Raw genomic sequence first — 60,948 nt, forward strand, 5'->3', positions numbered from 1 at the left:
GCGAACGGCTGTACTGGAGCGCAGCTTCTTATTTTGCACAAACTTGAATATCGATTATCACTTTGCGCACTCTGCCAGCGGGAGGTGGGTTAACCCCATCACAATCAGCATGGATCACACTCTGGAACGCACGCACACACAAACACACACATATAGATACACACGCGCTACTGCTCAACGGCAGGAACACTTCGCCACTTCTAACGGTGACACCATCGGCCAAACCACAAGCACTGGCACGGATTCGAATGAAACAGAAGCACAGCAATCTATTATTGATAATTATGATTATTGCTTTCTTTGATTGACATCCATCAAGTGGGTTTTCTTTTTCGCTTCCTAACCAATCCGACGCTCCGTTATAAATTTCTTAGCATGGCGTGAATGGCGACTGTAAATCTGTGTTTAGTAGTAATCAACATCCAGCGTGTGTTTGTGTGTATGGATGGGGCACTAAGCGCGACACGACACTTATCCTGCGACAACCAGAGCACCTTTTCGCCACAAACACATAACCTCAATCGCGCGGTCCAGCCGAACCGCCGTAAGGATGATGTTCTTCGAACCAGCCCCACCGGAGAGTTACAGCTACAGCGATGATATCACTGTCAGTCGCCGAAGGGTGGCTTTCGGGGCGATGATGGCGTCGAATCGATCGATAGCAGACGTTACCGATGCGAGGACCAACGAACCGACACTTGGACCCGAGCCTTAACACACACACACACACGCGCGCAGCCAAACACGGTGGTGCAACCTCAGTCGCCTGCGAATTACTATCAGCTGTTTACTGCCAACGCTGGTGTGCCTTTATGTAACAGTGAACGGTGCGGTCCGGAGCGCAGCGAGTTGCATGGAGGATGCCCCCGGTTGGATGAATCATTCGCGTACCGTTCGCACGAAAAATCAGCACCGAGCGGCACCTCGGCGGACGTGGCGAACCTGCGTGCGGAGGACCACGGAACGGAACTGGCAAAACACCAACTTTGGACAACACACTCTTGACCGCTGGAGCCAGCACTGGACACACACTCTATCCGAATGGCGCTAACGGACTGAAGAAAGCTTTCGAAGCGTCCGCTATGGCGGCTTTTCTTGCCAAAGGACATCGGAGCTTGGAAGGAGAGTTTCCACGAGGCGGGCAGGATGAGCACCGTGCGATGAAAGCGTGAGAAAACGAGCGAATCCTGTCAACGGTGGAGAGAAAACTCTAGGAAGGAAAATGTTTACCACTTCGGAAAGCTCGCGTGAGCGTTAGCATCGCGACCGTTTGGTACGACACATTTTCGTCGAACACCACGTGGCTTATCGCTAAAGTGTGGGTAAAAGTGGAAAACTTATTAAAAAGATGCCAATTACGAATCCCATATTTATTCTCCTCATTTATATTTGGCCATCTGGGATTTGGAAACGCCTTTGTATCGTTGAAGAACACTTTTCATTCTCATTCTTCAATAACCAAAAGGTTGTTTACTAAAGTTTGCTATGCCAGTGTTCCACAGAAAAATATAAATATACAATAAGAGTAGCTATTCGTAAGCCCACTTAAATATGTTTCCGCATACAAAAGAATTTAGCATTATGTTATACTAAATAAATTAATGTTAAACAAAAACTAAACAAAGCATCAAAGGGAATTTAAATAATAAGATTGTAGAACACAAATCCAACAATACCAGAACTAATAAGAAAAAGAATCAAAATGTGCGTATTAAAAAAAGTCCGTAATCAAGATACAAACAGTTTCAAAGCACCATTTACAAGTGAACATGAAGCCTACTGGATTTTTTACATTTGTTGAAACGATTGAGGGAAGTATCTCTTGAAGAATAGTAGGAGCTTATGAGGCGTCAATGATGCCTACAAATGTAAAAATCAAAGAACAGAACAAGCATAAAGCATAAAGTTTGACGAATTTTCAGATTTTCCACAGCAAACAACTGAGATAAGAATAAATGCTCGACAACATTCGTTTCATAAAATATTTCCATTCCATTTCTTTATTGTTATGCCATTCAATCCCACCCGTTTGATTTTGTTTATTTACTTTCAATCGCTCCCGCGTTTGCCATTTTTTCCGTGTTTTGCTGTGTTACATAAAATATGTGGTAATGAACTCGACACTAATAACTCGAATCCTAGTTTCTTAACACAGAGAATTGTAGATAATCACTATAGCACGATTGGTACAAAAATTACTTCGAAACACAACGAAACGATACAGATATATGTATATATGTATATCGGTAGAGTATTGAGCTCTTGGTGCACATTAAGTCGATGCGATGTCTCTCCCTGTCGATTCGATTGAAAAGCGTGGCCGATTTGGAGTTACGAAAGTATGTGCCGTTCTTGGTCGGCTTCTTGCTGCCATCTGCGCATGCAGGTGTGGGCCTGTGAACGGTATCGAGTGTAATGTTGGTGCTAAGTGGTAACGCATTTCTCAACTCAAGAACGCAACCTGCTCGTGCGATATGCGATAAGTTCTGATATGCGATATGTGCTAGAACTGAGCCACAGCATGTGATCATAATTTCGGTTAGGTAATACGAACGCCCTAGCTCTAGCTGATCAGCGGCAGCTACCTATCGCCATCACCCTATCGGCGTGCTCATGCGAACGGGGAGTCCCGGTTGTCCTAGCGTGTTTCGCCACAGGCGGGTGGCGATCCGTGGAAGAATTTGAAAATTGTTTGCCGCTAGAAATTGCATTACTGTGTTGCCTCTAATGTACCTCTACGCTCCGAAGCGTCTAACTGTGGCCTATGTTGAGCACGAACGAGTTCCATTGCTTGTCGTAGATTCACGCTACGCGGGTTTGCTACCGCCTTCCGACCGTGCAGTTTGCAGGCAGAGCAAGTTGTCGAAAGTATGAAACGTGTCGAAAGTCACCTCCTAAAAAACACATTAAATCCATAATTCTTTTTTTACGTAAACGATAGGCGATCGCGAGGCGCGCGCCTTCCAATTGCAGCCTTCAGCGCCACTTGCCGTTTCTTCAGCGTTTCCTTCCGCTATCTACGTTACAGGATTAGCAAAAGCTGCTGAAAAATTATAACTGTCTAGTGAGCTTCTCCCTTGACGTGCGGCACATCCCCGGATACTCCGAAGAGTGTACCGTGGATCAACGCGTCTTCAGAATAGCTTCAATTGCGGCCGCATGTGCCTGCGTCGTGGTTGCGGCAACTTGGGCAAGCACCGTCGCACCGTTTGATTCCGCCTTTACGTCCTCCGTAGGTTTCTTGTCACTTTCGGGCCGAATCGGCACTCGGATTTTCAGCTCCTTCTTGCGTGTCGGTGGTGGCTTCGTCGGTGCCTTCGGAATGTCGGGCAGATTGCAGGTATCCTTCAGGAAGCTGTACACGGTACCAACGCGGTCCAGCAACCGCTTCGTATACCGGTGCGCAGTTCGGTCCACCAGCGACGGCGTTTTGATGCAGTCGTCTCCACCAAATTCGCATACCTGGAAAAATTAAATGAATCAGTTTTCAAACACAATTCTTCAATGAATCAGTTTTACTAATGAAAATTAACGCACTAACATTTTGAAAATAATACAAAAATAATCAAAAGAGTCAAATTGCTGCAATTGGAAATCCCAAAAATTGTAAAGTCATTTCAGTGGGAAGTCTGCAAATTTGGCAAAAAATCATAGAAATGGCAATAAAAATCTTTGGTATTCGGATTCTACGAAACCTTTGGTTATGGTGGATCCTAAAAAAGTTATTATCAAAAAACTCCGCACTGATTAGATATTTGCGAGAAAATTTTCAAATTTGAGTATACTTGTTGACTATCTTTTGGAGTTTTTGGTTGTTTAATGTACTTGTGCTACAAAGCTAATACATGAAGCCTAAGCAAAGTTAATACATTTAAAAATTCATTTCATAATTTTACGTAGAAAGCTGATGCCAAAAATTGGCCATATATTTTATAGATTTTTTAAATTCGACATGTTGTTTCCGTTCTGTGCTTTATGCCATTATTCCGTGCGTTAGCGTTTCAATGAGTTAATATGCAAATTGGCGATACTTTCGATCTTTGAAGTCAATTTATGGCGTCATCGTAATGTTTTAAATGTAGCGTAATCAATAAAAATCGAAAATTGAGTAGCGGTAGAACGCTGCACTTAACTCTAATAATACATGTACTTTTAACAGTTATGTTTCATCCCAATTAAATATAATTTTTATTTACCCATTACAAGAGTTACTCAATAATCTGACTATTTGAAGAATCAAAATTTTCAAGAAACTCATGTTTAACAATGTTGAAATTTGTTGCATTACATTCAAACTGGATAACATACCCTCCAACTACCTTTTTAGTTACAATTACAGATTAAATAATTATGTAACTTCCTTCAAATTATGAAAAATGTCATTCGAAGGTTGAAACCAGTACTCACCCGATAGTGATGCAGTATGGCCGCGTCTGCGGGCACGTTCAGCGAGCCTCGGCCGGGGCAGAATTCCCACACGAAGTGGTTGCCCGCCTCGATGACCGCTTCCGGTTTGCAGATGTACTTGGATCGCTGCTTCTGCGGGTGCAGCTTGGACCTTCGACGCGTTTTCCGCTGCGTTGTTAGCGCCGCCCGAAGGTTCGCGAGCGAACCGTGGCCCTCGTACATGCGCGTGTCGTCCGCGAACTGCAGATAGAAAAATGCATTCTGAAACGAGTAGGCGCCCGTGTTTCGGTTGTTGATGCGCTTAGACAACCAGCTGGAAAAGCAGTCACGGGCGGAAAGGTGAAGAAAGAGAAGAAATTTATAAACGGTTACTCATTAGGCGCCTCTCGAGGGCCCGAACCCTTCGAAGGCGTCGGAATGCTCGAAGCACTCCAGCCCACTCGGGTGCCACTTACGCGATGAGATCGATCAAAGTGTCATTATGGTGGGGTATGATAAACTCGTCCAAGTCAATCAGCGCAACATGTGAGTATCTGTAATAGGAAAGCAAAACAGTATGAAAAAGAATTCCTTCCCCTCTGGTCTTTGTTGAAAGAAAATCAGGGTCGTTGGTGAAAGGAGGTGGAAAACTAGACCCACCCCAACACACACACTCACACCCTCAGCCTACGAACCTGTACATGCTTCGGTACAAGCAGTCGTTGAGCGAAGCGAACAACCCTTCGGTACGTATCTCCTTCTGCGATCGCATCCGCAAGTTCCATGGTAAAATATTTACAGTGATTTTTGGCTTCAGTTGAGCGGTATTGTCTTCATTGTATTTAGTAGGCGTGTGCACGTCGTTGCTTTCCGCTAAAGTTACGTCGGGGACCGTTCCATTTGCCGACCGTGCCGGTGGTCCTTCTTCCCCGTACGGCGTGATGTGCTGTGGTAGATCGCCGCTCACGTAGTGTTGCAGGACGCAGGACGCCTTCGGTCCGATCGTGTGGTTGTAGAACGTGAAATGGCTCACGCCGAGCAAGTTGTTCAGCTCAAGAAACTCCAGCAAGTACAAAGCCTTGGTCGGAAATGCAGAACGTTAGTAGACCGAATGTGAGTAAGGGTGCACAACTGCGCATCGTCTCACCTGGTCATAGTTGAAATGCAATGGTTTCACACAAACGCCAATACTGTTCGGAATGTTGCTAAACGTACGATTCGTGAAATCGGGATCCTACAAAAGCAGTAAAATGGTTTGTTAGTGTGGACACCATTTGGTTTGGAAAATATAATTTCCTTTGGTGATTCAATATTTAAAGAAGTTACGGTGGGCAGAAAATAATTAATTCGTCAGTTATGAGAAACAATTATAGCATATATTTTTAAGTTTAAGAAAATAATGAGAAAGGTGTAAACAAACAAATTATATAATGTTACTAAATTTATCAATCATCGGTTTTATCAAAAGTTGCTTTACTTTGTGTGAATATTTGGTCGTGGCAAACCCTATTATTATGATTGCAAAAATCATTAAATTATTATAAATTCGGAAAACATTAAACAAACAGTCTCTAAAAGCAGTTCATGATTTAAAAACAGACTTATGACGTTAAAAGAGAAATTAATTGATATAAGCATCAAAAAGGGCATAATGATTGAGTTATGCTCATGGTCACGAATGATGATGTATCAACGGATGCAATATCTGAAATCTGATTCTGCAGGACAATATGAAAAAGTGCAAAAAACCAAAACCCACAAAACTTTAAACATTTCCCCACTATGTCTATCTAAACATGCTTCGAACAATTTGAAAACAAACTTGGAGTGTATGGATGTGAGTTAAACATGTGTAATTAAAGATAAAAAGAGGAGTCATGTAATCTTACAGTATGAAAAATTATACGGTTATCTTATAAAAGAAACACTGAACTACATGTTCTGAAAATCGTGTGCAGAATGTAAAACTTGTAATATTGCAAACCAAAACTAGTACAACGATAATTGATGATTTTTCATAGTTTATAAGATTGTGTATAAAAAAAACATAGATTCGTATGACTTCGTCTACCATTAACAAAAGTATCAAATGTTATATTCTCTCAAGGAAACACGCTTATCACTGGATCGAAAACATCGGATGTGATTCGGCGTTAATCTACTTACGTTGTCAGTGTTTCGCAGCATGAGCACATTCCCCGGTGCGGCCCGTATTTTACTAACCACGCTCACTGCGTACGGTATCTCCGGGTAGGGGCCTCTGATAGGGCACAGGATAAAGCACGCGCTGTACTTAAGGTTCCAGTTCTCACGGATGATCTGCGGCGCGGGAAGGAGGCAGATGAAGAAGCGCACACAATCACGAACGAGAAAAACCAGATAAAATACCGTCGGAACCAAAATTCTCCCCGTCTTACCTTCACCCGAGCCATCACCGAGGCCGATCGATACTTGGTGCTGTTCACCCCGGTCGGGTACCAGAACCGGCACCACACTTTTTCCGGCCCACGCGTTTTGGTGGCCCCGATAACACGCACCAGCTTGCCGTCGCGCCGATCGTAGAAGGCCGAAAAGACGAAAAACTTGTACCTGAACCCGCGCGGAGGGGTGAAAACGGGGGCGAAAAGGAGAAGAAACGGAATCGAACGGAAAATTCAATCGCATCGTCGGCAGTTGCACTTTTCCTCCCCTCCCAAACGTTACCTGGTACCGTTCACTATCTCCCACGAGCCGTCCGTCGGCTTCGTGTCGGCCGGGTACCGGGGCAGCGTTTGTTCGATCTTCGACGGAAGCATCTGGCCCCAGGGCACGACGGGCGGGTTGCGCGGCTCGGCGGAATCTGTTAGCACGGATATGCCAAAGGATTGTTTCAGATCTTCGGAGGCCGATAGAGAAAAGTATAACCATTCACCAAACGGGAAAAACTACTCGGTTTCAACTATTGTACAAAGTGCATGAGCTGGCGGGGGGAAGGGGAAGGGATTTGCTAAGGTGAGGTGGAGATCGGAATCTAAGAGTTATCAAGATAGTGCGAATTTTTTTAAATGATTTGATTTTGGGGAAAATGTCACTTACTGGCGCGCTATTGGAAGTGATAAGTGATTTAAGATAGGTCCACCAGTCGTACAACACCATGCAAGAATATCTTTAAAGGTGCGAAGGGTGAAATGAACTTTAACTAAAAAAAGGTAATTGAACCAATGAATGAATAAAAAGCACAAAAACCAGGTCACACAAAAACACACACATGCAGAAAAGCGGGGAAGGCTTCACAGGACGAGCGAAGCGTCATACCTTTCTGATTCTTCAATATGTTCTTTACCACCGCGCCACCGTATTTGGTCTCTCGCACGAAGATTCCCGTGTCGTCGAGATAGTCGTCCTGTGTGTATGGATGTGCGAAGAAAAGCAATAGAAAAACCATCCTTCACGGTAGGCTAATCGTGTTCCGGTGATTGCCAAGTGAGAGAAGCTCCTTCAGCTCTTACCTTCACGTCATCGTAGTCCGGGACGGACTCACCGAACCGGCCCCCGTTGCTGCCGTGCCGCACGACGACACTGCCGGCCCGGCCCCGATCGTCAATCATCAGCACCTCGGTCAGGATGATCAGCCCGAAGACGGCGAAGAACGCCACCACGATGAGGAAGCTCATCCCGGCCCGCTCCCGGGCGCCCCAGGACGACTTCTTGATGCGCTTGGTTCGCGAAGACATCGCCGGTGGTCGGTTGGCTCACTCCGACCGGAGACGCACTCCACACGCCTGGAAGCACACACACCGTGCCGTAAGTTGTCACCCTCAGCAAACCGTTCGGAACGGCTACACTCCGGTTGCTTGTGCGGGATTTAATCAGTGACGCGCTGAGGGGCTGGATGGGGCCTGATGCTGGCGAGCGGAGTCACTCACACTCATCTGCCCACGTACGCACGCCAGCTCGGCTCCTCCGCCTTCCGGTTTCGACGCGCCGTTAGGTCTCGGATCGTTGAAGAGATCGGTAAGTCCAAGGTGCTGACAGTGACAGTGAGTTGGGAGTATGGCGCTGGGGTGCTCTATCCCTCCAACGTTTCCGTTCGCTTCCGTCGGGTCTGTAGCATCGCGGTCGGTGGGCGGGGTGGGGCGGGTGAGGTCTGCGAAAGGACACACGTACCGTATACATATGCATTAGCAGGAAGCTACATTGAATTGAGCCGCACGCCAGGTTCCGTCTTGCGGAGTCGGCAAGGATAATGCTCGACGCAAATAATGACAAGGGCATGCACACAACCACCGACCTCTTCGGTGGCATGCAGCTCCAGCCGAAACCGGGCATCCGACACTGCAGACGACAACCTCTTGGCGTTGCAGCAGATACGAATCGTACGATGCGGAAGGTACGCGATACGCGATGGTGGAGGCTCGTAAAATTTTAAACATCATTTCCAAGCGACCGAGACCAGACCTTGCAGGATTACAGGGCGGGCAGTCGCTAAGATGGCGCTGGCAATGTCGGAAAGTTCAAATGTTTATGGGCGCCTCGGAGTGTGGAGGGAAGCTACAAATACGGGTATATTGAGTGGTTCGAGGGAAAATAGTGCACGTCGTGGGAGTATCAAATGCCACTTTTAGATCAGAACAACAAAACCGGTTTTACAAATCAAATGTCATTTGAAGGAGGATCAAAGAGTACTATAATATCAATTGATGCCATTCTATTTTCTACGATAAACAAGACACTACGAAGGAAAATGCACCAACGAAGAAAAATTTAGATAATATGCGCGCAGAGAGTGGAACTATTTTTCATCGATCTTTCTTTTTCAATGCTCTAAAGATAATAAAGTTAAACATCACTATACTAAATCAAGCTATATTTTGACGATAAATGAAAAACTGTCCTTTTGGTCGAATTATTAAATTAGAGGAAGGTATTTTTATGAATTGATCCATTTTCGTTAAGTAAACCCTCAAAACCGCAAAAGAAACCGCAGCATTAGTTGCAACTGCAATTAGTTAAAACGAATGTCACAAAAATAATTTGCTACAACCACAACATCCATGCATCTCCGTTCAGCGTTCTTTAAGAACAAATTTAGATTTAGTTGATTTTGAAAGTCTATCCATAGAAAACATTCAAAGCACACAGGTTAAGAACCACTCCTTTTGAGATAACTAGGGATACATTGTATATTCTTTTAAATAACAGAGGAGTTAGGGAATCCCGGGGAAACTATACAGGGATATAATGAACAACATGGATTTGCAAGGATGTTTGAATGTTCGTCATGTGGGTCATACCCCCTCGCATCTCCGTTGTACATTTCATTTCTGGTTTGGAGAATTAATTCCCAAAGGTAGAGTTCCCTCAGGTACATTTGCTGATTGCATACATCCCTCCTCGATAAGCCAATGTCTGATAAGCGATCCTAGAGACTCCCTTCAAACTTTGGAGTTAGACTCGAGAGCCACCCTGTGTTAGTTTCTACCAAGAAATAATAGGGTCTGATTAATTAGTTTCCTAATTATTCTCAGCTAATATTGAAAGGAGGGTTAGAAGTTTCGTTTTCGTCAGAAATAAAGAAATAAATTTGAATTTAATTTTGCGACAGAAACTGATAAATTTCTTTGGAAACCATTGAATTGGTTTAAATCAATTGCAAATTAAAATAATGTAATGCTATGTTCCTCATAAACGATAATTAACATATAAAGACAATATCACAATACTTTTTCCTATTATGCTAAACTTCAAGGATCACTCCATTTCATGTGCAAAACCATTTCATTAACAACACTCTAAAAATTTGTTTTCTCAAAACTATGTTCGCATGTTACATTTAGGTAAAGTAAAGAAAATGCTGTTTACATCGATATAGGGGTCTTATTTGATTTTTAAAATAGTAAACATAAGATGGATAATTTTTTTAAATCTCAAGTCATCAAGAACATAACTTTTATGTATGAATTAGCAATTTTAAACAATAAATTCAAAAGGTGTCTCCATCCCTCTCCGAACCCTTAGCGGCGTTAGTGAACCAGATCCCTTTGTTACGAGAAGATGATCCTGTTTGAAACCTCCGTCAACATGAGATGCTAATTACAAATGTTTAAACACGAAAAAACAATAAAACGTCATATGCGAGTGTAGGAGATACGCATTGTTTATCCTTTGCCTCGAAAGAGCTACGCTATCTGCCGAACCGACGGGCTGTGCATTCCCGCATAATTTGGCATCCAGGGTAAACACTCATCGTTCCCATGCCTTGCCTTGCGTAGCAGCGTAGGATTCGCAATCGATAAATATTTACCCTCCGCAAAACCGCACCGAAACCCGGATGTCGACGCTGCTTTGCATAGATTCTCGAAGCCGAAAAGCGTCGACTTGTGTAATCTCGCCCCCCGAGCGACGTCCGCTGCGTCCATTTGCTACCGCCAATTTATAGTTGCCTGCCTCACGGTTTTAATCCACCATCCGGGGGAAAATCGGGAGAACGCCACAAGGAACCCTCCGTACACCGAAGGTCCTTAGAACGCCGGTAGAGACCGCATACCCCAACGAAGTAAGGGCGTCTTCCATTTTTTCGCTTTTTGTTTCGTCCGACATCTCCATCATCAATAAAGTATCTGAGAAACGAGCAAATGCTCGAGCTCGTTAGGCAACCTATCGCTAATCAGCCCATCGGTGTGTTATTAAAACTGAAATCCAAATCCCAACCAGCTCGCCGGCACGCGGACAAACAGCGTATGCCCGCACAACGGTGGGCGTGTGGACAAGGGCAAGAAAACAAGCCGAACCTGATGCTCCATCTTATCGCAGTTTTTTCCCCCGAATAAATGTAGGTCACGGTTTGCACAGTTCCGTCGTAAAGATTCGCAACGCTGCGTGTGTTTGTGTGTGCGCGCAATTGTGCGATTGTGTTGTCATCAAGCAACAAGAAAACGGAATCCTCATCATCCAGTGGTATATTTTCGCCCAACTTACGGTAGGCAGAGACCCTATGAAAAGCCGATGCTCGAATATGATTTTATGCCGTCCCATTTGTCCCACACCCAGATTCGGCGTATCTCAGCGAACGTCGCTGCTTGGAGGCTCATCAACTGATGCATATTTGATGGGTCTATTGACGGGTGGATCAAACCCTACGAGCCGGACGAAGGCGTCGGGGAGTGCCCTATTGTATTACCGACAGGGACGAAACAACAAAAAAAAAACGAAAAGGAAAAAGATTTTCCATCGGCATCCAGTGCAGGATTCGGCCGGTTATGAAACAGCGCAAATCGCCATCGACGAAAAAAGGACACCCGTTGTTACCGCCGACGTTGACAATCATGTAACACGTAATCAATGCTGATAGTACAGAACTTTTAACTTACCTTTTCGGAATACCTGCACGCTGGACGAACGCTCCACCACAATTCCTTTATGTCTCTTGCGGCAATATGCCTCTGCTCAGCTCGTACTGGCGGTGATCAGAACTTTCTCGCACAAAGCACACGGACAGGGATGCGGTCACCAGCTCCAGCTAATAGTTCTTTGCGGAAAACTTGCTTCTTCACAATGTTTATCGACTGTTGCAATCACCGCACCGCAATTTCCAACAACACATACACAACCACCGTCACCGAAAGGAAGCAACTCTAGACGGCCATATTTAGGGACGAATATCCTGCATTGTTTTGACGTGCAGCGCGAGGGCCGAAACACTGACACCGACTACTAGCGACGTTGGCAACCCTCCTCGGTCCGACACCGAAACCGAACGGCAGCGTCGTAGTGTGTGACATAACTGATGGGCACCCACACTACTGGGCCACCACCGCGCAACTGAAAAGGACGTTCGGATACGAGATGTGAGAGCGGGATGGCGCAATGGGAGGAAAATCTCAACCCCATGAGTCTCGTGCATGTTTGCACGGCACCTTCACCAGCCACCCACGCCCTCCGTGAACGCGGACGAGGAGTTTCCGTATCCTTTCTACGAGAATGCGATGCACGATTCCGGCACGTGCCAACTGTCATTTCGAGCGGGATGGAGCTACATCTGTTTATGTTGGAATGCGCACGCGCGTGATCCTTTTTCCTCCATCGTACCAATTCACTCTCCTATGTTTGACACTTTTAAGGCAGTGGTTTTTCCGTAAGGACATTTAAAGTCCGGGTTGATGCTTCCGTTCTCCAAAATATCCTAAATTTCTATTCATTTGAATCGAACGCTTCAAATAAAAAAAGGATTGACAATTGGATAATGCATAGCTGTTGTTGCACTATAAAATATAAAATCAGTTTTTATTATTTGCTATTAATTGGTATAGTATACATTTTATGTTTTATGTTGTGTACAGATTATATTTAAAACGAAACATATAGAACTCAATTTCAATTTGTATTAGACAGTTCAAACGTATTTATTGCTAGGGCAATAAAATGATCTGAAATTATCCGTAGGCATTATTTAACTTTCTAAATGGATATTATTACCTGCTAGCGTGAAGCATACAAAAAAAACAATCATTCGTTCCTACAACCAACTGTGTACTGTAAAGCAACGCCTTCAATTTGTTTTTTTTTTGTTTCCAAGAAAACTTCATAGAAATAAATGGCCCCAATGAGTAGCTAAAACTAGTGTCAATGCCCGGAACAAACTTAAAATATATCAAATAATTTATAAATCAACACCGTCTGGACCAATCTTGACGATGTCTGCGAATGATTTATTCCGTTTTACCCAAGGAAGGTTTTAGATGTAAGAGTATTTGAAAATTCCGAAGGAAGAAAAGCCGGAAAATGGGATAATTCGGTAAAACGGCTTTTTCGATGTAAAAAAAATTACCATCCATAATAAAAAACTAGAAGGCGGCTGAACTTATCTCAACAAAGTTTTCTGTTGATTTGTTCCTTTTGGTCAGGGAAAGGGTTTTAGAAAAATGGAAACTTTCAGAATTTCCAAGAACAAGCCCAGAATCAGTCCTGGACCTTGTGTACATCGTTGATGGAGGACAAAATGGGACCTAAATTACTATATTCTGATACTCCAGAGAGACTACTAAAGAGTTGCGACAAAGTAATAGCAAGGGTGGACGAATAGGCAATGTACGGAAGTTAAAATATGAAAAGTTTTGAATTAATACATATTCAAGGAAAAACAAGCCACTTTTTGTACAGGTTTTAAAACTTCACTTTAAAACAATCCGGAGAAAAGAGAACCGTTAAACCTAATCCGAATCAAAATTGTAAAACTGTATTGAAAATTCAAATTTGAAATATTTTGAAACATTTCAAACGGTTTTTGAAATATTTTTAAAACCGGTTCAATGATCTCTGTTAATGTTTGAATTCAAAAATTACAACGGGTTTTTTGCCATTGCTAACATGTGATGAGTCGGTAAACTGCACTAGTTCTATTGATTGTTTAAGTTGTTTTGGGGCACAAATGATCTTGTGTTTTATGCTTTTGCACGTTGTTGCCTTGACGGTATGTGTGTTGCGTTTTCAGATTTAACCGTCCACCAATGTTGAGCCATGCTAAGCCAAGACGGTGTCCAAGTGCCGTGGGACAAAGCAGAACGCCGAGTGTGTGCAACAGTTTCTATCGTACAATATGCTAGATACGGTTCGTTTGTATTCTGTTTGAGAGGATTCTGGGATTCTTTGATATCAAAACTAACCTTTTTTAGTTAGTTTCTCGCTCATTGTATACAACAATCATTACTATATGTACATTGATATTTGTACAGATTCAACCACCAATTTCAAAATAGCATGACGTTGGAGTTAACAGCCTTGTTTTTACAAATCAATTACAGCATATATTTTGCAATTATATCGCCACCAATTTGTTTAACCATGTTCAAACGTTTTTGAAAACCATTTCACGCTCGCACAGCTTCCATCATTATTTGCTCTTAAATTACAAGGATTTCGACATTGAAGTGGACCAATCTGGACATGTTTTTGTTATCTATATTTGTTTCATTCATTAAAATAAATTAATTATGCTAGGGTTACCTAAAGTGCAAAGAAACCTTTGCAAATGACAGAATGCAGTCAAACTGTCAAAATCCTTGCGAATATATTTTTCGGTCGGCATGTGATTAATAAATGTGCGCGCTTGGTATTGAGTGCGAACGTACAGAGCATTGTTGTTTGTGATCATGTGTAATGTTTGTTGATAAGATTTTGATAAACACATTACCCCTGAATGCCATTCCATTTCATCGGCTCACGAATATGCCACTAAACGCAAGAAAATTATAGCAAAACTGAAATTTGCGCGTTTATGTTATGTCATTTGCTCATGTAAACCTAGGTAGTAGTGCTAGCTGGCATTAGAAAATTCTCTGATCTGAGCACCGCCTTATGAATTCGCATAGATACAATTTTATCTTTAAAATCCTAATCTATTCGGAAACACTGATAAGCGCAGCAAACGTGAGGCAATCTTCATCTATGTTATCGGGGTGGGTATCAGTCAGCAAAGCACGCTTCACCGAGCACCATGGATATATACGAAGAAAATTTGTTACGATTAAATAAAAAGATACGCGAGTTAATGAGTCATATAGACACATGTGAGTGTTTGAAGTAAGTGAATGTGAGGTAGTTGGGCGTGAACGTGGGTTTTGTTTGTCATTCTAGTGGAGACAAAAAACCAAAAGCTGCTGCAGGAAAACAGTGTGCTCGTGGATGATGTAGCAAACTTTCGAGTTCAACACGCAATTGCCGAAGAGGGCCGACTGCGGTGTAAATCAGTGCTCGAGAAGGAAATGGCTCGCAGCAGCGAACAGTTCGAGGCGCAGAAATTGCTCAAGAAGCGATACAACGATTTAATCAAAGAGTATGTAGCCCAGAACCAAAAGCTACGAACTTACGAAAGTCAAGATAACGCTAAACCGGTGCTAGAGAACCGGAAAAGAGTTCCGGTCGAGATAATAGGTATGTTTGAAAGAGACAGAATTTTTATTGAAAAAAACAAAAGTACCAAACATAAAAATAAGTTGATGGAATAGTAGTTGGTTTAAGCAAAAAGTGTCTGATCATACTAATGAAAATGTAATTGATGGTTTATTCATTTTCCCCCCTCTAGGAACGCTCTCTGATATCGGAAAACCTAAAGCCCATGAGGAAAAAGTGGCTGCCCTGGAAAACCGATGTGCCAAGTTGGAAAAGGAGCTTTACAAAGCATACGCCATTATTGACGACTTGGAGTTTGATCTTGAATCGGTAACGATAACATTATGTTTGAATGATTGTTTATTTTAAATATTGTTTTTTCCCTGTTATTTTCTTTTTTCATACATACAATTACACACACTTTGACCCCAAATATATTGACCAGTTCTCATTGTAGCCAAAAAAAATCCAAATACATGTTATAGAGACATTTTATACCTATCAAACATGGCCAACTAAAATCTAGAATGGGGATTATTCTAAATTTTGGTTGGCCATGTCGATCCCGTCAAAATGAAGCCTTATCAGTATCGCAAATCATTCAAAAATAGTTCACGGTGTTCGAGTTGTGTACAATCAGTATCCGACTTACGCGGATAATGGGGACCAGAGAAATCCGCGTATCTCGAATATTGCTTGACACATAGTTTATACTAGGAGGTAAGAGATCGAGCTCTTGTGTACATGTATCATAGGATATTCAATTTTTTTCTTTGTCCATTAATATGAATGCAATGCAAGCGTATTCAAACAACATAAATTGCAACAAACGAAATAAACAGCGTAAGTTATGCAAATGCGTAATTTACATATTTATTCGTGTGGTTGTACATCTCAGGTATTTAAATCGATGTAATAAACCCAATCTACTGTCAAATTTTGAAAACCGCGTATCTCCGAATCCGCGTAAGTCGAGAACCGCGTAACTCGAGAACAGACTGTAGTTGTGGTTTTTTCGGTTTATATTTGATTGCGTATATGACCGTTCAAAATGATTCATTGGATTGAGATCAGGTGAACTGGGAGGCCAGTATTTCTGGATGAAAAAAAGTCAGTCAAATTTGCCCGTTATCGGTTGTGAATCAAATTAACTGTGTCAAATGGTAAATGGTTTAACGGCCATACTACCTCAATATATTTTACTTCTATATTTTACCATAAACACCCGTAATACATGTTATGTGAACCCAAATGATAGGTTGACACATATATCATATCATATCAAAAAACAAAAGGTATGCTTACAAATTATTGGCAGCATACAGTCGAATCATCATGTTTCACCAACAAGTTCGTTTAATCCAATTTCAAAACTTTTTTACTATTATTCGTTTCTATTAGTAATCAGTCATTTTCATCTTCTCTATATTGTGCTAAAAAATATTTCAAAGTTTGTTTGGTGATCGTAAAATTAAATTAAGATTCGTACCAGCATTCCCGAAAAAGATGATTCAGTTTGTAGGTTTAAAGTGCGTAGTTTTCAGTCATCATGGAGATGCTCATACTACAATTCTATCACTTGGAGCTTATGCTTGGAGCTTTTGTGCTCTTATTGCATGCTGCTTCTTGTTGCATGTTGCCGGGCTATGACTAGAATTATCCAAGATATTTAGGATCAAACGTACGAATTAACTCTTTAGCATCGCTTTTCGGATCAACTGTATATTGTATATTTTCTCTTGAACATTAGGTTGCCAAACATTTACAGTTTACTATAATTATCCTCAATTCAATCATTCAATCATTGGTTTGGAGCAATGTTCATTGATTTATCGGAACTGTTTTGTAATTTTCACGGGTCGCAATGGATTTTATTTTCAGATTGACCATCTGGAAGAAACGAATCAACGGTTGGAGAAACAAATTCGAGAACTTAAAGCTGAACTTGCGCAGGGTTGTCGTTGCGCTCCGCCCACACCAACAAGCGCCAACAGCGTGTCTTCACCTCTGCCCGGTGATTCAATGTACGAAACATTAAAAGACATTCACTGCTCTCCAAAGGAGCATAAATGGTCCAATTTGTGTTTACCGTTTCGTTTAGGGTGACCAATATTAATTTCTTCTGTTTCTTTCCCCTTGTTTAGATACACTTTCGAAAGTATCGAAACAACCGAACACGGCTCCCAGCAGGATGAATCAAAGGTAAGCAACCTACCGGGGCAACAACAAAACACAAAACAAAAAACCCACGGCACCCGCTCAACGTTTGCCAATTCCATTCTGCAAGCCTTCCAAATTCTACGCCCGTTGATGGGGGTCCACGCGAGATATTTACAACGCCTTCGGCGATTCGTGCCTGAGAAGGACATCTAAAATTTCGGCTACGTTCGATTCATTAACGTCCGCACCGAAATAACCAACCTGGTGGCTAAAAGGCTCGGCAGTTCGTTCCCGGCTTGAAATTTGCCTAGCCGTACCTTTGGGTATTGCCACTTTTTCCCTTTCTCCTGCCTGTTCTCCATTTCGGTCAATTCCGCGTGCCGGTTGCCCGAGCTGCGCTTTATCGGGTGCCTAATGAATCGTTCCAATTTCGCCCAGGGAGGCCCGAGAAAGAGGCAGAGGGCTGGAGACACACTGAGTGTTGGACGCTGGAGGTTACAAACTTACTCAAACTTCCCAACGACCCACCGGCCCGGACAGCACTTTCAAGGCTGCCCTGGCCAAGTGAAGAAAGGTTCGCAGGGGCAAAGAAAGAGGCACTCTGGCGGTTCGGAGAGCCGTTAAAAACTACGCTAAATTTACAACAGCACGAAAAAGAAAAAAAAAGGTTCGCACTCTGCTGCTGGCAGCCCTCTTGAGCGAACCTGAGCAAAGGGCAAAAAATCAACCCCTAAGACCGACAGGGAAGGTGCACCCGGTGGGCAAATAGTTCGCGAAATGAGTCGGCTCCCGCGAGGCCGGACAGCACTCAACGCGCTCAGGGACGAAGAGAACAAAAACTCACACCCCAATGGGCAGCGCTCAATAAGGCTTTCCAGAAGAAACATTCCATGTCAGGACGACAGCGTGCGCCTTGTGAAGGTCTTTTATTGGGTTTTTTTTTAAATTCCTTTTTTTCGCGAATGAGTTTATACATTTCTTTTATGTCTGTGCAATTGACATAAGAAAGTGAAGTAAAGTTTCATTGGAAACTAATTTTGCTGTTAAAAATCATCATCTACAACTCCTCAAAAACCCAAAACAAAGTTTAACTCTATAATTGCTGCGTTTGGTACCAACAAACGATCCAATATCTGAACATGTTCCAGACACTTGCCAACTCTCGTCAGTTCCAATCTCAACGCAAAGTGGTAGAGAGAAATAAATCGCGCTTTAAACCTACTCCACGACCGCCTGGTGACGGCACGATCAGCTTTCGTTTACAGCGGATAGTTCAGTTCCCTTTTACCGCCCGGCAGTTAGCGTTGTGGGCGAATACGGTGACCTCTTTCTCGATGAAATGCTGCACGTTCGACGCGAGCGCCGATCGCCAGCGGTCCGAACTTTTCACGGTCGAGGACTCGGACCCGAACCCAGCGCGCTGAATTCGGGTTACATCACAGCCACGGTGGTTGCCAAAAAAAAAAAATTGGGCTTGCCAGCACTTGCGTACAGCGCAGCCGGTTCAACCACGACGTGAAAGCCACTCAGAGATCTCCAAACCTTTGCCAGGACTACGTACAACCCGAGATTGGCTGTCAATGCAGGATTTGGTTCGTTTTGCAATTCGAGTTCGTTTTTTAACCGAAATGTATAATCAGTTTGATAGTGCAGTGTTGCATGCGGACCGTGTCATGATTTATGAGTTCGATTGCTCAAGACTCTGGGGGACAGATCGAGAAATAATCGATGGCTTGATTGCTGTCCATCAATTTTAACATTAATTGTTGTGCGATCTGGTCGCAACCAAAAACGAACTCAATCGCGGCAAAAGGAGTGTACTTCAACCTTCGTTTAATGTAACGCTTTGCAAAGCATGTTATTAACACTCATTTGTCTGCGTGAGGTACCTATTTTAAAACACCTTACTGATATTTTTCAAGTAAATTCGACTTTTATGGTTTTATCTGAAGATTAAAAATAAAATTTTTAATGCATGTTCGATTAATCAACATAAAAAGTACATAAAGAACAATTTACGTAATCTTACCTGAATTTGTGCATAACAAATAACTTCTACACGTCATGTCTTATCTGATGGGCCATAGAAACATAGGATGTCAAGTTTAAGGCTTCTGGTCGGCGTTTTCATCTTCGTTTAATTCCTCCCAGCTTCTTTACCTTGACATTGGTCGCATCGCGATCCACAGCGAACGTAGCGCGGGACTGGTTTTTTATAAAAAAAGACGCAAGACGCTTCTCCCATCGTAACGCTACGGATGCGGTAACAAACCTTTCTGAGTTGCTGATTCGACCGTAGAGAGTGACGAGTTATCTGGCAACGTCCAACGAAACCGCCTTTACGAGTTTCAAATTTCCCTTTTAGGCGCTTCTAGAGGATGCCGTTCACTGTTTCGGTTGACTCTTCCATTAGAGGAATAAAATGAATCTCAAAAGTGAAGAAAGTAGATCGAATCACCAAAAAACAAAAAAAAACCTTTCGAATTAGACACATCAAATGCATCATCTTGATATCTTTCCATATCTTTTCATATCATTTTATGAACAGCACTTGTGATCAAAATGTTTTATTTTATTGGCTCGTCCTTCTTTTTCTTTCAGGAAAATAAAGAGGTAAAATATACAGAGCAGACTAATGCTGACGACACGCTCTCAAATTACCTGTCAGGAAGTGAGGAGCAAGAACATATCTATAGTAATATTACACGTTCTACATCGAATACAGACGAAAGTGAGTTAGCTGCAAATTCCACGCTATAATTTTGAAAATATGTAAGATATGTGAATTCCGCAAGTGGTATACGTTATGTTTAAGATTTATCCCAAGCAAATAAAATGATTGAACCAAGTTTTTTAAATTGTGTTTTGGTAATGAAAAAAACGGTTACCATAAAATGTAGAATAATCCACTACCCATGGCGTAAAATCGATATGCAAAAATCATTTTGAGCTGACTGTGTCTGCTGCACCATATTATTCCACACCTACGAACATTCAGCCATTGCGCACTTAACCCAAGCTGTTGCGGAGAATGAAGAAACAGGAAAATGTACGTCCTTGAAAACTTTCACACGAGAATTGGCAATGTTTCCCATTACCTTATGCATGCCGTCATGTTGTAGTCAGTATTTTTACGAGGTTTTTTTTTCCGAAGAGTTCAACTAGTGGTTTTGGGAAAAAACTTTTCCACAACAAAACTTTTCCCAAACAAAAGGTTAGAAATACAACAAAACATAAGTTGGCAATATAAAAGAAATAATAATTATACCGTCATAAAGAGATTTTATAAAAATAAAGTACGTTATAAGGCACAAAAAGTCACATGAATTAGTTTTTCGATTTTACATTCAATAAAACTCTTTTTGATAGTTCAGTTTGTTTTTACATGGGCTCTCAATTAAAGCACATGTGGTAACAAGCCATCCACACAAGTGCAATTCAACATTGCTAACAATGTTATCCTTTTTGCAATCCGGGCTACGATGGTTGTAACTGAAACACGCGACACATGCAAGGTCATCTCGATGAAGGAATGTTACATAAGCGACTACTCGGTGGTCGTGTGCTAAACTTTGTCACCAAGTGAGCGCGCGAGGGTGAGAGAAATTGTTAAACAAGATCGCAAGATCGCGAGATCGATCATTATAATCATCCCCGTCCGCTGCTTTCGCTTTCGTGACTGCTTGAGACCGCCTCAAAATTGGCTTACGAGATGTCAATCAAGCTTTGTTGCATACCCTTTCCATCCGTGCGCCATACTACGGGCACGTTGCCGAAGAAAGGAATTTCGTGCGTCGTCGAATAGTGTGTTTGGAAAAAAAAGCAGAACGCATTTCCCGCACGATCCCCGGCGATCGCCATTCACAAATATCTTTCCGCTGGTGCATACTGCACGGCCGTTTCATAACGGCGGTAACATGCTCGGCATGGTGTTTATTTTTCTCCTCCCCTTCTCACACCTGACCAACGTCAGGGCTCGATCGAAGCTCTCGAAAAAGAAAACGAAATCAGACGGTGTTTCCACGCCGGCTTGAATCAGGTTTGTGCAACTTATGAGTCACACGGGATGAAGGAGTGTGGAAGGTTTGAGTAAAATTATGAGCTGATGAACGGATGTATGAAACATTTTCGGACACAATTTTGCAACTAACGTGGTCCTTGAACTGATGACTATGACGTTCAACTGATCTTCCCTAACAAATTAAATTTACATTATGATAACTACAATTAATTAAATTATATCAAAAAATGTCACCCACGCCGATTTCGGAGGTTCGTCGTTTTATATTTCGGTTCAAATCAAATCTTTTTATCCATGCCATGAAACAAGCGACATGATAAATGTTCACTTTAGTCTTGATTGATCGAGCTACCAGTGGAGCAAGCGGGTGTGCCCAAAATACAATAGAGACATTCCTCTGGCGGTATAATGAAACAATTCGCCCGGATAAATTATGATTTATGGAACTGGTGAGTCTCGGTAAATATTCGTTTGCTACTACATTTTTCCATTTACCATTCGATTCCTTGGAGCTTCATTTTGCCCCAGCATTTTTATATACATACCTTTTTACGACGGTGACATAATCTATTTAAATGGATCCGGTTTAAAATAGTTATAAAAAAACACAGGTCATGAAGCGAAATGTATGCGAATTTCTGGTTTATATTAACACTTTGACGTTCGCACAATTCACGGTGTCGCAACGCTTTACGACCGGCGCGTTTGCACTAGTTTCTCCATATCTGGCCGCCCTGTTTGATCATTCTTTCTCAATCTTCATTAGAATTTACGTACGAACAGCAACGCGCCGTATGAAATTTGATTACTTTCCATTTGACATTTGTTTACATCCTGTAGTCTGTGATGCGTGTCAGGAGACAGCGTTGACAGCACACCAAAATGATGTGATCGGATGCAAACTGATACGGAGCCATTACATCTATGCGTGTATCCGGACGTCAGAGTGTTAAAATAAATTTATCGAAACAAACAAAGGCTTGACTGTTCTATAAGTTCCTTTTTTTCTCATGCATAACATCGCCTTTTCAAAAAAAAATACAACAAATTATCGACAACTTTTGCTCAAAATAAGTGGTTTGATACAATTATTATTTGTCAAAAAAATTGAGTATTAGTAAATTGAAGAAATTATTTTGGCATATACATTATTTTATCTTTGCGATATGCACAATTCCTCTCGCTCCTGTGTTGGGGTACGAGGTGGGACTCATCATCATCATCAATAGGTTTGCTTTTCCTTTATGATATTTTTAATTTTCATTATACTTTTATTGATATAAGTTCATGATAAAATTTTAGCTATATTAAATGTATTTGGTATGTTTTAAAACATACTTCTATTCCAACGATCTTTGGATTTTATTTTCATTTTTTGCCAATTTATTTAAATGATGGAAAAAATTTCGTGCGAGATTAGTGCTGAATGCAATCATAGTAAATAAATAGAAACAACCAGTTCGATCTGTCAAACGATAGAAAATAAGAATTTGGTATAAAAATAACAACGGTAAACTAATTCTGACAGTGTTAAACAAAGTTAAATTTTGAATTAAAAAAACAACCTTGAAAATTAACGAATGAATTGTAACAACAGTAAATTTATTCCCGCGCATTACACCACCCGCACATTTTGTAAAGCAATAATTTGTTATGATAATGGAGGTATTGTACAAATTAAAAATACAGTAATTTTCGCTGATGTTTGTGCAAAATATGAATAAAAGTTATAGTCGAAAATATTAAAAAATAATCAAATTTCCAGGTATCTAATTAAAGATTATGATCAAACGTCAACAAAACAATCAAACTCTCCCAGAGGGCTAGAGCCTTATATTCAATGAACCCTATGTAATCCTTGAAATGCCCTTTAAAAGAATGGTGAGCGGAACTGCAGGTGGTTTCTCGATTAATTAAATTTCCTCCTTTCACTTTGAATATTTTTGAGTGCTTTTCATTATCTTCAATGCCAGAGCGGCCTATTGCCAGAACAAGGCTCCTTCATCCCCTCCAACAAAAAAGCTCAGTTAGTATAACCTTCAGAAAATTAGCCTAAGCAATGACGGCTAATCCTGCCAAAACTACCTCCGCCCAAATATTGTGTTAGCTCGTGTAAGCTCACCGGGCGAATACAGCGCGTACCTGTTAGACAGCATCAGTCCGAATACCACCCATTGATCCATCGATCACTCCACTCATTGATCAAAGGCCCTTCGCGGGAACAACCAGGACACCTGACGTGTGTAGTAGATTAGCCCTCGATTGCTCGAGCCTTAAAGGGCATTGGGTCGGTTGCAGTTTCAACCCGGCCCGAGGGCGTTTTGTGAAGAAAAGGAAAAGGTTCATACATCACCTGAACTTGACCACACGACGTACGAGGAGGAACCCATTAATTATGCACTCCAGCGGGTCGGATATCGATCGGATACCGTCCGGTACCTTGCCCCGGGGCGTCAGCGCATTAACGCATTTCTGGGGCCTAATGCTCACCACGCTTTTGACGGGGCACGTACGCCACAGCGTTGACCCTCAAAACTCGGTACGCCTCACCGTCGACTCCGTGTCTTATGGATCCCTAATCCCGCCGTTCTTCGACATCGACCCATTAGCAGCAGCAGCAGCAGCAACGGCGGCGGCGGCGGAGCGCTCTAACGCCGAGATGGCGTTGGCACGTTCGAGCCCTCCGGCAGCAGAAAGGTGTGGTTTACGCCCGGAATAATGATCTCATCGGCTCAAGAAGGCCCCCCGCTTTGCTCCCCTCGCGCGTTATGGCCAATGGGTTAACCTGTGCCCCCGGCGTTCGGAGGATCGGCGAGCGTGAACGAGACGGAGCGAGTGCCAACTAGCGGCATCGCCGGGGTTGTGACACATTTCACCGAAAAATTAGTGCAAACGCCCGGCGAACTGACGGCGCACGGTGTAAGGCTACGGGTGGTTCCCTATTTTTCTCTCTCCACAGTGCGGTCTCCGTTCGGCCCTTGAACTAAACTGTAGCAGTTTGCTGAAATCAGTATATAAAGTGAGTTTTGACCGGAGAATTAGCACAGTTTACCGACGCCACCGAGGCAGCAACGTTCAGTGTGTGTTCAGTGTTTGGGTTTTGAGTGCATTTCAACCGACTAGGGGTCGTTAGCAAGTTCTACCATAGTGATGGCTTTCAAAGTGCGTATCCGCAAGTGTTCTAGTGACGATCATGTGATGTCGCTCCAGTCTCAAAGTGTCGTAATCTTCTCTAATGAACCCGTTCTGTCGCTTTCCAATTTCGCAGTACGTTGCTCTGTTCGCGCTGATCGCTGTGGCCAGTGCCCAGCACTACCAGCAGTACCAGCAGCCTCAGTACCATCACCAGCCACAGGAGTACCATCACTACCAGCCGCAGCAGGTCGTGTACAAGCAGCCGGCGCTGGTTAAAACTGTCCAGCCTGCCCTGCTGAAGACTGTCCAGCCTACCCTGGTCAAGACCGTCAAGCACGTCGAGTATCCCGATGCCCCGGCCGAGTACCAGTTCGCCTACGAAGTGCACGATGACCACACCGGAGACGTCAAGAGCCAGCAGGAGGAGCGCCACGGAGATGTCGTCAAGGGTCAGTACACCCTGATCGATGCCGACGGATACCGACGCGTGGTTGAGTACACCGCCGACGACCACAACGGATTCAACGCCGTCGTCCGCCGGGAACCCGTCGAGGGCCACAAGCTGGTGAAGGCCGTCGTCCCGGTCGCCAAGGTGGTTGCCCCGGTCGCCAAGGTGTACGCCGCCCCGACCGTCACGAAGGTGTTCGCCCCGCAGCCAGTGCACCAGCACTACCAGCCGGCTCCGGTGCACCAGTACTACCAGGCTCCGGCTCCGGCCAAGGTGTACGCCCCGGTCGCTAAACTGGCTCTTCCCGCCGTCGCTAAGGTGGCCGTCCCGGTCGCCAAGGTAGCCTACGCTCCTCACCACGAGGCCGTCAACCACGTCCAGTTCCACGGACCATCCAGCAACTACAACTACTGAGCAGTTGTTCCGATGCCATAGACTCGACACCCACACCTCGAAGGATGAATTGGACCCGATTAGAGCTAGCGAATACATGGCGGTTACGTTAACTAATTGTAAATAACTGTGTAAATATCGCACTACATCGTATCACGATAGATAGGGTAGTTGCACAATAAACTGATAACAAATTAAAAATGGTTTTGTATGCCAATGTGGACAACGATAATCTTTCACAGAATAATGAATTTTTTGCATTCATCTTCAGGGATCTGAATACTCCGGACAATATTTTTTCTTATGTTAAAGTCCATACTATTTTCAAAGCGTAAATATTTTGGGATATATGACAGTTACAGTAAGTATTGATAAACAAGTCGCAGCAGTGATCTTTTTCAGCTAGCTTCCTCTTTGGTTCTAAGCTCACAAGTCTAAGTTCTAAGTCTTCAAAATCAAACTGTTTGGATCCTCGACAATTCTGTTCAACAAATTTGATTATGTTACCATTTTATGGAAAGTATTCTAGTTTTGGAAGGCTTTATACACTCATCATAATTGTTTTAGATTGCTCTAGGTATTGTCTTTCAAGTTTTGCAAGTATCTTTTGATTTTATTTTTTGCTAAATTACGAAAAATGCTAAGAAGCCTTCAGTAAATAAATTCTTACAAACGTCTCATGCTTGAGACTACTTTTGTAGATTTTTTCCCACCGCTTTTGGATTTTCTGATGACTTTGATGAAACCGAATGAATATCTGCAAGAGATAAATGGGCTTGTTGTGACTAATGCGGATCGAGGCAGAAAACGTGTTTATATGTTAGGGTTAAAAGCTTAGCTGATAAGAGCGAGTTGTCTTATCTTTATCAGTCCGTTGTCCTCGCTCTATTAGTAGCTCAGTTTTTTGTAATCGTTAAATTTATTTTAGTGTATGTGCTAGGGACACCGAAGCGGGAAACCATTTTTGTAAAAGTCTCTTCTTCGTCAACTCCTGCGTCGGTCGGACGTTTGTACAGTCTTGGTTAAGCAATTTAATGTTAAAATAAAAAATAGAAAAAATACACAACGTAGGGTAATTGTCCAACAGGGTTTCTTTGCAATTCATCCCTCAGCTGGACCATACGTGATGATTATGAATGAAATGAAAACTAACTATGATTACAGTATGTCCCATAAAAAAATGCGAAAATCGGTACCTCAGATTCAAATTTTTTTTTTCAAACAAAATAATGAAACAAATTGTCATTTTAGTTAAGGAATCGTTTCTTAAGTCTTTAATGATTACATTAATAATTAGGTATACCATTTTTCTTGATCGCCTCCTCCATACAGGGACAAAATCGAGAGCATACCTTCTGAATGTATAAATCAGTTTTCGAGATCCACGCCTTGGCAATTGAAGCTGTCAGGAATCCAACGATGGTGCTAGAGCGTTCACAGGCCCTAACCTGAGCATGTGCCCCTGTTATTTAATCTAAAGGATTCAAGTCCGGGCTGGTGGGAGGTCAAATATAATTGCCAAAAAATCCATGTTTTTCTTCAGCCACGGTTGAGTTCTTTTTGAGGTACGTCACGGGACTCCATCCTATTGGTAAATGACGTGTTTTTGTGCTGCAAAGTTGGCTTTTATCCATGGCAGAACGTGGTCCTTCAAAATGTTCATATTAACCTCGGTATTAAATTTTAATTCAGCTTTGATAAATGCTGAAGGCATTTTAAAGCTATTGGGCGAAATGGTCTCAAAATCTATGATTCCAGCCGAATGTTTGGTTGTAAACTTGATTTTCAGGTTCTCTGGAACATCCTCAATCTTCTTAGGCGTTATAAATCTGTCTGTACGTGTGTTAGACACGGGATCGACGATAGACATTTTTTCATCAGAGAATACGATGACGATATTCTTTTGTTTTGATGCTGACACCAAACGTGTCGAGAACTCCAGCCGTAGTTGTTTGATTCGGTCTGTTACAAGGTGATGCTTTACTCTGACTCTGGATGAACATTTCAAGTCATGTTTGATCATCCTATGCATGGTAGATTTTGAAATATCGGCTTCCTTAGCCAATTTCCGGATCGATCTGCTACGATTTTGTCTCACTCAACCTCACATTGATCTGATGACTTTCGGCGTGCGAGTGGACCGTGGATGGCCACTTCCTGGCTTCGTGGGATGTGGTCCACCAAAGAGTGATCGTAGGATACAGCAAACAGTGGCCAGGTGGCATCCTGCGATCGATACAATTTGTTTTACGGGCTTTTGGGCGAGCAGTAAACTAGTCACAATCTCCTTTACGAACATTTTTCACATCTTTATTACTCGAGAATCACTCTTTTGATTACATCGTCTCATAGTATACTACCAGATGATTACACACACACATGACCTTGGTAAAAATAACGTTTAAAGTTACCCAAAAATGAGCATTGAAAATTTTCGCATTTTTTTATGGGACATACTGTAAACTACAGTACACATTAACATATTTATATTTAACTTACGATACATTTAAAATATGTTCTTCGAGCTACATAACATACTGTTAACAACATAAGGGTATGTTAGAGCGGTCATAAAACATAAGTTCAGCCTAAATCAACTCTTATAACATATCTTCTTCTACTTCTTTTTCGGTCATGCCTGCTCCATTACGGGCTTATTAGAATTGATCTCTTTAGGTATGTCGATAGTTAGTCCTCTCGTATGGAGTATGATACAGTATTGGCTGCGATTCGAACCAACACTGTTGAGGGAGCGTCTCGGTGCTCGTGGGCCGATTTTTTAACTCGGCTGTTACGAATCTAAAAAAAATATTGAAAACGTCTATTCAAATCCTTATTTAAAACATGGCGAGGTAAAAGTTATTTTACAAAAATCATTTACTTCAATAAATTAACAAAATAAAAATACACATTTTACATTTTTACTATGTTTTTTTTCCATTTATCCAAAGATATAGTTGCTGGATAATTATCTGTAGACTATAGGACTAAAGGACCATAGTATTCGTATCTTTGCTCATTCATTCGTATTGTTGGCTGATGGTATGCGAAACCAGGATGGTTTTCTGATATGATTGTTTTTTACAAAAAAAAATTACGGGCTTATTAGAATTGATCTCTTTAGGTATGTCGATAGTTAGTCCTCTCGTATGGAGTATGATACAGTATTGGCTGCGATTCGAACCAACACTGTTGAGGGAGCGTCTCGGTGCTCGTGGGCCGATTTTTTAACTCGGCTGTTACGAATCTAAAAAAAATATTGAAAACGTCTATTCAAATCCTTATTTAAAACATGGCGAGGTAAAAGTTATTTTACAAAAATCATTTACTTCAATAAATTAACAAAATAAAAATACACATTTTACATTTTTACTATGTTTTTTTTCCATTTATCCAAAGATATAGTTGCTGGATAATTATCTGTAGACTATAGGACTAAAGGACCATAGTATTCGTATCTTTGCTCATTCATTCGTATTGTTGGCTGATGGTATGCGAAACCAGGATGGTTTTCTGATATGATTGTTCTGGCATCTTGTTTACTGTGCATTGTAATAACACTTTGCAACAATATAAAAGAAAGAATCGTACTTTGAAGTTGATACAAAGGGACAACCTTTCGTCGCAAATTTTTGGTCACAAGCAATATGGGTTTTTCTTGGCTATTACTATTCTCTTACAGCTGCATCGAAGTATTTATGTAATACGTTCCGCTTGGAAGTACACCTGAGCAGCTCGGATAGAGAGAACACTGCGTTAGATTGTACACATTCGGTAATTTATTTACAGTTTACTAGCATAACAATTGAACTAGCATAGATGGAAGATGAGGCAGTATGACATGAGAGGTGAAAATGGGAAGTTGGTTTGCTAGAGAAGTGTTCCCGGGGCGGGGAACGCCGTCTTCGATCGACTCCAGAACTCGCTTAGTAGTGCTGTTCGTAGTGGGGCTGGTGGCTGTAGTGGACCGGGGCAAGAACCTTGGCGATCGGGGCGGCGTACACCTTGGCGACCGGGACCTTGGCGACAGTCTTGACGATCTTGTGGCCCTCCAGAGGCTCACGGCGGACGACGGCGTTGAAGCCGTTGTGCTCATCGGCGGTGTAGTCGACGATACGACGATGACCGTCGGCATCGATCAGGGTGTACTGTCCCTTGACGTCATCTCCGTGGCGCTCCTCCTGCTGGCTCTTGATGTCTCCGGTGTGGTCATCGTGGACGGAGTACTGGAACTGGTACTCGGCCGGGGCCTCGGGGTACTCGATGTGCTTGACGGTCTTAACCAGGGCAGGCTGGACAGTCTTGATCAGCGCAGGCTGGATCGTCTTGACGACGGCCGGCTCGTGGTGGTACTGGTGGTACTGTGGCTGGTAGTGGTGCGGGTCGTAGTGCTGAGCGCTGGCGACGGCCAGGAAAGCGACAACTGCCAGGAACTGTTGGAAGTGAAGAGATAGAATTAGAACCTCTCGTGTCTAGCGAACCCATCCCTGGCGGAGGATAAGCCTACTTTGAATGCCATTTTTGTTCTGCTTGTGAAGCTGTGGGTTACGGTTCTCTGCTGGATCGTGTCCTGATGAAGGTGCTCGATGAACTGATGCAGATTTAGTGCCAAAATTCGCTATTTATATCCGCCGAGATCGGGCTCCCCAAGGCTCGGGTGAACTATCAACCCCTCTGGCCGATCGGTTGTAGGTCGTGCGTTGTCAATAATGTTCCGCAGCACATTCTTCCACCGTGCGCCATTCCGCCCAGCAAGCGGCAAGCGGGGGTAGTAGTATTCGCGATTGCGATTTCTACGCCTGATTATCTACTACTCCTTCCTTCGCTTTGCTACCGCCGATCTGGCCTCCCCTCTGAGTGGTTCGGGCTCGATAGTACGTTTTTGGCAGTACATGCAAAATATGATGTCTGTCGTTTGTTATTCTTCGGTTCTCTTCCCTCACTCTTCGCGAGAGCACTCTCCAAGCGCTCGAGGGCATGGTTCAGATGTATCCAAAAGAAAACCAGCAAACCATATTCGCTCCCTTCCCCGGGGGTCGCGATGCAACCCTGCGAACGCAGGCGAACGGATCGGTCGGGTCAATCTAGTCCGACGGACCGACCCGTCAGTCGAGCAACCAACCCGCCAACGAGACGTTCGGTCTGGCGGCCAAACTGTCAGACATCGACGGCCCGAACATAAACCAGCATGAAGCCCTATAGAAAATTTGGACCGAATCTACACGCCTGCGTCTTCTACCGTCAAACCGGTGAAGGCCATCTTCGCCCGACGCGTTTAGTCTAACGCAGGGAGCGCGCCGTTATTGAGCAGTTATGAAAGTATCACGCATTCCCGCGCCAGAAAACGGCGAGATTTTGGTTCGTCTGGTGTCTCGGCCGCTGGTTGGGGAACCATTGCCCAATGCGCAATTCGCTCGAGGGCTGACAAATGAGCGGTTAAATGCTCATCCGCCGTCGACGGCGTCGTCTGGAATGATGAGGGTTTGCGTGCTCCGATGAACCAGCGCCCCGGTGGTGTGGCCTTCTGCGCCATGCACGCAGGTGATTGGATACGGTGTTTTGGGTTTGGGTCCGATTTTGGCGTTGCCCGCCTGATTGTGGTAGCTCCCGGGCCGATCGTGCCCACCATGACCTTAACATTCGCTACCTTGTTTCCCACGGAATGGGTCAGTTTCATCTCCATTCGGCCACATCGACCCGATGCACCTCAGGCCATCGTTTAATGATGCGCTCCGTATATGGTACACTAGCGATCAGCATGATGATGATGTTCATAAGTAGAACCGATTTAAAATATTAATATTAATCCATCCTGTACACGTCTTTATTAGGGATAATGCTTTAGAAACAACATCGCACCTTTATGGTATTTTTAATGTGCATTTTATCGACTTCAATTCGATGAATAAGAATAGAAAATGCAACGAAGACATGTTTCAACTTTTTTATGTCATGAAACATTAGTGGATAAAAATGTTAAAAACATTAGTGGATTAAAATTTCATTTCATTCACATTAATGGGTACAATTGTTAAAAAAATTATATTAAGTTACAGTCTACTTATTAAAATTTTACATGGTTTGGTCAAAACATGCAAAATTATAGAAATAATTGAAACCAATGATGTGCCATAGGAACAATTGAGTATGTAGTATCACAAGTTTATATCGATGCTAAAAATATAGTAAAACCAAACTATGAATAACATACTATGCATTTTTCGTAGTTCTTTTCTTTCTTTCGTTCTGTACTTGTTTCTCTCAGATAATTATTGTCATTTATCATTCATACTCGTTTATCTTGTTGTATGCGTAAGCTGTACTTTCCAGTTGCATTACTCTGTTGCTCTCATTTATTGTTTCCAACCTGTTTACAGCTCTAGGGGTCGTAGCGTGCCGACTCAAAAGTAAGTACTAACAGGTAGTGTCTTAAAAAACACACCAGCCGACTTCTACCTTCAAAGGCCGATTTCAATTGCATTCCATATGTGAACATAAAATGACCTTCGGTATGATGATCGTTAAAATTTTCCTGGAAAAAAACCTTCTCCTCCTGCAACACACAATCCTGCCCCGCTGCATCAAATAGGGGAAATAAGGGCGTCTCGCTGGCGCTAATGTGTCGCGCTGTTTCAACCCCGCTCTTGGCGGCAGACGAGAATGGCGTTTTCACTTTCATTCCATTGACACACATTTTCGCGTGCAGGTAAAAGCATGCCCCCCCCCGCGCCACCCACCCCCTTACCAACCCTTTTTTCCGTCTCCTCATATTACCATTCGAGCCCATGCCATGGACTATCCTTCATCAGATTCATCCTGGTAGCAGCGAAACTGGTTCGCCAGCTGCCGTTGGCCGGCATCCCGTGGTCTTGATCGAACGATTTCGGATCAAGAGTATCGTGTTTCGATTATATAACCGCAATTCGTCTACTTTCAAGGTTGCCGCGGCTGGCGTTTGCCCTACCTTGTTGCGAACGAGACCCAGAAGAGTTCGAAGAGCGCAAGCGCGACCCGGAGGCGATTACCCGATCTTTCGGTCGTGTGAGATCATGCTCCTGCGTCGTATAGCCTTACCCAGCATGTAGGGTTATCGAAGGTACAACGAATCAGAAACGAATTTAAAGTAAATTAAAAAGTTTACAACATTTTTTGAAGAACTGTCAAACAGCTTTACATAATATACAAGACCTGCAAAACGAAATATACAAGACCTGCAAAAATATTCCTAATTGGTTCAATATGATACCAAAGGTTTTAAATGTGTAACTCTGATGTTTAGAACACATGGTAGCAGTATCAGGCACTAAGGAAGCCAAACTATAACAAATCTGCATGAAAAATTTCTTTGGCAAAAGTCATGTCAAATGCAGAATATCAGAAAGCTTTTAAATGCAATCCGAGCACTTACTGCCTCCCCGAATCCGAACCCCAACCTGTATGTTGAAGAAAACGAGAGAGGCAGCGTTTTGACGGCTGATCTATTAAACCCCATGCTTCCGTATGATCGAAATACTCCAGCTCTACTTTTGAGGAGGCGGTCAAAGCTCGGACAGCTCGTAAAGGGAATTCGTGTATGCCCTGGAACACATACTCGCCTTGTCCCCCCATTTACAACCGGAGTGATCTTGATGTCAAAACCGGTGTGTGCGTACCTTCAGCAATGGTACGATGGCCGGGCCCCGATGCGTGTATGTGCTCTGGCGTTATACTTTTACCGAAATTTTTAACCTCCACCGTCCGAAACCAGTCAAAACGGGGTCTTTGGAGTGCCGCAGTCGGGCGAATTTTTTTTAATACGTAGCAACGGCGCAATGGTAAAACCTGTTTACCCGAATCCAGAGGTTACTCGGTTTCAGTGCTGCGCCAGTTCGAGTGTGCTTGACAAGTTCACAGCTTGACATGTCAGCTATGTGCTTGGGCTAGGGCCCTCTTTTAGGCATATGCTTTTCACTTTTCACTCGCTCAAACACCCGCTTATGTACTGTTTGTCTATGCCTGTGTCACTGTCTGACATGAGTGACACATATTTTGGTAAGCTTGCCACTCTGGTGGATATCATTGGCGCATACCGTCTGAAAATGAAAATATGTAACAGGTTTTGTCAGTGCTGTTTACATACATTTTGAGCTATCGATGTGATTGCACATGCGTGTGAACTATATCATTTCGTTTTACATCTCTTCAGTCTCAGAACTCCACATCTCATTCTAATGTTTTACCACTAACCTGTTAGTTTGGTAGCTAAGATTATTATTGAACAGAGGGATGAGAATTACCGGTACTGCTGGTGATATCCGATGCGGAAGCTTAACTGTAGGATAACTGCAGGCGGGATCCGGATGACGCAAGATGGTCAAAACTGCAGGTATCAATAACACATTGATAATTGTTCATTACCTGTACAATTTTCTCAGGTCATTTTGAAGTATGAATTCCTGAAGCCTTCGCATGATAGAGATGGGAGCATATTTTGTGAATACCTTTTCTATTGGGCTATACCACACAGGAATTTGAAAGTATTGTGATCTTTCTTGTGTAATCTTCTTCCAAACAGTAATAGGACACCCTAAGGATGTACAAATTTATGCTAACATTTATTGAGGAGTACTGACACTAACAAAAACAGATCGACCTTCATGCTCAGTAGTGGTAGGTGAGGCTGGGGGCATGGAAGCTAACAGTCGCCACATGTGCCGGAGCAAGAACCTTTGTAACCGGAACGGCGTATTTCGCAACGGGCACGGCAACCTTGGCAACGGGAGCAACGTAGTGAGCAACCGGGACAGCGACCTTGGCGACCGGGACGACGGTCTTCACCAGCTTGTGTCCAGTCAGAGGCTCACGACGGACGACGGCGTTGAAGCCGCTGTGCTCATCGGCGGTGTAGTCAACGACACGACGATATCCATCAGCATCGACCAGCGAGTACTGGCCCTTAACATCATCTCCATGGCGCTCCTCCTGCTGGCTCTTGACGTCTCCGGTATGATCATCGTGGACGGAGTACGAGAACTGGTACTCGGCCGGAGCCTCCAGCTCCACTTTCTTCACCAGCGTTGGCAGCAGCGCAGCCTGAGTGACACCAACAACGGCCAGGGCAAGGATCAACTGTAAAAATACAGCGCACGGTTATATTCCTGTTCTTTATCCCGCTCATGGAGTTGCTTTATCCGATGCATTTCTAATACTTACTTTGAACGCCATTTTACTATGCACGAGTTTGTGGGCTATTGGATTGGTAGGTTGCGTGCTGCGAAGCTTCTGTGGCTAACTGATGTGATTTCTACCGATTTCTAGTGCTTTTTATAGTTTGAACTCAGGTTTCTTGCACGCAACGTACCTAGATCATCCTACCACGCACCCTAGTAGCCTGAATCGCGTCAAGTTCAACTACTCCTGCGGTAAGCCGGTGGCAGCTAGTACCCGGCATGGATACTGCCACGCCATGGTACATAAAGTACTAGGGCACCAGAAACCGAACGCCCGAAAACCGGTGGCAGAAGAAATGCCTAATGTCCAAGTCCGTAGGTATTAGCTGTAATCGTGGCGTAAAATCAAAACCAAATCCATCCTAAATCTTGATGTAACGGACAAACCGGTTCGGCGCACGCTGCACGGTGTCAGACTAAATTACGATGCATTTGGGCCTGAGAAATAATCCACCTCGCACGATTTTACGCCGATCGGGGCAGCGGTAACTGAAAACTTACTGACAACTAATCAACCTTGCCTTGGTGCCGGGCACATACCAACGATGGACCGTGGTACGTTGCACCTACGCAAAACGACGCAATATCTGGTCCGAATCACCGAAAAACTCGTTTTCCCAACTGTACCCCTTCTATGCTGGAATGAAAACGCAAAATGATGTTAAAGGAGTCCGTGAGAGGGTGACACTTTTTTCGCATCACATCATATCCCGCCCGCTCACCAAACACTGTCAGTTGGGCTATTACTTATTAATTTGTCACCTTGCGGTACATGTCTTATTTGTCCCGTGCAAATAACGTCCACTCTCCTGCGGACATTCGCCCAACTGGCAGACCGGCATTCGTGTGCCCATGTCGGGATGATGTAAGGTACAATCGAGCTGACATTGGTATCATCAGCAGACCCCTTATTAGGCCCTGCCCAGCAATTGGAGACATTGCAATTTCTTTAGACAGGCGATCCAAATGAACCCACCCGCGTTCTTACAAAACAAAGATTGCAAAGTCCGCGAAACAGACTTTTGCTTCAGGTTGACGCCTCGAGGCTGGCGAAACTCACATGTTGACAATCAAAAGTAATCACAAGATGCTAAACGACGTGATAATGACTTAATTTGAAGAAAAAAATGGCGCGTTTAAAAGTAAGCGTTTCGCTTAAAAGGGAGCACATAGGAAAAGTAAAAGGTTTTGCCTCCTCAAATTGTTTTTATTTTGCGATGTTTATGCATACATTCTGTTGAATATAATCAACTTGCGACAGATGATCTTTTTTATATGCCCACGTTTATTTCAAGCAAGTTGTTGTGCAAGTGGAAACCTTTTTAACTTTCACGCCTTTAGGTTGCATTCAACTAGATGAGAGGTCAGCAAACCTTACTGCAAATAGCACTTTATCCATTTAAAATATAGCTTTTACCATTGATTGCATATGGACCATGCCATAGTGAAAAGCTTTGGTGCGGTTTAACACGTTGCGTACCGCGTCACCCAAATATGGGTGACAGCAGTTTTAGTACAACACAGTTTTTGACCCATAAATAAATGAAAATGCAACATAAAAATTATTATAATATTTTATATAAATTTTTTGGGAGGCTAAGTTTTTGCTTGGCCTTCGAAAACAATCGGTTTAACAAATATTATAAACAAATTGTAATTTCAAAAATTGTACTAAAAAGTGTGCTAAAACGCTTGGTACGCAACGTGTTAAACATAAATTTAAACTTTGGATGTTTAGCGCTGCCATGAAGTAAGTCGAGCAAATACTTGGAACCAACACTGAATTATACTGTTTGCGATTTTCATATTTGTTAACAGCTATCGAGCTGTTCGCGCAAAATCGGTATTCACCTACAAGAACCAATGAACCCAAAACCCGTTTCATTTCATTCATAGCACCTGTAAGAAAAATCAACGCGATTTCTCAATCCACGATGAAATTTAGGTGTTTTGTATCTATGTTTTCAATTCTACGCATGCTTCCCACATTTTTAACGTAGTTAGTCTTTAAAAAAATTCATACTAAATTCTTAATTGATCATGAAACTATGAGAAACAAACAATCAAAATTCTTAATTGATTATGAGAAAAAAATAACAAACTATGAGAAATCATAACTCGCATTTTAAAAATTTGACGCGAACGTGAAATGAGCGAACAAAACCCACTTATTATACTTACCTAATGTACTGATAAAACTCATCAAATCATAAACATGAGATCGGACTACTCGGGCCACAACTGGGACACGGTGATACTAAACTTCCGACGACTGGTGTGGCTTAACCGTGTGAGAGACCTGCATCTGGCCCAGAAGGCTGTGCGCCTCAACACTTTTCTACTGCCAAGGTTATGCTCCGAAGCATCGGTATTCTGTGTACTGCAACTGGATTTGCAAGGTATCGAACATCATCTTTTGAAACGGCTCTGGAGGAATCCGCATACCTCTGGTGTATCTCGGATTACGAAGGGACCGGGATGAACTTGATCTGCACAGTCCCGGCATTACCTAGCCAGCACTCCTAGCAGATTGATACGTCGCCAAGCAAGGATACCTGCCTATTGGCGCTCAACACAGCAGCAGGACATTCAACGTACCCTTGCCTCTGGACTGTCATACAACAGGTCGCCTACATTGACGTGACATCGAAAACCAAGATGTCCATCCGATCCGTCCGTCGGATGATGGTCAGTAGACTACCTAACCCCAAGGTAGTGCAAAGAGCTCCAGCAATGCAATAGAAGTCTATATGATCCAAGATCGACAGCAGGAAGCTGTCTGCCAAACAAAGAACAACATTTTCCATGCTGGCACGAAGAAAGTTATCTCAAAGAGAACTATCTCTAAAAATAGGGAGAACCACACATCCCAAAGGTTTATTTTGTACGAAATTGCTACATGGTTAAAGCAAAGCTGTGCTCGTAATTAAATGATCGCTCAAACATAAAAAATAAAATTCAAATTGATTATTGATGGCCCTGTTAGCGGGCAACATTTTTATTTATATACAATTTTGGATAGCCGACTTTATCAGTTAGAAATATCGATATTGCAATGGGCAAACATATAATTCGGTAAAAAATAGAAGCATGATAATCAGAAATAATTTTTCATTCTCTATTTATTTCAACTAATAGGAAACAATTAACAGTCAAAGTTTGAACAGCTGTCGAAGTTAATAGTGGTACGAGGGGATGGCAACCTTGGCGATCGGGGCGGAGTACACCTTGGCGACCGGGACAGCGACCTTGGCGACCGGGACGACGGCCTTCACCACCTTGTGTCCGCTCAGAGGCTCACGGCGGACGACGGCGTTGAATCCGTTGTGCTCATCGGCGGTGTAGTCAACGACGCGTCGGTATCCATCAGCATCGATCAGGGTGTACTGTCCGACAACGTTGTCTCCATGACGCTCCTCCTGCTGGCTCTTGATATCTCCGGTGTGGTCATCGTGCACTTCGTAGTTGAAATGGTACTCGGCCGGGGCATCGGCGTACTCGACCTGCTTGTAGGCGACTGGCAGGACGGCGGCGCTGGCGACGGCGACGAGGGCGAACAGGGCGAAGTACTGCACGATGTAAAACGTTATTAATGGTATTACATGGAATAACAAAACATCCAGTTTTAAGTTATCAAACTTACTTTGAAAGCCATGGCTGCAAAAATGATGGATTGAACTTATTGGTGTTAAATCGAACAGTTGAATAGTTGATAGTTGAGTGATACATTTTCTCGGACAGGACACGAATATTTATAGTCCTTCATGGGTCAGTAAATGCTGCCATTACCAGTACATGGCCCGTTATCTCATGTACTTCGATAGGACACCGAAGGACCTCCCACACAGTATGTATTATTGTATCTCCCTACGCGCTGTATATATCCCCGCCAAGCACTATTTAGGTGCCGCATTCTACTTGCCAACAAATATTACATGCGACACACGCTGAGGCGTAGCCTACGAGCGTTCAAACGAACTGCTTTCCTCTTCCTCTTTGCTGATTTATTATTATATTTTTGCGTTTCTGATCGCAATTCCGTGCGAACGCCAACGAATGTAGCCGCCGTCGATTCCGCCGTTGATAAGTCACGTGTTGGTAAAGGGGTGTACCGAAAAGAGCCGCCACCAGTACGCCCCTAGGACAGTGCGTTCGTGGGTCCGTGTGCGGTTTGCTGTTCGCGCCAGGGTGGACAGGATGGGCGCGGGCGCAGCGAGGTTGGAGCGAATTGGTCGAATTTAAGTGGTTAAGATACGCGCGAAAATTAAATCACGTTGCACGTGACCCCCACGCGCCAACCAGAGCGCTGCCCAACCGGAGAGAACCCGCCCAAAATCAATCACACGTATACGATCGCGTATCAAAACGCGCTTGTAGAGCGCCTACTTGGTGAGTGCAGGCGTTGTAGTTAATTGAGAGCAAATGATCAAGGATACCGTTCTTTAATGGTGTGATACTGCAAACACGGTGGCGTGGTCACGCTGCCAGCATCAGTACCTGGCACGTACATTATGTAGAACAGAAATATGCAAAACGCTGTATAAAAGGAGCGAATCTAAAACGAATCAGCATCATTCGCAATCGATCGGTACCAACTGCCAGAATTATTCACAGCCTTCCGTAAGCTACCAGCGTACGCAGAAAAATGGCATTCAAAGTGAGTAGTAAAAATAAACACCTGACTGTGGAGAGCATCCCGACAACTTCTTATACCAAATTTCTTCGACAGTACTTCGCCCTCTTCGCCCTCGTCGCCGTCGCCAGCGCCGCCGTCCTGCCAGTCGCCTACAAGCAGGTCGAGTACGCCGATGCCCCGGCCGAGTACCATTTCAACTACGAAGTGCACGATGACCACACCGGAGATATCAAGAGCCAGCAGGAGGAGCGTCATGGAGACAACGTTGTCGGACAGTACACCCTGATCGATGCTGATGGATACCGACGCGTCGTTGACTACACCGCCGATGAGCACAACGGATTCAACGCCGTGGTTCGTCGTGAGCCTCTGAGCGGACACAAGCTGGTGAAGGCCGTCGTCCCGGTCGCCAAGGTCGCTGTCCCGGTCGCCAAGGTGTACTCCGCCCCGATCGCCAAGGTTGCCATCCCCTCGTACCACTATTAATTTCAACAGGCCGTTCCTAGATAATTTATTAGCACAATAAATAAATGAATTTAAAGAATATTCCACTTTTTATTCTAAACCACAGTAGAAAGACCACATTTTTGTGTGGGCAAAAACTATGTTTTTGTGAATTCAATCTTATCAGAGGATCTTTAGAAATATTTTCTGGTATTCAAATATGGCTATAACAAACCGTTGGTCTTTTAAAATAATTGTTTAACATTTAAAACCTTCAACCATCGTCATGATTATTTCGAATTTTGCTAAAATCACATTTTGCACTGTTGCTCAACGAATTTGTTGATTGCGATTGTTCTATAGTTTGTTGTGCATTGATGGTTATTCCGTACCCTTACGTTTCGTCTGGGTTGGTTAAGGAGTTTATATCGGATATCAAATAACAATAACTTGCTCAAAAGTTCCTCCACTTCAATAAACTTTCACTGCGCTAGAACGCCATCACTCAAACTCATCTACGCTTTTAGCTGCTGCTGCTGTCATTTTCTGTTATCTGCTTATATTGGCTCTTTTCAAGTATTTTAAACAACGTTCAACTTTGGAATTTTATTTTTTATTGATGTTTTATAGTCAACTATGGTCAGATTATCAACAGTTGAAAGGTGCTTTTTTTTCAACTGATATATTATTTTTGTTACTAAAACTTCTCATCACAGCGCTAGTTCGCAATTTATTGACTGTAACAACATTTTATTAATGACTTTGACTCCAGTATCGAGAAAGATTCGTAGCTAAGACTAACGAATCGAATTATTGAAATAATATATGGCGGTAAAGATTTCATAGGGACCCATGAATGCACTATGACATTTGTTTTATTACTTTTTTCGTTTGGTCGCAAATTTAGTAAGTCTTCCGTGGTACTCTTCAGCTTGTTCTAAATCAGAAATTTTAGTCAAAGAATCTAAACTAATGTTCTATACTTTAAAGCCGCTGTGATTTCTCTTACAATTTACGATTGGATTCCGATTCAGATTTGATTTCCAATTATTTCTATAAATTCAACAACATTATAATGTATTTGATTTGCAGGACCGTTGTGTGGTCACATTTAAAATCCCACTCAAATTGTTGAATCATTTGTTAAATTTGAATTGCGATGTGAAAAATAATTTGAATGAGTCTTTCCTGTTTCCCAATGCAATTTTTCACGAAACCGCACATAATTTGTCAAAATAACATACCACTTCCGTAAATTTTGAAATCTAGAATAACCATGGTATCTACATACTTATTTTCCAACGCAATTTAAAATCCCCTAAAATAGTGCCAACGCACAAAGTTGATGGGCACAATTGTAGGAAAATGTTATCTGAACAGCATTATTTATCCGCCAACATCGCTCCGTGTTCACAAGTTCAATGACGACACTATTGAAGAAATAAGGTAGAACGTGTCTTTTTATTGAATAACTGAAGTTTGAAAGCATCCGGTTAATTAGAAGAAATTGTACTGATAAGTAACATGATGCCTATAAATCCGCACTCAACGCTTAGTACTGGTAGCTCACGTTGCCACTCTTGAAGCTAGTGTGCGAGTGAGCATTGTGCTTCTCCTTCAGATGAACCACCGGCTTGAGGACATGCACCTGCGGCACGGCGTGATGCAGCTCCACATGGTGCACTGGTTCAACGTGGTGCACAGCTTCGACATGATGCACATGAGGCACGACATGATGTACCACCGGGGACACGGCAACCGTTTTCACGTAGTGCACCGCCGGGACGAGGTGAGTTTTCTTCGGCGCAGCAACCACCACATGGTGACCCTTCACAGGCTCACGGTGCACCTTGGCCACGAAGCCGGTGTGTTTGTCCGAGGAGTAGTCCACAACACGCCGATAGCCGTCCGCATCGACAAGAGAGTACTGGCCCGTTACTTTGTCACCGTGGCGTTCCTCGTGCTGGCTCTTGACATCGCCGGTGTGGTCATCGTGCACTTCGTAGGCGAAGTGATACTCGACCGGGCTGTGATGATCTTCGTAGTCGTGGTGATGAACTGGCAGAACAGCCGCATTAGCAACAGCCAAACCGACCAGCAGGACAATACAAATCTAGCAAATGATAGAATAACGTTTAGGTTAAAACTGATCTCATAGTTTCCTTTAACTTCTGCTCACTTTGGAGTGCATTTTAGATGTTTATTTGCTACGGAAATTTTTTCACGACTTTAGTACTCGAAAAACACGTCTGAGGGCTGTTGTCTCGAGTTGAATGACTGCCGATGAACTAATTCAATTGATTTTTATACCGTTGAAACTGTTGAGCAAATGCTCCACCCTCCACAAGTGATTCGATAAGGCTGAATTAATTCGGTGGATATACTCAAAGTTGGACACTACGCACATTACGCCACCCGGGTGACAAACGCTTGACACCAACGCTATTTCGGCGTTATCCTAAATATGTCCAACACCGGGACCACCGATGACAGACACCCAGAAAGACACGATCGTACGCAAAAGATACGGGACGGATTTTAATCCTGCTACCAACAACACGAGTAGCCTGCAACAAGTTTGGGGACTGTACCACCCATGCACACACGGTGTGAGAGACACAATTTACTGACCTCTAGACTTTAGACCTAGTTTGTACTTGTCTAGCTCGGCTGGATTGACACATCGATGACGTCCAATCACTCGGACACTGGTTGTATGTTGTAACCGAATATCAGCTTGACGACGTTTAAGAGCTATCAACATCCGATGAAGAAGTAATTACCGTCAATGAAGAGTTACAATTAGATGCAAGTGTTTTATAGTGGCTCTCTCGTCCTAGTATGGTATAAAATATCGCGATCGACGTTTACCTCGATCAGTCGTTCACCAAATCATCATAAGGATAGTCAGTGCCGCTCGTTTGTTGAACCAAAACTATCTACCCAAAATGTTCTATAATCTCCCATCAATATGTGCACTAGCTTTAACGTTCAATATTGAGCAGTTGTATGCTCTAAATAGCCCAACAGTAGATCCTAGTGAATACGCATTCCGGTATTCTGTCGACGATCGGGCTACAAATGACGTCAAATTCCACGAAGAGCGCAGGATAGGCAACACTGTTGCGGGAAAATATTCTTTTCTGGAACCAGATGGCTGCTGGCGCACAGTGATGTACACAGCGGATGAAGAGCATGGATTCAGAGCGAAAGTGACGCGTGGTTCCCAACCGGAACTGGATGTGCAGCCAGCCAGAGGCCGTGCAGATCACGAGTTAGGATGGCGCCGCCGCCGATTTCGAACACTTTGGTCCCAAAGAACAAGAAAAGCTGAAGGGTTTTTTAGAAATCTGTTCAATCCTACCAGTCAAAAACGCGAAACATAGTCAAATAAAAATATTAAGTTCTTAGAATGTTTTGATAAAAAAACAAGGAACTAAACTGTACAAGGAATTTAGACGCATGCAAAAACTAAACCTTTTTTCTTAATCCATGAAGATATCCGATAACCGCTAGCATTATTCAAATCGCTACATTAAATAAATAAATAAATAAATATATAAAAATATTAACAAGAGCTAAATGTCTCTAATCAATACATTAATTGATCCGTAATTTAGTTTCATAAGTAAATAAACTAGTTTAAGATTAATAGATATAAGTAGCAACAAATTAGTATGCAAAGTGTTAAAAAGGTGTTCAAGCAACAACCAGTCCATTACACAATCTTTAATCATCTCTGCAAGAGATGTAAGTTAATTTCTTAGCTGCCATCCTGTTAAGGAAAATCTCTACATGTGTAAATATTTTTATCATAATGAAGCTCCACTGAAGGGGGGTCCGCGACAGCCGAGCGGTAGCGCCGGTTAGAAAATCGGCCCATGAGCGCCGGGGCTCACCACCTCGACGGCGTGGGTTCGAATCCCAACCGAGACCGGACCCTTCCCCTGTACGAGAGGACTGATTATCCACGTACATATAGGGTAAAAAGTCTGGTAAGCCCTTAACGGGCAGGCATGACCAAGAGGTCGTTACGCCAAGAAGAAGAATGAAGCTCCAATTTCCTTTCAAATAAAAAAAATGGAATGTCAATGATGCTTGACGAAATGAAAGATGTCATAAGCATAGAAATAATAAGAAACCCCTAAATTTCGCGTTTGAATGTTCCAAACACCATTTTAATCGTTTAACCTAATACGCAAAATTATTTCGTCTTTTCATCAAATATCCGCACAATGATAATAAGATTCTTTAAAAAGAATATATTAAATACATATACACAAATGCAATTTATATTTGAGTTCTTTTGAAATTTTCAAATGTTCAAATGTCAATTTACTGTAGAAATGCAATTTGAAAGGAAAACGACAATTTGAAAAGTATATTTGTAGCCTTGTTTGTAAATATTTTATTAACTGTTTGTCTTCTAGATGGTTTGACATAATCTGTATTATTATTTCAATTTGTGAATCTTTTCGCATAATTGGGCAAAATTAAAAAGAAAACAGCAAGTGGTATTCTATTATATTAAATTTATCAATTTTTATCACAATTATAGGTTTTTCTTGCACAAATAATTTTTAAACAATTTATGATACGTTATGATTACGTAATCCCACAGAAACGGTGCAACAAACTGGCTTGTACTTCCGACAGTAATAATTATCCAACAATTTACAACCGTATCGTGAATGCAACCGTGCGCTCGCCTCTGACACCATGTACAATCCAACCTCAGCCGTCGCCCATTTCGTTGCCACCCGTCGTCCGATATCGTCGAACCTTTGATTTCCATTTCCACGAAAGGTTTACCGCTTGTCGTCTTACGAGCGTCACTTTCAAACCGGCCCTCGATGATCTTCACATTGAAACCAGTTTTCCGCCAGCCCAAATAGGAGTTTCACACCAGCGAAGCAACCGTTCGGAGCCGTTTCGGAATCGAGCATGCATTTCCTGATCCGTCACCCGTTTTCCTGGCCGCAACCAGTTGCCAAACTCCTTATTCAATCCCATCCCGGCGTAATATTGGTACATTTTTACGGGCGGTGATCGGTTAATGGAGATAAATGAAACTTCCAGCCCCTGTGCCTCTTCCGATCGGATGCTTGGTGACCACGGATGAACAGCAAGCGGCGCAGATCGTCCGCATATGGATGAAATGAATGATTCCCCGGCGAGCTGTTGGCTTTCACGAAAGAAAGTGAGCCGTACACTTTCGCAACTCAGCAGTATAAATAGCATCACAGGAAATGCAGTGAGCATCAGTGTTAGCTGGAAATTCAGAAAAGCAGTTGCAGCGAAATCAAAACCCTAGACACACACATTCACCATGTTCCTCAAGGTAAGGAAATTCAAACTAAATTAGTCCCTCGCTAGTTGCCATCATTAAGAACGTTTCGCTTTATGTTAGGTTGTAAGCTTCATTGGTGTTTTGGCTGCCGTCGGAGCCCAGAATCACTACGGTGCGCATAATGAAGTGCAACATGACGCCGGATATTACCATCACGACGAGGAGCACCACGGACCGGCGCATTACGAGTACCACTACGATGTGCACGACGAACATACCGGCGATGTGCACGGACAGCACGAGACCCGGAAAGACGACCACACGCACGGCGAGTACTACCTGATCGATGCCGATGGCCACAAGCGCACCGTCAAGTACAAGGTGGAAGGCAAGAGCGGCTTCATCGCGGAAGTGCATCGCGAGCCGGTCAAGGGTTTCCACGATGCTCCGGCACATCCGAATTTCCACCATAAGTTCGAGGATCAGTACTAGTGCTAGGGTCTTTCAATTCTTAGATCATAACTATATTAGTCAGTAGGACTTTATGTAAGCAATAAATTAAATGAAATGAAACACGTTTATTTGTTTCAAAACAGTCAAAAACAATAATCTTCAGTTGATGCAGCAAAACGTGATACCGATCTCGAAACTGAAACTTTTTATCATAGAAAAATATTGCTCATATTCCAAACTAAGTCGACCATCTAGTGACATACTTTCTTTAGCATACAACTAACACAAGAACGAATAACCTTCACGAACTAGCGCAAATACAGGATTCGAAATGGCTGTTCCGAGCCATTCAAAATTTGAAGGTACCTGGTGTAACCGGTTCAAAAGTTTAGTTTTTGCATTGTCTACCGAGTTATGGAGGGCCATTTCACCTGTGTATGTATATAAAGAAACGATTCAGTTTTGTCGTCACATCACAATCAATTGTCCCGTCGTTCAAGCAACTTAACCAGGGCTTATTCCTACTATCAAAAATGTATTCCAAGGTATTACTAAATGTTTTTCGTGTTGTTTTAAACTCTAACTAATGGATTGTTCACTCTCGACAGATTATTGTTGTCATTGCCATCATCGCCGCTGTGAGCGCGCAAAGCCACTATGGCCACCAAGAACACCACCAGCCTCAGCACTATCATCATGAGGAGGAGCACCATGGTCCCGTCCACTACGAATACCATTACGATGTGCACGATGACCATACCGGAGATGTGCACGGACAACGCGAGGCTCGTAAGGAGGACTCCACCCAGGGCGAGTACTACCTGATCGATGCCGATGGCCACAAGCGCACCGTCAAGTACCACGTCGAGGGAAAGAGCGGATTCATCGCCGAAGTCCACCGTGAACCCGTCAAGGGTTACCAAGCCCCTCAGCCCAAGCACTATCACGAGGTCCCCGCCCACCAGAACTATCATCATTAACGTAATGTTATTAGCAAAATGAATAAGTGATTTTAGAACAATTTTTGATAATATAAACATAATTAAAACGAAATCAATGAGCGATTGTTTAATAGCAAAGGAGATTAATATCCGAAAAATGAGAGTCCGTGTTAATGATAAATAACCACCGTTGTATTTTAAAATACTGGTAAATGCAATTCTTATTCCTTCAGTCTATAAGAACATTAAATTGTATGCATTTTGAATCAGATGGTTTACGGCAATTTGATATGTCAGGAAAGTTGTTATTATTTGTTAATCCTTTGGAAAAATGTCCTCCTTCAACCAACCATCTTCTCTTAACGATTATAATATGTATATGGACCGTCTATGAAAAAAATAAAAGAAAAACAAGTAATTAATGACTATTTTAGACGCATTAGCACTAATCTAATAATAGATAGTTTAAATTTCGAACATACCTATGACATTATGATAGGTGAGTGAATTAGTCTCTGCACCATAAAAAAAACGATTCGTCTTAACTAACGAGTGAGAAGACGAAAAGTAATAAGTAAATTGTTGGGAACGCTAGCTGGAGGAAAACAAAATTTAGGCGTTAATTCGTACTCTATTTTTATTGCGTCTACAGGTTTTACCCTAGCACGCCCTATTTATGCCTTCTACTCTGTGACGATGGTTAACCACAGCTGAGCTAAGCTAATGTTATTTATTGGGTTAGTTATCTTTTCTGAGCCTAATTGACATCTTACATGAGGAACAAAAGTGTTTCTAGCAACTAATGTTTTCTATGCGTTTTTTGTTTGTTCGCTACTTCACGACTGAACATATTTCTTTACTATGCCCTTTCTTTGTTAGAAAAGTACATCTGTTTATTTTTTTCACTCGTGTATTTTCAAACTGGTTTGGATAAATACTTTGTCTGGTTCCTATATACAATAAACTAACACTAGTTTAGATACTCGTATCGAAAAATGTTAAGTAACATTGGCACTAATACTAATACCCAGTCTATCAATAATGAAATTATGGTATTCGTATCGTAATTTAATTTTTCATTAAAAACCTACTGGAAAAAACAAGGTGAAAGCTTATATATGCAACCAAACTAGACAGGAACTATCTCAGACGATGAATCATTGAACGTATTTGAAAACATGAAAAATGAAAAAAAAAAACATTTTAAACTGCTGAAAAAAAAACTTATGCGTAACACCTTATACACAAAACAACCGTTTCATTGTATTACAATTGTTTAACCAATTCTCTCCACATAGGGAAATCCTTGGTATTGAACTTAACCTTTTTCTGACTCATCAACTACCGTTCAACTTGTTTTTGTTTACATGTTCCGGTTTTCTGAAACATGCCTGATTGACAATCCTTTCACAGCAAGTTGAGCTATCTGGTTCAACCAGTTGAAATATTGGAACCCATTCGAACGTATCTCCCTTCTTTCGAATTGTGGATTTCCACATTTTGGGTTTTCATTTTCTGCTAATTTGCTTATTCGAATTATTCCAAAACACGAAAGTCGTATATAAAGTAAGGAGTCACTGTGTTTTCTCCATCAGAAACAATAGCGTCATCGTCCAAGCAACACAGCTTACAAGCGTGCAATTTATTATCTCAAAATGTTCTCTAAGGTACAGATTTAAGCCTGTCATTCTCTTAAACATGTTCTAACTGAATATTCTTTCCCACTTTTTCTGACCAGATCATTCTTGTTATTGCCGTCATCGCCGCCGTGAGCGCACAAAGTCACTATGGCCACCAAGAACACCACCAGCCTCAGCACTATCACCATGAGGAGGAGCACCATGGTCCCGTCCACTATGAATACCATTACGATGTGCACGATGACCACACCGGAGATGTGCACGGACAGCGTGAGGCTCGTAAGGACGATGCTACCCAGGGCGAGTACTACCTGATCGATGCCGATGGCCACAAGCGCACCGTCAAGTACCACGTCGAGGGAAAGAGCGGATTCATCGCCGAAGTCCACCGTGAACCCGTCAAGGGTTACCAAGCCCCTCAGCCCAAGCACTATCACGAGGTCCCCGCCCACCAGAACTATCATCATTAACGTAATGTTATTAGCAAAATGAATAAGTGATTGTAGAACAATTTTTATATAAAAAATATAAAGTTAATGAAATCGAAATCAGTGAGCAATTGGTTAATAGTTTGAGAAATTTATTTCCGAAACAGGTTAGGCTACTACCAAAAATAATCTCGACCGTGTTTTAAAAAATGTCGTTGATGCTTTTTTGAATTGTGTGAACCAAATGAAGGATAATATGTGTGCCTCGTGATATAACGGAAAACATTTTTTATTCGAATATCTTGCCAAATTAAAAATGTCACCTTCCAGGAAAATCTTGTTTAGCTTATTTTATTTTATTTAGTGTTATTTAAATACTGAGTTCCATACTCACAATGTTGGCTCCCAATAGGGGTTATTAAAGCGTAATGAATTCCTCGAAAGAGCTGTAAATAATTAATGCACTGTTCGTTGGAAACCGATCCTAAAGAAGGCTCCGGGCTTAAGATCTTCCGTACAGGCACACAAATTTCACAAATCAGCCAGTAAGTCAGGACAGTCAACAAATTATATTGTGCACACATAAATATTGACCAGTGTCTCCAAACCAAACAGAAGTAATCTCGTCTAGTAGGAGAGTCAGGGCTGAAGGTTGGATCATAGTAAACGTTTAAACATCACTGTTGGAAACGATTCGGTCCAACGAAGCTAGCCGAACATAAACGTCGCCGCGACGGCGATGTTTTTAGGAAATATAAAAAGGATGGAAGGATGCGCCTTCGGTCTCTTTTTCAATACGGAAAACGGAAAAGCCAGACGATTTTTTGGCACAACGAAAACACAATACGAAGATTTAGTGTAAAATAAAGTTGTTAAATATAAGGCAAAGAAAGCTGGTTGTCTTTCCTTTAATTCCGTCAATTAGAGCGCTGTTAAAGACCATCTGTCTTTAACAATCACACTTATCACTTTCTTTTATTAGCAGTTCAGATAAACACCTATGTTGGAAACTATTTCGCTACGGGGAACAGGAAGACCTCTTGTTGTTATTGACATTTTACGGGCATGCAGTTTTGAGAGCGCTATACGATGAAACTGTCAAGGCATGCCTGGAGATGCTCCCAGGACTAAATTGTCAATGGAAGCAGAGGTGGATCTAGCTATAAGCGAACTGGGTCTCGAGCTTCTTCTTCTTCTTCTTGGCGTAACGACCCCTTGGTCATGCCTGCCCGTTAAGGGCTTACCAGACTTTTTACCCTATATGTACGTGGATAATCAGTCCTCTCGTACAGGGGAGGGTCCGGTCTCGCTTGGGATTCGAACCCACGCCGTCGAGGTGGTGAGCCCCGGCGCTCATGGGCCGATTTTCTAACCGGCGCTACTGTCTCGAGCTTAAAGGGGCCTAAAAATCTAAGAAACCCTCGTTATTAATTGTCACTTGTTTGTCATTGTCATATGACCTCTTGTTTTGCTCTTGTTAGACAATTGTACGTACCTTTGGTTGAATATTAATTCATCAAATAATGCCCCAGTGCGTCTTATAGAAAAATAAATCTTTTTATTCTTAATATTTCACGAAAACTAATATCATGCTTTTGAACGGTTTTAACGTAAGGTCGTTTAGATTACTTTCTAATAATCTAAACGACCTTACGTTAAAACCGTTATACACTGTACTCGCCAGGGAGGAAACAAATTTCGACACACACATTGATGCACGCTCAAATATACGAAACTTGAAAAAACAAAACAGGATACCATTGTAGAGCAAAGCATTACGTTTTGTGTAATTAAAACTGATCATTCTACTGCACTAATATCGGACTTTCATTTCTCGGGAAATAAACAAACTCTTGGCATTGAACTAAATCACGTTTTGGTTCCATCATTTTCACTATCGTTTAACTTGGTTTTGGTTTATTTTGTTCCCCTTTATTCCAATATGCAATATATCTGATTCGCAATCCTTTCACTGCATATAGAGCGATCTGGATCAACCGGTTGTAATATTGGCGCCCATTCGACCATATCTCCCTTCCTTTGAATTTTGTATTTCTTTATCTTCTGTTTTGCTTTCTCTGCCAATTTTCTCATTCTACCTATTCCAAAACACCCTCATATATAAAGAAAGGAGTCACTGTGTTTTCTTCATCAGAAAGCATCAAACCTCCATTCGTGCAACACAGTTTACAAGCGTGCAATTTATTATCTCAAAATGTTCTCTAAGGTACAGATTTCTTCCAATTCTAAAACATGTTCTAACAGAATATTCTCAAACACCATTAAATGCTAACTGAATATTCTTTCTCACCAGATTATTGTCGTCCTTGCCGTCATCGCCGCCGTGAGCGCACAAAGTCACTATGGCCACCAAGAACACCACCAGCCTCAGCACTATCACCATGAGGAGGAGCACCATGGTCCCGTCCACTACGAATACCATTACGATGTGCACGATGACCACACCGGAGATGTGCACGGACAGCGCGAGGCTCGTAAGGAGGACTCCACCCAGGGCGAGTACTATCTGATCGATGCCGATGGCCACAAGCGCACCGTCAAGTACCACGTCGAGGGAAAGAGCGGATTCATCGCCGAAGTCCACCGTGAACCCATCAAGGGATACCAGGCTCCTCAGCCGCAGCATCACTACCAGCCCCAGCACCATCACGAGGCTCCTGCCCACCATAACTACCATCATTGAAGACGAACAACACTAAACTAAGCGATAGTAGGACAGTTTATGAAATATAACTATACGTTGTAAGATATTTGAATGTTTTAGTTCGTTGTAGTTTAATATTATGAAGATATTGATCTACGAACCGAAGCACGTATACAGAACAAGTTTGATAGCTTTATCCCTCAAATTGAATTTGTCGTTGCCAAAACAGTAAACCAACTCCTTTCAAAGTTTTGTTCGCACTTCCAGTTAAATCGCGAAACAAACATGTTTGATGTTGTTAGACATTTCAAGTCCACCAAGCTCGGTTAGTGTGATTTTTTAACCACTCTGTCACTAATGGAGAAATGTTAAACATTCATTTTGACGTCTGGTTCCAGCCACGGACCATGCTGCGGGACCTCAAAGTGCAACAGAAATGCGACTGAAGCGATGGACAGAAGGGAAAATGGATTAATCAATTCGATCTTGGGAACAGAAGGTCGCTTCACCTGAATATGTAGTTGAGAAAAAATAAGAAAAGATCGGTATTTTTATAAAAAAGTGTCAATACCGCATGACAGTGAATTATGCCGATCGATCATCAATATACCTAACAATCCTCACCCTCCCGATATCAGCACTTTACTACCAATCGGAAAAACTAACAAGCCTTAAACACAGAATATATTTTAAAAAATTAGACCAATCGAAGTAGTAGGTGATCGTGAAGGTCACAATAGAACTTAAAATCATACCAACATCCACAGAATTGTCGAATATGGCTAACGCTCCGCCTAACTGCGTGAGGTCACCTGAAAGGCCGTTGAATTAATCTTTTTATAGTACTAAACTAATGTTAATTTACATAAAAAATTACTTGGTTATCACCTATGAAAATGTGTTCGTTTTTTTGTGAATGTTACGTTTTTTTTCTCAAATCTTATGCGGTTTTATCGGTAATAAGCCCTTTTATTACGCTACAAGGGAGGCGCATGGTCGTTCACGCATATTAAAGGTTGTTTCAGACAAATGGTTGGTTGCATGGTTGGTTGGAAAATCGTTGGTTGGAAATGGTTAGTTGATATATTCCAGGGGATCGCAAAGTCGGACTTGCTGGTGGAATCCGGCCAGACAGCAGATTATATTCAGAACATTAAAAAATATTTACATTACTTACAAGAAAACCCAAGGAATTTATCTAAGAAAAAAATGAGCAAACAACAAATGGTAATGGATATTAACATTTATCTTCAGGACAACGGTTGGAAAGTTTATTTTAACGTTAAAAGCTATCTGTCAAAAACTAACTGTCTAAGGGTAGAAAATCTCTGACCCATTACGTAGTTCAAAACACAAGTTAATGTACATAATTGAAACCTATTTTGAATTGAAACTGCAATAAATACGTATTTTTGTATCATAAAAACAATCAATATTGATGATGTTATATCTAAAATATATAGGAAAATAAAAGTAAAACTCAAATCAAGATAGAAAAGCGTCATTTTCAATATCACTTCACAAAACATAAGCACTGCAGTATAAATTAAAAAATCCTTTTTTGGCAACCTGTCTCCTTTCTAAAAATGTGTGCTGACACCTGATCTATGCTGTAGGTATGTCTATTTTAGTATAAAAATTAATTGAAAATAATACGATATCTATCAGAAGAATTCTAAAACATACAGCTATATCAGTACGTGTTTGTTATCCGTCCAATATTTTGGCCCCAGCAAAAAGCGATATTAAACATTGGAACATGAAATTAAAACTTTACAACTTAATCATTTTATCATAAAAAAGTGATATAAAAATGACCAATGTCAAACAATAAAATTCCACGATACAGTGTTCTACGATATCATGATTAAACACTTTCTTTGGAATACTTTGAACTTTCTTTTTTTCTTTTTTTGACATTGGCCCTTGACATTGGCAGTTTTTATGTTTTATGTCGCAAAAAGTATCATAGGTATCTGAACAACTTTTGACAATGTTACATAACCAAGCCCATGTTCCTTTCACTAACACAGCAGCTGCCTACCGGTTCAACCGGTTGAATTCAACGACAAATGTACGGAACAGTTTTTGTTCGATTAAACGGATTACTTAATTTCTCTCAGGTATATAAAGAAAGGATTCAGTCTGCCTCTTTCATCAGAATTCATTCGTCAACCATTCAAACCACACAACTGCGGTACTGAAAATAAATAATTGTCTCAAAATGTCTTCCAAGGTATAGTTTGAAAAATTCTACTCTCTAAAACATGTACTAACTGAGTAATCTTAATCTCTATTCCTCACCAGATTATTGTTGTCCTTGCCGTCATCGCCGCCGTGAGTGCGCAAAGTCACTATGGCCACCAAGAACACCACCAGCCTCAGCACTATCACCATGAGGAAGAGCACCATGGTCCCGTCCACTACGAATACCATTACGATGTGCACGATGACCACACCGGAGATGTGCACGGACAGCGCGAGGCTCGTAAGGACGAATCCACCCAGGGCGAGTACTACCTGATCGATGCCGATGGCCACAAGCGCACCGTCAAGTACCACGTCGAAGGAAAGAGCGGATTCATTGCCGAAGTCCACCGTGAACCAGTCAAGGGATACCAGGCTCCTCAGCCGCAGCATCACTACCAGCCTCAGTATCATCACGAGGCTCCTGCCCACCATAACTACCATCATTAAAGCAATATTGTTGGCGATTAGAGAAAACTATCCCATATAGAAAAATTTTCAAATATACAAATAATTAATTTTAAACTCTATGACTCATCTTTTCTAGACAGTTTAGATTTCAAATTTTCCGAAAATAAATATAGCTATGCCAATAAAATTGCGAATACTAATGTCCTCAAGTAGAATAGATCCAATTTTGGAAAAAAGGGTTTTATTTGTCAAAAACTGAAGATTGATTATTAAGCTAATATTCTTAACAGGTTTTTACTGCTTACCTAAGGCATCACCTCGATAGCGTAATGTCGTATCCCAACCGAGAGTGGAACCCTAGTACAGAAGGATTGACTATTCGCGTACGCAGTGGGAACAAGATACATGATGGTAAAACCCAACTTCTCAATAAGAAATACAATTTAAAGAATATAAAACAATTTGTAACTTTCACTTGTAGCGCATCTTTGATTAAATGGTAACTGCTCCACCAGAAATTCTGTCAAAGAGGAAAACACATATTTTAGGCACACACAAAAATTTTAGAACGCGCTTAGTTGCTCCTCTAAAATGTTCTATTAACATGTCAACTGCCATGGCTATCATTTTTGATAGCCAGCTGTCATTAGTTCTAAAAAGTTTTTGCCCTATAAGTAAATGAAAATTCAACATAAAAAATGTAGCAATATTTAATATCAATACCTTGGGAAGCCAAGTTTCTGCTTAGCCGCAAAAACAGTTTGTTTAATAAATGATACAAAAGAATTTTACTAAAAAAGATGAACTAAAAAAGTGTGCAAAAAATGGTATGCCATGGCTATCATTTTTTATAGCCAATTGTCATTAGTTTTAAAAAGTGTGTGCACTATAAATAAATGAAAGTACAAAATAAAAGTTGAAGTAATGTTTAATATCAATTCTTTGGGAAGCTACGTCTTTGCTTAGGCTTCAAAAACCGTAGGTTTAATAAATGTTATAAACATATTTTATTAAAAACTATTGTACTAAGAAAGTGTGCTAAAAACACTTGGCAGTTAACGTGTTAAAGAGTAAAACACATATTTCAGGCGAACAAGAAAGTTTTATGACATGAAATGCAAGTAATGTTGACCATATTACCTTTCACGTTTCGATTTTTTTTATTCAACACCCTGGCACTTTTAGCGAACAGTGTAATAATTCAAAGCTATAACTATTGTGACAACCTGAGTGCACTGTGACCTTAGTAATGTTAGTAGTCTTGGGCAACTGAGCTACTAACTATACTAAAACGGAGGGACGAGCATCTAACGCGCTAGAGCGAGTTGCCCGAGCGCACCCTAGGACACGGAGCGGTGGAATGAAATCTGCGTGTCTCAGGGAGCACACTCTCTCTTCCTTAACACGTTGACTGCCTAGCGTTTTTAGCACACTTTTTAAGTACATCCTTTTTTTATAAAATTGTTTTATATTATTTATTAAATTAATGATTTTTGAAGACTAAGCAAAAATTTAGCTTCCCAAGGAATTGATATTAAATATTACTATAATTTTTATGTTGCATTTTCATTTATTTATGGGGCAAAATCTTTTTAGAACTAATGACAGCTGGCTAACAAAATAGATAGCCGTGGCAGTCAACGTGTTAATGTGTTGCCCAAACGATCGGTCAAAACCGTGTCGCCTAAGTTCAATTATTCCTCTTAAGTAACAATAAAATAAAAAATAGCCATGGCAGTCAACTTGTTAAGGAAAATATGTGTTTTTGTCTGATTCGAAATTCACGACCGCAATGAAAAACAACTAAAACACATTGATTGTGAACGATTTGGAGACTAAGGCAAATAGCTATCTCAACAAAACTCAACATACACATTAATATTATTCCATTTACTCATTTTTATTCTACTCTAAAATCCTTGACATTGGACTTAATTTCTTCAGTTTCACTTTCGCTCATCCAGTTTTTGAGATAATTTTATTTTGTTGTTTTGTTTTTCTACAACACGCATTATACCTGACTGACAATCCTTTCACTACAATTAGAGCGATCTGGTTCAACCGGTTGAAATATTGAAACCCATTCGAACGTATCTCCCTTCTTTCGCGTTTTGAATTTTCACATCTTGGGTTCTCTTTTTCTGCCAATTTGATTATCCTCCCGTGTCCAATCCACCTCATATATAAAGAAAGGAGTCACTGTGTTTCCTTCATCAGAAACAATAGCTTCATCGTCCAAGCAACATAGTTCGCAAAAAAGTATTTTTATTTTCACAAAATGTATTTCAAGGTATAGCTTAAATACTTTCATTTTGTTAAGCATATTCTAACTGAAAACTTTCAATCACCAGATTATTGTTGTCATTGCCGTCATCGCCTCTGTGAGCGCGCAAAGTCACTATGGCCACCAAGAACACCACCAGCCTCAGCACTACCACCATGAGGAGGAGCACCATGGTCCCGTCCACTACGAATACCATTACGATGTGCACGATGACCACACCGGAGATGTGCACGGACAGCGCGAGGCTCGTAAGGAGGACTCCACCCAGGGCGAGTACTACCTGATCGATGCCGATGGCCACAAGCGCACCGTCAAGTACCACGTCGAAGGAAAGAGCGGATTCATTGCCGAAGTCCACCGTGAACCCATCAAGGGATACCAGGCTCCTCAGCCGCAGCATCACTACCAACCTCAGCACCACCACGAGGCTCCTGCTCACCATAACTACCATCATTAAAATCGTGTAGACTAAGGAAATTCTAGACCAATTTTAATAAAAATATAATCAATTCAAACAATGTTTGTGTATACTTATTTCATATGATTTAACAATATTTTAATGCATCCTCTTATTTTTTTTAGCCAAAATACAAGTAATTCGATTAAAACCCGTTTTTCTATTTGTATTGAATTGTGGTGCATTCGTAGGTACAGTGCTTATACAAAGTGCTTATACCGTGAGTAATTTTGAATATTACCATATCCAGCTCACTTAGCGGTTGGAGCATCGACAAAATAAAGCAGAAATGTTATTGACAGTACAGACTTTGCCTTTGATAAACAACAACACATTTAGAAGTTTGAACGCTAGAAAACCATAATACACATCTTCTTTTCACTTGTGAGCAATATGGAAATTACGCAATACTACTATTTATATTGGATTTTCGAAAGAGGTTATTGGAAGCATCGTCTGTTACAACGATTTTTATTATATGCTTTTTTTTTCAATACAAAAAGAATATACAAAATTTTTAAATGCATAAGAAAAGAATGAAACGAATTTGCTTCAATAATTTTGCGTTTCTAATGTAATAAATTAAATGTCCAACCATGCAGGAATTTTGACATCAAAATGCCAAATACACATTGACCATACTATTTTTCAAAAAATGTCCATGAAACCCTCATCAATCTTCAGCCGTACTTGATCTATAGATTGCAGAAGCTAAACGACATATTTAATGCGATGCAAATGGTAGAAGAATTGAATTAAAAAGTTTCTCTTTTGTTTTGAGAGAATGAGAATCTGATGTGTGTTTGAACATTGTACAAACGAGTGTTGTTACAAGAAGTATAAGTTAAGTGATGGTTTAATCAAAATTCCTCCATATATTTATTATAGTTATCTGCTTCAAATCACATGCGTCATCAGTGTGATGAGGTTATTTATTTACTTTTCTTACATTTAAATTACAGTTATAAAAAATAACATTAAACCACTGAAAACACAGCAATCACATTTCTTGAGTCGAGGGAAAACAAGTTGTAACCTTATTGTTTTCCAAGCCAATAAATGTTTAACGTTATCTTCAACCTGTAGAAAAATAAACCATAACACAGAAAGATTGTTATAAGCTTAACGCTTCCATATTATGCAAATTCAGAATGCGGATCGTGGGAAGCCACGTCAAGCTTGTTATTTTCTTTAAAAACTGGTAATGTCGAGTATTTTATTGTTTTTATCAGAAACAAGCGAACCCTACGATCTTTGCTTCGTCCAAAATTAATAATGCGCTAATTTTGAAACTCCAAAGCATTGGAACTCACAGGAAGCCCCTTATATTCGGTGATGTCGACACATACCAATAACAGATTCATATTTTAGACACGGCATATAACACAAGTCCAAAGAATGTTATAAAATTCTGCTAAACGATTCTTGACTTCGTCTTCATCTACAACACGATCAAACAATTTATATGAGTGCATCAGTTTTTAAAGCCAGCTAAAATTGCACGTGCAGTCAACCAATCATAGATTCGATACTATGCGTCAAAGTTCAAATAAACTTTTGTAATGAGTTCAATTTTCGATGAATCGTATTGCAAAATAGCATGGGGAATTTATTCATTTCTAATTCCTAGGTGTCCTAGTGCAGGAACACTCACGTTACAATTCACGATCCAGTACAGATCTAACTCGACAATTCTGATTTTCACTTATAATTTGTTAACTTTTCGTTTTCCCTACATTTGGTTTGGGCCAAAAGGAACAATTGATCCCACAACACCGTTTAGATTGAGTTTCTAAGTTTTAGTTGCAAATTGAATATTTGATTTTATTATATCGAAAAAAGCCGTTTTTACAATTCTTCCCATTTTTTCGATTTTCCTTAGGGAATTTCTCATTCATTTCTAACTCTTCCTTGAATAAAAAGGAACATCATTCCAAGACATCTTCAACATTGGCTCAGCCGTTTATGAGTATTTCCGTTACAAACAAACAAACAATAACTTTTATATTATTTTTCTCATGGAAAAAGCCCTGTTTCGAGTTTTCTGGTTTTCTTCCTTTTTGTTGGAAATTAAAAAAAAATGTTCATTCATATAAATCCTTAATTGAGTGAAAAAAACAAACCACCAGAAGACTTCGTTCGAATTAGTCCAGACGTTGTTCAGTAATCGTTTTATATGAAAAAGACCGTTTTTACAAATTTTCGAATTTTCTGACTTTTTCTTAGGAATTTTCAAATTTTCTTTTTTTTTCTAAATCTTTCTAACGTGAAAAGGAACAAATCATAGGAATATTGGTCGTAGCCGATTTTGAGTTTTAACATCACGAACAAACAAACATTCATTTGTATAGATATAGATAATTACATTTATGGGAAAAAACGTTTTTTCGAGCGTTTTTTATTTTCTTGATTTTCTTTAGAAATTTTCAAGTTTTTCATTTTTCTTAAACCTTAACTGAACCAAAAGACACAAATCACCAGAAGAATCACCGAATTACGTTGGGATAAGTTTAGTCGTTTTTCAGTTTTCGTTAAAGATGGTAAATTTTATTGTTTTTATAAGAAAAATAATCGTTTTCACGAATTTTCGAATTTTACGAATTTTTTTTTGGGAATTTTCAAATTCTCTTTTTTTATAAACCTTCGTTGGGTAAGGCAAGATGTCTTACGAGGACATCATCAAGATTAGTCCAGCCGGTTTTAAATTTTAGCATCAAACAGACAAACATTCATTTTTATAGATATAGATTAACGACAACTGGCACAGCTAAATTATATCGATAGTATTCCAGCAGTCTTTGCAGTGTGTTTTGCTAGTACAAGACACGCTCGACAATCCTTTCACTACAATTAGAGCGATCTGGTTCAACCGGTTGGAACATTCGGCTAACCAAGTCAAATCGACGCCCTACTTCCTTACATAGGATTTCTATCAGGTTACTTTCACAGGTGGTTAAACGATTTTCCTATATAAACAAATGATTCAGCCTTCGTTCATCAGCAGAATTCATTCGTTTATCATTCAAGCAACTCAGCTCCGGTAGTCCAAACAGTTTGATCTTCGCAAAATGTATTCCAAGGTATAGCTTAAATTCTTCCGTTTGGCTAAGCATATTCTAACTGAATATTCTTCCTTGCCAGATTATTGTTGTCCTTACCGTCATCGCCGCTGTGAGCGCACAAAGTCACTACGGCCACCAAGAACACCACCAGCCTCAGCACTATCACCATGAGGAGGAGCACCATGGTCCCGTCCACTATGAATACCATTACGATGTGCACGATGACCACACCGGAGATGTGCACGGACAGCGCGAGGCTCGTAAGGAGGACTCCACCCAGGGCGAGTACTATCTGATCGATGCCGATGGCCACAAGCGCACCGTCAAGTACCACGTCGAGGGAAAGAGCGGATTCATTGCCGAAGTCCACCGTGAGCCCATCAAGGGATACCAGGCTCCTCAGCCGCAGCATCACTACCAGCCCCAGCATCATCACGAGGCTCCTGCCCACCATAACTATCACCATTGACCACATATCATTGTTGATTAAGTTAGTAGGAAATACGTCGAAATATATTTTTTTATCTAACACGTTGGTTTTGTTTCCTGAACAAATTTATTGTTGAAAGTAGCTTAAGTCAGCCATAAGGGAAGTTGACTTGATAAATTAAAATTATAATTGATTTCCCAAGACGGATTATAATACAACTCCGGCATGATTATATCATGGTTCATTTCAATAATTACATTTTGTTGACCTACTTTAGTCCAACTTTATGAAACTCAACCGATACCGGACGTTTCTCTGTACGAGAAAACTGATCATCTATTGAAACAGAATAACAAAGTTTAGTAAGCCCTTAATTGGTAGACATGTCCGACGACGGTAGTTGTATTCTAGAGCAACGAAACGATAAACTACCGATAGATAACACGTTGAATTTTTAAAGTAATTATTTTATTTTATTTTTATTTTATTCATTTATTCGACAGACTGTGTAGCCCCCTCGAATTTTGGTACACGGTTGATTACAATTACGGTATAGTTACACGTTTCACGTCACAGATAAGGGATTATTAATGGCTGCGGGAGTTGCGGAGACGGTTGACAAACTGGGCACGTGTGATGCCCGGCTCGAAGAGATCACATATTGAGTTGAATTGGCGACACATGGTGATAAGCGGGGACAAACCTCCAAAACGTGTACGATGATCAGCTAAGGTGATCATGTCGCGTGAACGAAGTGCTCTGGTGGGGGCGTATAGGTTGATAGCAGAAAGCAGCTCAGGAGAATCGATGTTGCTGTTCAGCAGGTTCGCAATGAAGACGCATTGTGCCGTGCGATGTCGCTCGTCTAGGGTATCAAGGCCAAGTAAGGCGCACCGGGTGGTATAGTCTATTGCGTTCCAGTGGCGTAATGCATAACGGGTG

The 60,948-nt window shown here is 41.6% G+C and overlaps 14 protein-coding genes across 14 annotated transcripts; 10 read left to right on the plus strand and 4 right to left on the minus strand.

The window, feature by feature from the left end:
- Positions 1–3,123: 3,123 nt before the first annotated feature.
- LOC131293555 (uncharacterized) lies at positions 3,124–8,099 on the minus strand. The gene is made up of 10 exons (XM_058321631.1): positions 7,875–8,099; positions 7,681–7,768; positions 7,090–7,261; positions 6,804–6,975; positions 6,553–6,705; positions 5,534–5,620; positions 5,082–5,464; positions 4,863–4,940; positions 4,408–4,720; positions 3,124–3,462 (listed from the first exon to the last, which is right to left on the minus strand). Exons 1-10 carry the CDS (start codon positions 8,097–8,099, stop codon positions 3,124–3,126), a joined length of 2,010 nt encoding a protein of 669 aa, XP_058177614.1.
- A 6,758-nt stretch (positions 8,100–14,857) lies between these two features.
- On the plus strand, positions 14,858–19,813 carry LOC131293556 (myosin-3-like). The gene is made up of 6 exons (XM_058321632.1): positions 14,858–14,930; positions 14,998–15,294; positions 15,446–15,582; positions 17,134–17,276; positions 17,397–17,454; positions 19,778–19,813. The coding sequence occupies exons 1-6, from the start codon at positions 14,858–14,860 to the stop codon at positions 19,811–19,813; spliced, it is 744 nt and encodes a 247-aa protein (XP_058177615.1).
- Positions 19,814–24,583: 4,770 nt separating this feature from the next.
- LOC131282604 (pupal cuticle protein Edg-84A-like) lies at positions 24,584–25,430 on the plus strand. The gene is made up of 2 exons (XM_058312110.1): positions 24,584–24,595; positions 24,702–25,430. Exons 1-2 carry the CDS (start codon positions 24,584–24,586, stop codon positions 25,428–25,430), a joined length of 741 nt encoding a protein of 246 aa, XP_058168093.1.
- A 3,905-nt stretch (positions 25,431–29,335) lies between these two features.
- On the minus strand, positions 29,336–29,928 carry LOC131288715 (larval cuticle protein A2B-like). The gene is made up of 2 exons (XM_058317891.1): positions 29,917–29,928; positions 29,336–29,842 (listed from the first exon to the last, which is right to left on the minus strand). Exons 1-2 carry the CDS (start codon positions 29,926–29,928, stop codon positions 29,336–29,338), a joined length of 519 nt encoding a protein of 172 aa, XP_058173874.1.
- Positions 29,929–34,049: 4,121 nt separating this feature from the next.
- LOC131293557 (pupal cuticle protein Edg-84A-like) lies at positions 34,050–38,273 on the minus strand. Its single transcript, XM_058321634.1, has 4 exons — positions 38,262–38,273; positions 37,808–38,187; positions 34,602–34,617; positions 34,050–34,517 (listed from the first exon to the last, which is right to left on the minus strand). Exons 1-4 carry the CDS (start codon positions 38,271–38,273, stop codon positions 34,050–34,052), a joined length of 876 nt encoding a protein of 291 aa, XP_058177617.1.
- A 990-nt stretch (positions 38,274–39,263) lies between these two features.
- LOC131288726 (cuticle protein-like) lies at positions 39,264–39,740 on the plus strand. Its single transcript, XM_058317902.1, has 2 exons — positions 39,264–39,275; positions 39,348–39,740. Exons 1-2 carry the CDS (start codon positions 39,264–39,266, stop codon positions 39,738–39,740), a joined length of 405 nt encoding a protein of 134 aa, XP_058173885.1.
- Positions 39,741–41,250: 1,510 nt separating this feature from the next.
- Positions 41,251–41,889, minus strand: LOC131293558 (larval cuticle protein A2B-like). Its single transcript, XM_058321635.1, has 2 exons — positions 41,878–41,889; positions 41,251–41,811 (listed from the first exon to the last, which is right to left on the minus strand). The coding sequence occupies exons 1-2, from the start codon at positions 41,887–41,889 to the stop codon at positions 41,251–41,253; spliced, it is 573 nt and encodes a 190-aa protein (XP_058177618.1).
- A 3,138-nt stretch (positions 41,890–45,027) lies between these two features.
- LOC131281185 (cuticle protein 7-like) lies at positions 45,028–45,480 on the plus strand. Its single transcript, XM_058310445.1, has 2 exons — positions 45,028–45,039; positions 45,109–45,480. The coding sequence occupies exons 1-2, from the start codon at positions 45,028–45,030 to the stop codon at positions 45,478–45,480; spliced, it is 384 nt and encodes a 127-aa protein (XP_058166428.1).
- Positions 45,481–45,974: 494 nt separating this feature from the next.
- LOC131281050 (larval cuticle protein A2B-like) lies at positions 45,975–46,421 on the plus strand. The gene is made up of 2 exons (XM_058310302.1): positions 45,975–45,986; positions 46,050–46,421. The coding sequence occupies exons 1-2, from the start codon at positions 45,975–45,977 to the stop codon at positions 46,419–46,421; spliced, it is 384 nt and encodes a 127-aa protein (XP_058166285.1).
- A 1,616-nt stretch (positions 46,422–48,037) lies between these two features.
- On the plus strand, positions 48,038–48,492 carry LOC131281111 (larval cuticle protein A2B-like). The gene is made up of 2 exons (XM_058310363.1): positions 48,038–48,049; positions 48,121–48,492. The coding sequence occupies exons 1-2, from the start codon at positions 48,038–48,040 to the stop codon at positions 48,490–48,492; spliced, it is 384 nt and encodes a 127-aa protein (XP_058166346.1).
- Positions 48,493–50,665: 2,173 nt separating this feature from the next.
- Positions 50,666–51,154, plus strand: LOC131281063 (larval cuticle protein A2B-like). The gene is made up of 2 exons (XM_058310315.1): positions 50,666–50,677; positions 50,765–51,154. Exons 1-2 carry the CDS (start codon positions 50,666–50,668, stop codon positions 51,152–51,154), a joined length of 402 nt encoding a protein of 133 aa, XP_058166298.1.
- A 246-nt stretch (positions 51,155–51,400) lies between these two features.
- On the plus strand, positions 51,401–53,812 carry LOC131293559 (histidine-rich glycoprotein-like). Its single transcript, XM_058321636.1, has 2 exons — positions 51,401–51,440; positions 53,397–53,812. Exons 1-2 carry the CDS (start codon positions 51,401–51,403, stop codon positions 53,810–53,812), a joined length of 456 nt encoding a protein of 151 aa, XP_058177619.1.
- Positions 53,813–56,118: 2,306 nt separating this feature from the next.
- LOC131281155 (larval cuticle protein A2B-like) lies at positions 56,119–56,514 on the plus strand (the record flags this gene model as incomplete). Its single annotated transcript, XM_058310415.1, has 1 exon — positions 56,119–56,514. A coding segment is annotated over one exon (396 nt), but the record flags the coding sequence as incomplete, so codon positions are not given.
- Positions 56,515–59,582: 3,068 nt separating this feature from the next.
- On the plus strand, positions 59,583–60,045 carry LOC131281121 (larval cuticle protein A2B-like). The gene is made up of 2 exons (XM_058310372.1): positions 59,583–59,594; positions 59,656–60,045. The coding sequence occupies exons 1-2, from the start codon at positions 59,583–59,585 to the stop codon at positions 60,043–60,045; spliced, it is 402 nt and encodes a 133-aa protein (XP_058166355.1).
- Positions 60,046–60,948: the final 903 nt, after the last annotated feature.

The sequence above is a fragment of the Anopheles ziemanni genome, chromosome 2 (genome assembly GCF_943734765.1).
Source record: "Anopheles ziemanni chromosome 2, idAnoZiCoDA_A2_x.2, whole genome shotgun sequence".
NCBI classification, from domain to species: Eukaryota; Metazoa; Arthropoda; class Insecta; order Diptera; family Culicidae; genus Anopheles; species Anopheles ziemanni.

Excerpts from the sequence above, each read along its gene's own strand:
- LOC131293555 (XM_058321631.1), bottom strand. The coding sequence starts at position 8,099 with ATGTCTTCGCGAACCAAGCGCATCAAGAAGTCGTCCTGGGGCGCCCGG. Across the intron at positions 5,621-6,552 it reads TGCTGCGAAACACTGACAAC|GATCCCGATTTCACGAATCG; the intron begins GTAAGTAGATTA and ends CTGCTTTTGTAG. Across the intron at positions 5,465-5,533 it reads TGCATTTCAACTATGACCAG|GCTTTGTACTTGCTGGAGTT; the intron begins GTGAGACGATGC and ends TTTCCGACCAAG.
- LOC131293556 (XM_058321632.1), top strand. The coding sequence starts at position 14,858 with ATGGATATATACGAAGAAAATTTGTTACGATTAAATAAAAAGATACGC. Across the intron at positions 15,295-15,445 it reads AGTTCCGGTCGAGATAATAG|GAACGCTCTCTGATATCGGA; the intron begins GTATGTTTGAAA and ends TCCCCCCTCTAG. Across the intron at positions 15,583-17,133 it reads TGGAGTTTGATCTTGAATCG|ATTGACCATCTGGAAGAAAC; the intron begins GTAACGATAACA and ends TTTTATTTTCAG.
- LOC131293559 (XM_058321636.1), top strand. The coding sequence starts at position 51,401 with ATGTTTGATGTTGTTAGACATTTCAAGTCCACCAAGCTCG. Across the intron at positions 51,441-53,396 it reads TTTCAAGTCCACCAAGCTCG|TAATCTTAATCTCTATTCCT; the intron begins GTTAGTGTGATT and ends GTACTAACTGAG.